This window comes from Candoia aspera, chromosome 2 (genome assembly GCF_035149785.1).
Source record: "Candoia aspera isolate rCanAsp1 chromosome 2, rCanAsp1.hap2, whole genome shotgun sequence".
Taxonomy (NCBI): domain Eukaryota; kingdom Metazoa; phylum Chordata; class Lepidosauria; order Squamata; family Boidae; genus Candoia; species Candoia aspera.
Window position 1 is genome coordinate 155,510,842 of NC_086154.1, and position 71,883 is coordinate 155,582,724.

The 71,883-nt window shown below is 41.5% G+C and overlaps 3 protein-coding genes across 5 annotated transcripts in view; 2 read left to right on the top strand and 1 right to left on the bottom strand.

The window, feature by feature from the left end:
- TMEM205 (transmembrane protein 205) overlaps positions 1–1,786 on the top strand; it is a 7,308-nt gene extending 5,522 nt beyond the window's left edge. For both annotated transcript variants that reach the window (XM_063294442.1, XM_063294441.1), the window contains exon 4: positions 1,236–1,786. In XM_063294442.1, the coding sequence (XP_063150512.1) occupies positions 1,236–1,538 (303 nt within the window). In that variant the 3' untranslated portion in view covers positions 1,539–1,786. The remainder of the gene's footprint in view (positions 1–1,235) is intronic.
- Positions 1,787–11,514: 9,728 nt separating this feature from the next.
- RAB3D (RAB3D, member RAS oncogene family) lies at positions 11,515–45,784 on the top strand. Of its 2 annotated transcripts, none has more exons than XM_063294433.1 (5): positions 11,515–11,759; positions 32,356–32,583; positions 36,694–36,812; positions 41,669–41,793; positions 45,354–45,784. In XM_063294433.1, exons 2-5 carry the CDS (start codon positions 32,356–32,358, stop codon positions 45,425–45,427), a joined length of 546 nt encoding a protein of 181 aa, XP_063150503.1. In that variant the 5' UTR covers positions 11,515–11,759; the 3' UTR covers positions 45,428–45,784. The 2 variants fall into 2 exon arrangements, with proteins under 2 accessions (XP_063150503.1, XP_063150502.1); XM_063294432.1 differs by lacking the exon at positions 45,354–45,784 and adding an exon at positions 41,990–42,806 and having other exon boundaries at positions 11,524–11,759.
- A 10,549-nt stretch (positions 45,785–56,333) lies between these two features.
- TSPAN16 (tetraspanin 16) lies at positions 56,334–65,611 on the bottom strand. The gene is made up of 7 exons (XM_063293032.1): positions 65,525–65,611; positions 64,836–65,123; positions 62,122–62,196; positions 61,276–61,383; positions 59,481–59,615; positions 57,613–57,696; positions 56,334–56,618 (listed from the first exon to the last, which is right to left on the bottom strand). Exons 1-7 carry the CDS (start codon positions 65,609–65,611, stop codon positions 56,562–56,564), a joined length of 834 nt encoding a protein of 277 aa, XP_063149102.1. The 3' UTR covers positions 56,334–56,561.
- Positions 65,612–71,883: the final 6,272 nt, after the last annotated feature.

A 71,883-nucleotide genomic window follows, 5' to 3' on the forward strand; every position in this document is an offset into this window, starting at 1 on the left:
GCTTAGCACAGTGTCTGAATCCTAGAGGGCAATTCTTGAGGGCAGAGAAGGTGGGGGCTTTCAAAATACAACTGTAGCACTGCCTCAAAGGGTAGAGTTTTATTTATATATTTTCCTCTAAGAACTCTTGACTAGATGAAAATATATGGGACTGTGGCTTGAATTAAGGAAGCAGAATAATTGCCTGGGGCTTTTAAAAGTACTGTATTTGATAAGTGGTGGGATGTTCAATCAGTTTTTTTACCTTTTCTGTTCAGAGCAATAATAGGTTAGTATATATCTACTTTCCTATTTGTTAAACATGAGTACATCAGGGAAGCATCTGAATATTGTTCAGCACTGGAAAAACCCATTTTGAGTGGTCATGTGATCACTTTACTGGCAGCTAATCAGCACCAAAGATCACTGTGTTTTGGAACAAAACAAGCCAAAAAGATAGAATCATAGTGGTTGAAAAAAATACTATGCAATACTATCATTTTCTTCTGCTCCTTGCAGATTTCATCTAGAAAATCATTGTTTTTAGCTACCCAGCAGTTTCCTGTTTTGGGGCAAGCGGACTAGAAACTGTAAATAAAATAAAATAAAAATCTTGGAGAAAGCATATGAATGTTTTCATCGTGTAGAATATCTAAACTGCTTTTAACTGATAATGTCCTTAAAGTATTGGTTCAAACATGCTTGAGAATCTACTGTTCCTCCCCTTAATTTTTCACCACAGTCTCTTTGAATCATGACAGAGAATCTGTGTACTGAGCAAAATGCCAAGAACACAAATGGTTGACAACTGTACAGCTCTGTTGGCCAGGAGATTTTGCAATATTTCTGAAACACTGGTGTTTTGTTTGAGCAGAGAAAAGTTAGTATTCATATTGTATTGGTTCCTTTAGTACATATGGAGTAAGTGGAGTGTAATGTGGAAAGCTCACTCTGTAACTTTAGGCCAATCACTCTCTCGCAGCCCAACCTACCTCATAAAATTGTGGGGGAAAATTGGAGGGAAGGCAGGATATAGAATAAATTTAAAATATATACTACATTTTTTATTGACCTTTTCTTGGACTATGCAGCTAATTAACTCTTAAAAATGAGGAAAATCAGACTCAACTGTGCTTTCATTCTTCCTACAAGTAAGCACATCACTCCAGAACCCAAATAAAAAGGCCCCCAAAGAAAACTGCACATATTAAGTTGGAATCCAGAAATGGTCCTGATGCCTTGTGTCTTCCTTATAGATCACACTCTTTTTTATTTGCCTCATCTTGGTTGCTGCTAATGCCTCCTGGTTCTCCCAAGTCACCACCAAGACCATGCTTAGGATGCAAGAGATTGAAAAGGAACATGGGCTCGGAGAGCAAGTGGGGGTTTCGGGTCAGCGAGAGGCTTACCAGCTTCTGAAGGAGAAGGATAGCAAATACCGGAATCTCCGCCAGAAGTTCTTCAAGTTTCATGGCCTGTCTTCTCTCTGCAATCTGGCTTGTGTTATCTGCACTGGGGTGAACTTGGCATTCATTGCCCTGCAACTGGAGAGCCTGTAGAATACCCACTGCTCTTGCTGGTTCTCATGCCTTCTCCTAAAACGCTGATTTAGTGCAGAAGCTGTTCAGTTTGGTGCAGGAAGAGTTTGGGAATGGTCAGAAATCAATACTTTGGAGTGCCCATCACACAACCAGATACATAATGTCCTCCGGAAGTATAAATTGGATTGTCTGATAACCGGGAAGGGATGATATATTAAATCCAGAGCAAACTATCTGTGAAAATAAATACCATTTCTGTTTTAAAATCTTAGATGTAATATTAGTTTGTGTCACGGTAATTTAGGAGACCTTTTTTTAGAACAATGTTTTATTACTTGTCATTGTCAGTAGGCTCCCTATTGTTAATGAGGACCTAACACCATTTAGCATCAATTGAATACCCAGGGAGTAAGCCCATTGATCTTAATGGGACTTACTTTTTAGTAGTAATATACAGGATTCTGCTGTGAGTATGTTTCTAAAGAACATTCAAATATACAGTGCCTTCCTGTATAACATATGTACAAAAGTGTGTGTGTGTGTGTGTGTGTGTGTGTGTTTATCTTTCAGAATTTTGGTTTTAGAATAAAGAATATTACTATTAAAAATGTACCTACTTTGGCAGGTTAATAGCCCTCTTCTTCCTGCTGCCTATTTGTACCCTTCGTATCTCATTCCCAGTTTTGAGCTGGGACTTTCCAGGTTGACAAGTGAGTTAATGGCAGAACTCCTATTTGCTGGATTCATGATCTGTGTTAGTTTACTAAACTGCACTCATTTCTTATGCACGGTGCTTCCCAGGCCATCAGCAATAAATTAGGACCTTCTGAAAATGAACAGTGTTACCAGCAATGTAATGCTTATCTTAATATAAAGATTAATATAATCTAAACATTCAGCAGCTGCAGAAAACAATGTTAATTGATTGGCTCTGCAACACTGGTGCAATTTATCTTGCTGTCCATAGTGGTTTATACTGGTCTGGCAGAAGCTACATTCCATCTAGTATTTCATAGCACACCATGAAAGGGATAGTAAGACTTACAATGGATACTGTGTAGGAGGACAGCTGGGTTAGTCTATGGTAGCCAAAAAATCAGGAGGAGTCTGGTAGCGACTTTTCCAACTAATCCGTTTATTAATGGCATACGCTTTTGTGAGCTATAGCTCTGAATACAGTAAGACACATACATCTTTAAAAAAGCCTAATATTGGATGTTCCAGGACAAATGGGTGATCAGCCCATTGAGAAGCCTGTTCAAATACAAGGTGAACCTAGGAAATATTTAAAATTCTGCTCTGAGTATCAAATCCTGGGCACCTCTGAGAATGTGAGCCGGAGAATACAATCCTGCTCCAGTTCACTGTGCTACTCCACCCTCTAGGCAATATACTAAAGAGAGCTTCATGAGAAGGTGAGTGCATTTTCTGCTGCTAGAGAAGGCCTTCACTGCTACCCTCAGGTACATGCAAAAATCAACCACTTCTACCAGGAAGAGATGCAACATTATCCTACATTGGGATACATGAAGAGCAAGATGATGCATTTACCTAATCCCTGGATGGTCTGGTGGGGGTGACAATCCAGAATCTCCAAAGGCACCCTGTTGCCCGGCTGCCCCATCTCACCTGCATGTGCTGTAAACATGTGCTATGTTTGAAAATCTGTAATAAGATCAAACTAATGATTAGGAAATCCATTTCAACCACGAGCTTTGATCTAAGCATCATACTAAGGTCATAATTTAAACGCGATTTGTTGGATAAGCCACAATTCTGGCTTCACGTATCACACTGGGCCACCGTTCGTCATAAACAGTAATTTGGTGAAGTTGACACAACATGCTGAGCACAACCCAAACAAGCTACATTGTAGTTTAATGTGGTGTGTGTATTCAGCCAGTGATTAAATAGCAAACTCACCTTCACAGAGTAATCCAAAGCTGTGACTTGGTGATGTTTACATCACAGGTTTTGCCCAGCTACTTCCTTCTAACTACTACAAGTCCTTCTCAGCCTCATCCCTGCCCTCCTGAATTGACCACGGATGAAAGAAGGGAGGCAAATAGGACCGCTCTGTATTGAAGAGTGACACCCTCTGATCATAGTACAGGTGAAAAGATTAGTCTGTTCCATTTTATAAGCCTTCTATGGCTTTTGTTTTAATCTCTTTAAACAAATGCCTGTAAGTCTGTTTTAGTCTAGAGAAAGAAACCCTTTTTTCTATCTTTCTGGAAGACTGCTCATGCCTGTATGTACATGTACAAGCTTAAGTCAGCCCAGCCTGGTCTGTACAGTGCGCTCAGCCATTGCTTAATTAAGCCCAGTGTGACTTGTGGATCTTGGTCATGGATTAGATTGTGGTTGAGGAGAAATACCTTAATCACAACTGGTACTCCTGTTGAGAAGGCTTACTTCCCTAATTATGGCTTTGTCTATTATCCAAACCTTGCAGAGGTGTTTAAGCCATTGTTAACTCCTCCTGGCCTTCAGAAATAGAGATGAGCGGTAGGAGAGGCTGCATAATAACAAGCCCCCCCCCCCGCCACAGTTATTTCAGCTGCTCCCAGCATTATTTGCCCATCCTATGCTTGGACTCATTCAACACATTTGACTAGGCCAGTGTTTCTCAACCTTAGCGACTTTTAAGATCTGTGAACTTCCCCATGCTGGCTGGGGAATTCTGGAAGTTGAAGTCCATGTATCTTAAAGTTGCCAAGGTTGAGAAACACCGGACTAGACTTATGAACATACTTCATCTTTTGTTCTTCCACAGAAACACTCAAAAGTGCAGATTCCTTTCTTCCCTCCCTCCCCATTTTGGGGGAAAGAAATGCAAGGACTCTTTTTGCTGGATAAACTGCCCCATGCCTCAGATTTTCACTGCGAGCAGAAGCCATCACCTCTGAAAGCTTGCTGCCATCTGTTGCCTGCTCCAAAGCACTTGTAAAATCTGCCCACCAGCAAAGTCAAAAAACCTCCCTTCCCAGCAGCAGAGTTGGCCTTATAGGGAAATTTTCACCTTTCCTTGTTTATATGGATATACTTATGAGAAACTCAGAAGAGTGTGCCAAGTATTAGCATGAAATCTTTTGCCACATGCATATATGTCCCACCAACATGGGCCAATGTTTCAACTACTTGTTACAAGTAGTTCAGTCTATATTGCAAGGCTCTTGCCATAGAACCCGCTAACAATAAAGCTTTCAGCAGCTTCCAGAAGGGTAGCCTGAAAAACATGATGTCAAGAAGAAAGATTTCTGCCATTCAGTAGGGGTAAGATACAGCTGCTGAAGCTAATCATTAGTTCCTCCCCTGGGGACTGTGGGAGGGGGATGGTCTAAAAAAAAGGAGGCACTGAATAAAGCACATTCATCAGGAGAACTGGATGCTGCCAGATCCTTTCTGAGTATAACAGACAAGAAGGGGATCTCAAATTGGAGATATGGCCACATCATAAACATGCTAAGAGCTGGAAAGGGGTGATCAGTATGCATACAGTACAATAACTTTTGTCAACCCAAGTTGGCAACAGAAAAAAAAAAAGCTTATTCCTTGACTTTCTAATTCCTTGCATGAGCTTGAGTCAAATTCCCTGAATCAGGCTTCTTGAACAATCCAAAAAAAATGCTAGGATAATTCTTGCAGATGACCAATGTAATCCTGGCTTGCTTGGCCAATTCCTGTCCCCCTCCTTCCTTCCTTATTTTCCCTCAAGCTACTCCAGCCTTGTATCACTTGGATTTGTTAGACATTTTGGTAGGGGAAAAAAACAAACAAACAAGGAGCAAGCCAGGAAACTTGCAAAAAATCGAACACCTATTCTTAAGCCACAGTTGCAGTTACTCAGCCAAATAGAAATCATTATTTCAAACTAGGTTCCTGTATGGAGCAGATATAAATGCTGCCTTCCAACATTATGATGTTATGAAACTAGTTCAAGGTGGGCTGGGCAGCATGACAATTAAGGGGATACATAGTGGCCCAAACATTATACAGTACTCGGAGTGCGCTCATGATTCCTCATGGAACTGGAGTGAGCCACTGAGTGGAATACTGCATGGTTCAGTCTTGGGCCCTGTACTTTTTAATATTTGTAATAATGATTTTGATTAAAAGCTGGATCAAAATTTGCAGATGAGACAAAATTGGGTGGGATAATGTTTCTTAAAGTGTGGTCCTAGGACCCCAGGGGTCCTCCAAAACCCTCTCAGGGGTCCGTGAAATCAAAATTATTTGCCAGCCTTTGTTGAAAAATAATACAATGTTAAAATTCCATCAAACAATCATGAGAAGAGGTAATGGCAGTTAATGCATCAATTTTAATTTTTAATACAGTAAATATTGATAAGTACAACCCATACAAACAAAAGCTCTTTTGGGGTCCTCCATAAAAGTGAGAAGGGGTTCTGAGAGAAAAAAAGTTTAAGAAACACTGCCCTAGAAGACAGAAATAAAATTCAAAATTATCTTAAAGAAATGGGGTGAAAATAATAAAATGAAATTTAACAAATGCATTTTTTTCTATTTCACATAAGAAATAGAAATATATAGCTTGGTAATAAGAGAGCCAGTCTGGTGTCATGGTTAAGGCACCAGGCTAGAAATTGGAAGATGCTGCGTTCTAGTCCCGCCTGAGGCACAAAGCCAGCTGGGTGACCTTGGGCCAGTCACTCTCTCTCAGCCCTAGGAAGCAGGCAATGGCAAACTACTTCTGAAAAACCTTGCCAAGAAAACTGCAGGTACCTGTCCAGGCAGTCCCTGAGAATTGGACACGATTGAATGGATAAAATAATAATAATAATAATAATAATTATTATTATTATTATTATTATTTTAAAAAGACCTTGGGATAATAATTGATATAATTTCCAAATCACAGAGTAGTATTTTCCTTTATTCCATGTTAATCGGACTGTATATTATATAGTGGGAATGTTTTACCTTGCAAATACTTGAAAAGTTGCCACAAAGAAAAGGTCAAGATCTGTTCTCCATTATTCCAGAGCAGAAGTCCTGAAAGATTGCATTTCAGTTGCAAAAAGGCAGATTAACTAGTCTGATCTTTACTGTCACTCAAACGTCTGTTTTCCTCATCATCTTGTCTTATGGTCATTGTTTCCCCTTCTCCAACACACTGTCCGTCTTTAGCTATCCTCACGTAGCTCAAGCTAATGGCAACTCTCCTGTACCCGCATAACTCAGCAGCTACTCAGGGACATGAAGCTCAAGTAGAATTTGTTTAAAACCCTGCAGATCAAGTGGAGATTAGAAGTTTGAGCAGGATGAAGCAATGTGGAAGAGGAAGAATTAACCTTGGCTGGAAATTGAAAACCGAGCTTCAAGCAGGAAGGCCAGCAACAACCTCATCCAGGCATGGGGTACAACAGAGAGCAAACAGTTACACAGCCAGACAGGAGTGGGGTTGGCGAGGAGCGCTTCTTCCTTTGACAGCCAACATTAATATAAGGTTACTTCACCCAGAAATAATAGAATGTTATGTTTATTAGGGCCGGGCAGCGCTTCAGATTCGAAGCCCAAAAAGCGATTAGGAGCATACAGGGCTGTTGTGAAAAACAGCTACCGGAGGGTAGGAGAAGAACCAATGGGAGGAAGCTTACAGATAGAGGTCCACATGCAAAATAAGGAGCCAATAAGGAGTCATTTCCTGATCGTGATTGCTATTAAGCAGTGGAATAGCCCTCACCACTTATTTTCAAATAAAGGTTTAGACAGCCATTTGTGATGGTAGAGGATTCCTGCTTTCAGCAGGAGGTAGGCCTGGGACACCTCCAAAGTCTTTTCCAACCCTGTGATTCTAGACTACAGCTTACAGAGACTTGTGAACCCAGTCCAAAACTTGTATTCGAGCAATGTGCTTGCCTGCGGTAAACAGAACCATAGTTACCCAATTAACCTAATCTGGATTTGCACAACAGACTGAACCCTAAACTACCCACACAGACTGAATTCACCAAACAAATTAGGTTAAAATGTGGTTCATTAGGTTATTCCACGTGACACACAAATAGTCACTCTACGTTTTATTTCTCTTACTAAAAATAGAAATCCGATGTGTTTTGAAGTCAAAACAGCACTAGATGGCGCTACACCACATATTCTTCTAGACTGCTAGAGACTGCGGCCAAGTGTTTGCTTAATTAAACAAGACATACTATATACATATATCTCCTTTGACGCTGGCTTGGTCATCTATGCTCTCACTCTTTATGCCCCTTTCGTGATCACCACCAAGGATGTGCAACCTGCTGTTCCAGGAATGGAGCATTCTGAAGGACCCCCAGCACCTTCTGTACTTCCTCCAGTGCCCACCAGACCAATCCAACTTTTCCAGAAGTTCATAGATCAACTTTCCAGAAAAACACTGAACCATCTCAGAAGAGCTGTACTGTATTAGGAGCTTGTGCACATACCTACTGCTTTTAGCTACAGCTTATTAACAAGTAGAAGCATTGACTTGGAAGCTGTGGAGACACTGGCTGCATACCCACCTCGTGCGCTTAGTTCAGTGTTTCTCAATCACAGCAACTTTAAGATGTGTGGCCTTCGATTCCTAGAATTCCCCAGCCCGCATGAAAATCGAATATAATGCTTGGAACTTGTGGAGATGGCTAAATTAACTTCTTTGATCAGCGAAAGAACAACATCTACATTCATGGCTGACTGGAAACTCCTTATAGACTTTTTGCATGAAACAGAAGAAAGTGCACTCATGATTTGTGGTTTTGATGACTGGGAAAAAAAAACTGGATAATAGAAAAAAGGGGGCTTTTTTATAATCACAGAGTAAGAGATAATTTTGTACTTGTATTTATATTTGCTGCAAAGGAAATTGGAAGCTTCTATTTCTATTTATCCTTCCTTTCTGCGCGTCTGCTTTTTTCTTCTTTCTTTCTTTGCTCTTTTTATCAGTTTGTGTTGGTTTTTATGTTCTTTGTAAAACTTTTAATAACATTTATATTTTAAAAAACCTAATATAATGCTGTTTGGTTAAGTGAAGGAAGAAAAACTCCTCTCAGCAGTTTTTGTAAATATGCAGAGGGCCTATTTTGTCAATTATTTTAATTCAAAGACCGATGAATTACTTAACCACCTTGATTTCACTTGACCCTCGTGCCTTCCACACAGTGAAACTCTTTTGATAGCTCTGCACCACCTGCCGCCTCGTGCCTAGAAGTTTCTTACATCTCCTGCTTGTTCGCCATCCGCCCTCCCCCCACAGCTCCATACCAGGAGTCCCATGACAAGAGAGCTTCTACAGGATTTGTCACATCACACCCATTTGCAGGACACCAAACCAGCTGGGGAGCATTTTCCTTCTTTCATGCCCTCTGCTAGAAGCCATGTCCCCGCTCCCCAGGATGGATGCACCCGGCCTCTGCACCTGCCCCCTTCCATACCTGTCAGTAGGAGCTCCTGCAGTTGCTGCATGGAAGTCCTCTCTGCACTTCCCTGCTGGGGGGCTACCCCATCCCATCTGGGATATTTGGCAGGCTAGCATGGGATGGGAACCAAGGCTTAGAATTAACAACTAAGCTGCCTCTGGCCACACTCACAGTTTAGTTTAGAAATAAGCCGTGGTTTATTTACACTTTTTTGACCAGACCATAGATGTATTCTTCTGGGAAGAAGCAGACAAGGGCAAACCATTTCTGAAAAACCTTGCCAAGAAAACTGTAGGGTCTTGTTCATTTAGATGCCAAGAGTCAAGACTGACTCAAAGGCACACGTGCACACACAAATGCCAAACTAAACAGACCACATTGGTATTTTCTACATAATATATTAAGCCTGTTGGAAGTCCTTGCAAATCCAGTATGCCTCATTAGCATATGGATGGTTGCTCTAGGATGCAACCTCTCCATGCTATTGAGGAAACTGTTTGTTGCCACTCCCACTTCCTCTCTCTCTCTTCCTCCTTCCACACCGGGAGTGAAGCACATGGCTGTGTGCTGCTCCATCTCTGGGTGCCATGTGGTGTGCCTGGAATACCCCCTTTCTTCCATGCAGCTCTTAGCAGCTGTAGGGCTAAGGGTGAATTATGTTTAGGGGCAAAAGAACAAAGATTTTATCTTTTCCACCAAACATGGATGTAACCAAAGCAAGAATAAAGTCAGTAAGATATTCTTTTTACTTCTTAACCTACTCTCTCTAAGCATGTGATTCTTTATGCTTGGGAGGGCTGAGTGTGTAAGATCAATAACCTGTGTTTCTCTGACATGCTCATTGAAGTTATTTAAGATAATATTCTTTTTCTGTGTACAGCTTCTCAGCTGTGTTAAGCTCTGCTCCATTCTGTGGTTCTAGCAGGCCACTAAATTGGCTTCAAAGCCATGGTTAACTAAATGTTTTACTGAATTAAACCAATTGCCTGGATTCATGGGAACACACTGAACCATAAATGAATCAACCTTTTAGTCTTTACTCTTGCTGCTTAGTGTGATATGTGACTCCAATCACAAATTCACACTTGATTTTCTACCAAGCACCCTTTGTTAGATCAGTCTTATTCAGGTGTGTATATGGCATGGTTAGGTACAAACCTCAGAGCAGGCACAACCCTATTATTTATTTCTTTAAACTATTTATAGAGCCACCCATCTCACAGCAGTGACTCTGGGCAGTGTACAAGGATTATATTGTTATGATGGTTTTAATCCTTTAACCCACAACATCCCAGTTAAAACAATAACCCCAAAACAAAAAGCCGCATCAGCAAGAGACTCACCTAACTTCCTGGCCCAAATGCCTGGGGGTACAGCCAGGTCTTCAATGCCTTACAGAAGACTAATAGTGTCAGGGCGATGTGGATCTGGGGTGGTGGTGGGGGGGCAGGATGCTGTTTCAGAGGGCAGCCACAGCCACAGAGGAGGCTCAATCCGGGTCCAACAAGAAGGCATTGTCTGATGGAAGGGACCTGGAGCATGCCCTCCCTGTGAGACCTGGTGGGGCAGGCAGAAACCACTGGGGACAGGGGGTCCTGCAAATAGACTGGTCCTATGTTATTACCTGGTCTTAAGTTATTACATATTACCACCCCCCAGCTCTTTAACTAAGGTTTCAGGTTTACTGTGTTGTTTAAACTCAAAATAACTGTCACCTTGGATTATTTTAATCTGAATGCTATAAATCAGAGCATTTTAGTAACTCAATCGAATATAGTGCTTGTTTTAGGTTCCCATGATACAAGAAGCCTGAAACCTCAGTAAGGAGTATTTGCAGCAGGAATAAAATGATGTTATGAGCAAAACTCGCTCAGGGTAATGGGACCACAGCTTCAGAAACTAGCAATAAAGCCTTCTCAGCAAACGCTGAGATACCTCGGGGATATTATTATTATTATTATTATTATTATTATTATTATTTTATTATTATTAAAATTTATATGCCGTCAGACTCCCAGCTCATAGAAACAAATGCGCGACCACCCCTGACTAGCCCCTCCCTTCTGTAAAGCCAGACTGTGAGATGTCACTGACCAGCCAGTCCTTAACAGATTACGCGATTGTCTGCAACAAGCCCCCTTCCCGTACAGGTGAACTGGAGCTCGACCACCTGTGGTTTAAGGGACCATAGCATCCTTCTAAGCCTGCTGCAATTACTGTTTACTGAAGTTTCAGGCTTGGCTTCCTTTATCATGTAAACCTAAAACAAATATTATTTTGGATTACATTTTTTACACTATGTGCGAACGACTACACGGAGTTCGATGGGACCTTCTCCCAGACCAGGAAGCGACTATAGAGACTGCAGTCTAAAATCATGTTCCTGCTGTACTACCGGTGAGGTCCTGCCACGAGGAAAATGAGATTTTCCCGTAGTGACAGCAGGGAGGTCAAAACCAGTAAGAATTCGAGGACAGCGCCTGGAAGGGTCCCCCCGGAGCTCCCGGCATCCTGGTTCCGCTTCCAGGCAGAGCACCGTCATCCAATCCAGAGGGGAGGGCCGGCAGGCGGCCAGGCAGGAGCTCCGGACCCGCTCCAGGTGGGAGTGGTTGGATGATGTGGAAAGTCGGTTGGTGAGGTCGGCTGCGGAAAGACGGCTCGGGCACGCCTTCCTTTTTCGTGGGTGGCTTTGCTCTCCCGTGCAGACCAGGAGCTGCTGCTTGCCGCCGCCGCCGCCGCCGCCTAGAGCTCCGAAATCCGGCCCAAAAAGCACAGCAGCTTCCAGTCTGTGGGAAGAGCCAGGCTCGGTCCGTACGCACCGCAGCCAAGCAAGGTAGGTCGGCGGTGATCTTGGCTGCTTCTGCTACTAGCCCAACGGCCAGTTGCAACGCCGGGCTGGTATCCCGGGCAGCTGGCATTGCTCAGCGCTGGGAGTTGCTTCCGCTTCCCCAGTTCGCCAAGCGGGGCTGCAACTGCGAGCTGCCCGGGTGCGACCTTCTTCGGGGTGTGTTGACTGGGCGCGCCCGGGTTCCCCGGAGAGGGAAGGCGAATGCGATTCTCTTGTGGCTGACGCAGGAAGGTCCTCTGGTTTGGCTCTCGTTCAGTCCGGAGTCACGAATCTGGGGACTGGGGAGTAGCCATCCATCCATTGCCTCCTGGTCAGTTGCAAACATCAGTTAGAGTCCCTCTTTGAAAAGGAGGGTAATAAAACTAAAGGCATGGGATTATTCCTCCTTTTCATGTTCAGGGTTTATGTAGTTAAAGCACTACCAAATCAACATCGGCAGAGTTTTGAATTTGTCCTCTATTTACAATCCTAGTGTTCCTGCATGAATGTGTCAAGATGCTATTCTGTACTTTCTCAGTAAAAAAGTGGGGTGGCGGGGGAAAATGTGGGGACCATCCCTTCATTGGAGGCTAGTGGCTATTCCAAAACCGCTGGAGGCAGGGCCACGACTAGGGGGGGCAAGCAGGGCATGTGCCCTGGGGGCGGGTGCCAAAATGAGCACTGGGGGGGGGCTCCAAAATGGGTGTGGAATCCATGTTTGCCCTGGGTGATACAGACCCTAGTTGCGGCCCTGGCTGGAGGAGCCTAAAACAGCAGCGGTCCCCAGCCTGGCACTTTCAGGATGTGTTTGACTACAATGGTCATTATCCACAGCTTGCACAGTCAGTTGGTAAATTTTCTGCATGTTCTAATCTAATCCATTTGGACAGCACCAAGTTGGGGAATGCTGTAGTAGCCTCTGTTATGAAGTTAGTATGTCTTAGTCCAAGGGGATCTGGTCCTGTCGCAATTGTGAGCCAAGTGTAGGGGATCTGGAGACTGGAATCTACTCCTTCCTCTCAATGAATCTTTGACATGTGCTCAGCACTGCTGCAAGAGCAAAGCCAGTGTGGAATTTCCTCCAGAACTAGTAAAAGACCATTAAAAGAGCCACAAGGATGATTGAAACACTTTCCCTCTTGATCAGTTTCTGTGCTTTTAACAGGACAGATCTAATGAGTCTGTTTTTTTCTGGCAACTTCATTGGTGTGATGGTCCTGGAAGCTGTCAATATCTGCAGTCTTCTCATCGATGACCATTAGAAATAGGCAAGGCACCTGCACAAATGAATGGCTCTTCCTGGCTTTTGAGCACTGAAACATGGCATTCCTGGAGTCAAGACCGCTTGGGTGGAGTGTGCAGATAAGATGATGCATTTAGGCCTTTCTTTTCTCTCATAATTTTGTACAGTTGACATTTTGGCTTGGGTTTTGCTTTTGTGTTGTTTTTCTAATCTACCTTGGTTTGGGAGGACAGAAACAGAAGAGCAATATTACAGAACAGTCACAAATGCTGGATTCACACTCTGTGGGCTAAGCCAAAATGTGATTGGGGTTTATTTTTGGCTTAGCATGTTGTGTGAAGCTAGCTATTATGGCTTGTGAAGCCTGGGTATTATAGAAAAATAGCAAGTTATGGTTGCTTAGCACACCATGATAAACAAAAGGTGACTTCACATGAAGTATAAATCCAAACCAAAGTCCATAAACCATAGTAGAAAATTAGAGGAATATCCTAATATTGACGTAAACCCAACAAAGTGATCAGAAACTAAGTTAAGGCCTATTTCTTACTGAAATGGCAAAACTGTATTTGAACTGTATCTTATACAGCAGATTGGGATCTAAAGAAATGAATACCTTCTGTAGAAAACAATTCCTTGCTTGGATAAAGAAACCAACCTGTCATGGACAAATACTGTAGCCTAGATCAGTGTTTCTCAACCTCAGCAATTTTAAGATGTGTAGACTTCAAGCAGTTCGAAAACATGCAAATGTGAGTAGATTAATTGGTACCGCTTCGGCGGGAAGGTAACGGCGTTCCGTGAGTCATGCTGGCCACATGACCCGGAAGTGTCCTATGGACAACGCCGGCTCCAAGGCTTTGAAACGGAGATGAGCACCGCCCCCTAGAGTCGGACACGACTGGACTTTACGTCAAGGGAAACCTTTACCTTTACCTAGACTTCAACTCTCAGAATTCCCAGCATGCTGGCTGGGGAATTTTGGGAGTTGAAGTCCACAGATGTTAAAGTTGCTGAGGTTGAGAAACACTGGCCTAGTTTTCTCTCTCCTTGCTGGTTCAAATAATATAGTCCAAGTACAATTTTACCATGCCTGCTTCAAAACCCCACCTCCAAGCATCACCCTCGGCTGCTGTGATCCCTTTCTGGCTTTCAGGATGTCATGATTTAAGCTTGCCTGGAAGTTTCTTGCTCTTTTAAAAACTCCTCCTCTGATACAGTCTGTTTGAGAATTTTGTCGTTATTTACAGAAAGAGGAACAGACTTTAAATATGCTCAAGGGCAATCTTATTTATTATCCCATGTCCTAGCTAAGGACTCAGGTATTGCAGACTAGTTCCTTTTAGCATAGCTCCTTGGAAGTCAATTAAATCCTGTTACCTTTGACTCTTCTCTTTCATACCATTGTGTCCTTCCCAAAGACATCCTGGGATATTTAAACCCCATTATCTTAATGAGACAACCCATGATGCAGCCTTCTTCACTAGCACTTCACTCCTGACCACCACTGAAGTAATCTATAGATAGTAAGGAAGGTCTGAATGCTGGCTAAAGGTTAGCAACATAGAGGAGTCCTCTTTTGTATGAAAAGGTACAATGACAGAATGCTTTGCCACTAATTTTCTATTCAGATATGATTGGTAAGAATTCAGTTTAATTGTAACAACATGTAGAGCTGAGCAGTGTCCTCGGAGAATCAGATTTGAACAGCTGGTGTGAATGGCTATGTGCATTATAACATCGTGAATAATATTGTGTTTCCTTCTGCTAAACATTATGAGCACCCAAATTGCTCCCAATCTTAGGATCTGGATCTTGAGCAATCTCAGAGATCTGGGTCAACTGCATGGAGATCCCAGCTTCCTCCCCAACTCCAGGGTTCAGAGGAAGGCTGTGCTGGTTTTGCTACACCATCACTGCAATTGTCTTAGAAAGGATAGAAACTCTATCTAGTCCAAGAGTACAGCTGCCAAACAACAAACCTTTGCTTCATATCCACTTTCAGAAAGGACAGCTGGGTTTTGTGGTTTTGCTCCTGTTTTTTGGAGGGTTCTGTTGGTGTCATTGGCCCCACAATGACACCAAGGCAAGGACAGGAAACTTAGTGCCTACCAGATGTTTTGGATTTCTTATCAGTCCAAGCCTGTTAGGTGCCAAGACTTGTGAGTGTGATAGACCAAAACATTGGGAGAGCATCAGGTTTCCTGCCCTTGTACTGAATTAGCACAACAATGGAGATCACTGCTACCCAACTGGAGAGGAGGCTAGAGGTTTTGCTCATGCTACAGCGCTCTACACAGTTCTAGAAATTATCCTCCTTTCTCCAACTCCAAGCCTGCAGCACAAAAGGGAGCAGGGGCTCCTTTATAGTCTCACATTGAAATGTCAAAATTTAGAATGAGGTTGGATAGGAGAACCCAATCCTTGCCATAGCAAGGCTCTGTTTTCACAAATTTTTGGTGGGCCACCAATATCAAGCTAATATTTGTAGACCTGTAACTAAGGGATTTGAAGGAATTGTTTGTCTAAGAAATTATTAAAAAGAATACATCCCTAGAATGTTGGTACTCACTGGAAAAGTGTGAAATTCATTCATTATACTATGATAAATCTGTGAAGATTCATAACAGCATCATTTCAGTGGTGATGCTAGTACTGCAGAAATCTCTGCTAAGAGGACCCTACATGAATCTGAGCATAGACTGTGTTTTTTTCCCTTAAACCGACAATGGAAAGTTTTAATTTGTTGTTATTTATGGACTAGTTATAATAAAGATGTCTGTGTATTTTTTTTCAGTTGTTCTTGTTAGGTTGCTTGGGCTTCTGTGGGAAGGGAATATCCTAAGCACACTTAGCAATCAAAACTTTGTAATGCCCAGGCATGTAGACATCATGTTGGCAACAGTTTTAACTTACTTTATTATTTTAATCTCTATTTATGTTGTTTTAAAGATACTGTTTTTCTGTATATAAGAAGGTCTGGAGGTGGTAGTTTCAAAGCAGCAAATTATCTGCTGCTTTCAGAGCAGGCCTAGTTTGTACTAGAAGTTTGTGGGAGTGAGTTTGTGTGTGTTTGTTAATCTATCAGTACTCTTTCTGTTTCTCCCTTCCTTGGTTTCAGCAGTGGAAATAATTAATGCAGTAGATTAATGTTGGTTTAAAAGAGGTGGATTTCGTCCTGAGGAAAAAGGGACTTCAGTTGAAATGGTTTCAAGGCAAACCATTTCCTTTTTGGGGCTTCCTCTTTACAGTCTACAGTGGTAAAAACACTGCAGGTGACGCAGTTCAAGCAGCAAAAGTTTCTGTCATTGTAACTGGACCCTCGATGGAGAACATGCTCCTTCCAACCCATAGAGCCCCTCTCAGACAACAAGTAGGCATTTTTGTGACTGCCCGTTTTAGCTCCCATTGTCTGGCTGCCTGGTTGGTGGAATTAGGGGTGTGTGTGTTGAAATGTTTCTTCCCATTTCTGAGCTTAATTATTTTTATTGCTATATTAATACATTGTCTACTGCTATGGAACCTCTTTGGGGTTGAAGACAGACTTGATTAATTCCGTCTGTCTGGTATAGTTACTGTAATGTTAGAATAAAATCCCAGTTCAGTTTTCCACAAAATCACATTGGATGACTTTGGGCTAGTCCTTGACTCTGAGCCTAACATGTCCACAGGGTTCTTGGGAGGATTCAGTGGCGGGGAAGGGAAGGAGAATCTTGGGTTCCTTCCGGAAAGACAGGGGATTAATGCATTTGCTGGGTTGACGTGTCCTCCAGAGCAGCTCACAAACGCATGTTTAACATTAAAATAGTAGCATCCGTGATGTCCTTTTCTTGTTGTCAGTGGAAGCTGGTACTTTAAAAAAAAGTGAGCTACTAGGTGTTACCTTGATGAAGCACCGTTTCAGTCCCTCTGGTGGGAGGAGATGGGTGGTGACAAATTTGATAAATAAATAAATAAATAAATTTCTTTTGGGGCATTTTGTAGAAATAAGATTGCTATGTTTGCTAATCACAGATTTTCCAAGACAGTTTTTTTTTAATTGAGAAGAAGAAAATAATCTCTTGTGGTTTATTGTCCAAATGAGGGAAAACCTTTCTCTTGGGCTTCACATGGCAAGAAGCCCTGCTGCCCTGGGAGACATGATAAAGTCTCCCAGAACAGCAGTAGTTTGTAAGGCCTGGATGGGCAACATGCTAAACTGTGATTTGCTTTGGGCATAACATGATGTGTGAATCCAGTGAATTCTGACTTGCAGTTCATGGTTGATATATTAGCATGAGCCAAGTCAAATTAGATTTTAATCAATAGACTAATTAATATTTCCCTTAGGAAAATAGGGGGACTGGCAGTGGAGGTCCAGTTTAAAGTGAGAGTGGATCCTCCTTGAAATGGGATCAATCTGTTTGTATGTGAGAAGACAATAATCAGCACTTTCCATTTGTCATCTAAAAAGGTCTTGCTAGAGTTCCAGATAGTTTAAGAGAGCAGACAGGACTTAAATCCTGCAAGCCCTTTTTATCTTCTTGTGCCAGTTATGAAACCCACAAATACACCTGCATTATCTGGGCACAACCAGAGAATGTTATAGTCTGACTTGGTGCTGTGCATAAATGTTCAGTTTTGGTCTGAGGGATCAACAGAAAGGGGAGTTGCTGCTTTGCTGGCTGGGTGCCTGGGTGAGAAGCCAAAACACTGGCAGCAAAGTGGTAGGAGATCTGTTAGTGCAGAGAGCTGGCTTAGGGAGGAGTTCTCCAAATGTCCACCTTCCTTCTGGCATGAGCGAGAGCCAGTGGTTTTTCAGAACACATCCTGAGAGCACCTTTCAGGCTTCCTGAGGGGAAAAGGCTATCCTCGAAGAGCATACCAGAAATGAAGCTGTGTTTAATGTTTGTTGAGGAGCAGTCACAGCTGAGAGGCAGAGTCATTTGTGATAAGGAGCAGGCCTTGGCTGCAGCTTTGGTTTCCTTGGTAGCTGGGCTGAGAAAAAAAGCCCTGAAGCCTCTCTTGTTGTTTTGCTTTATGGGGCAGTAATTTGATTTAGGAACACAGAGCAAGTGGGCTTTTCATCGACTTGATTTCTGCATCCTCATGCAGACATACACATATTGCCTCTACTGCATAGATGGATTGGATGGGATTTGAAGCATTCGGAATCTTGTCTGCGAGCTTGCCACTTTATGCCTTTTTTATCGGGAGAAATAGAAAAATGTAAGCTGGAAACTTGTTTTCTTTAGTTTGTTTGTTTTGGTTGAAAAGAATAAAGGCCAAAAATGAAACATGAACAAATTGAATCCTTGTCAAATTCTGCACTGGACTGTACTACACAGCATAAGTCCCTGGAGGAATCGTCTTTCATTTTCTCTAAAATCATCTGAGAATATCCTTTGGGGATACAATCGATGCACCATGTTCTGACCAAAAAGGACACTTAAATTTCCTAGCTTGGGAACTGGGTCCGTTTTATTTTGTGTAGATCATGAATTGGTATTTTGTAGGCAAAAATGTATTGTGATATTATATTTTTATGTGTTAATATTACTAATGCCGGTTTAATATTGATATTTAGTTTATTCATGGCCACCAGAACCTGGATTTTTGCCAGTGGTGATGAATGATTCTGCCATAGCAAAAAGCTGTCAGCGACCAATTGGTGTTGCAGGAATCACATGGTGTCTATACATGTTCCAACGAATAGTTAGGTTTGATAGTCTGTAGTTATTGCACCCCTACTGAATTTCACCCATCCTTGTTTATTGTCCAGTTTATCTGAACTGTGTATATAAGGTACCATTGCTGTTGGTTCACAGATCTAATGAAGGGATTTGTTTTTGCCACTAAATACCAGTGACTTGTTTAAGTCCCGGCACATTATTTGTAGTGTAAAAATATGAGGATTTTGGAAATAATGAGGATTTTTCTTGGTCTGATATTCTTTTGAGATACTACCCATGCAGTGTATAAATATTATTGGCTGCAAGGTAGAATATGAAAGAGGAAAAAATATACATTCTCACTAGTGCAGGTTTTGTATTGGCCAGTTAAAAAAAACACCAATTTTGTCTGTGAAAAAGAAGGCTAAGATGCTTCTGGTGCCCTCAACCTCTCTGTAATACAAGGGCGGTGATGGACAACATGATAATCACAGAGCTGAGCCTCCCAAGAAGAGAGGGCATGGATTTGGCTGAAAGCTTAGTCCTTTGAATCAATTTCTATTCCAGCCTGCAGCATTTTTGCAGATTAGCTTCCAATTCAGTGTACTACTGTATACTTGAGATCACTTCATATGGAACATTTAACATGATTGAAATACCTGTTCGGTCTTTGAATTACAGTAGCAAGACTTTCTGCTATGTTCTCTGTGGCTGACATTCAGCACAAATTAAAGCAATTTGGCTGCACTTAACAGAACATTAACATCAAAGAAAAAGAGTATGTTCCCATCAGCATGCTGGGAAATGTGGGTTACAGATCTCTTCCAACATATTTTGCTGGGAGAGAGACATGGGTGGTTTGGTGGAAGTAGCCAAACTTGCTGGTAAGGAAGATATTTGTGGTAGGATTAGTTATAACTGGATTCTTTTTGAGGGCTGGAGGCCATCAAGAGACCTACCATGTGATATATTAATTGAGAAGGGTGGGAGGAGGAAGTCTAGAGCTTAACCCCTGGAGCATCGGTATTGTTGTAAATGTGGCTGCCTTGTTTGTCAGGCAAGTTCAGATATGCACAGCCAGCCAAGCACAGAATGCACATTTCCAAGGGAAAAATGTCTTTTTGTCACAAGCAGTCAGATTAAGATTAACCAGCCTCCCCTTTGGTTATAGAGAAAAATGTTGGTAGTTGCAACCTTTACCAGCTTGTTTCCCATGTGTAACCAAGTTTAAGAAATTCCTTTCTGAATTTCCATGCTTTGCTTTGCTTTGGCCTCAGCAATAGTCTGTTGTTTCATCTGGACTGTGTCTCCCACAGGCCTTGATGGTTGGATTCCCTTGCTTCTTTACCCCTCCTGGACTGGTTAAAAAAATGGAATAAGAAAACACAGTTCTATCATTTTTGCTCCCACCGAAGGGGAACTTGGCAGAATTTCTGCCAATTTCACTAGGTTGCTGGGTTTTTTTTAAAGAACAGTCCATCTTTGCAAGTTCCATCAACTAGTAGGGGAAAAAGTGGGGAGGATATGGGCAGTGCCTGAACGGGAGAAGGTGTTCCCACCACAGCGGCCAGTTGGAGTGAGGGGAACTGCTTGAAGCCCAGGATGCATGCCAGGGCAAGACAGAAAACACTGCTTTTGAAGTGGAGCCAGGAGACGTGGGCAGAGGTTGTATTAGCTGCTGGATACGGAGGGGTTGAGGGTAACGTTGTGGGATCCTGCACTCCTGAATAAGCGGGTGGCTCATGCTCATACCAAGCTAAGTTGGAAGAGCAGATCTGGGACCAGAACTGCAGAAGCTGTGCCTGAGGCTGAAGAAGGGAGAGGAATTTGCTCCCACTCCCTCCCAGCATCGGAATTAACTTATTGGAATCCCCAGGAAGTGGGAAGTCCAGGAAAACTGAATGCTTTGGGTAGTGCAGTTTCTAAGAAAAAAGGGCTTAAAAGTCTAGCCAGGATTTGTGTTAGATTTTCTTTTCTTTGTTCTCTGTGATGTAAGTTGTCTCTCTTTCTGTACAAATTAGGAAATTGTGTTTTATATCAGCCATGCAACATGAGGGTATAGTGCCTGGTGATCCATAATTTACAACGGCGTGAAGCCTGGCAGCCTTACCTTCAGCATTCCTTACCAAGTGGGTATACGCTAGGATGGTGTTTCTCAACCTTGGCCCCTTTAAGATGTGTGGACTTCAACTCCCAGCATGGCTGGGAGTTGAAGTCCACACGTCTTAAAGGGGCCAAGGTTGAGGAACACTGCACTAGGATGTTGAGATACCACCCTTTAGTTTTCTTCTAAAAATGCCAGTCACTATGTAGTAAAGTGAATGTTCTTGAGGCAGCAGAAGAGGGGAGGATTTTCTTGTAGAATATTCTGTGATAATATAGCAGGCCCCTCCTCTCCTTGTATTCAATGAACTTATACCCTGCCCTTTTCCAAAGTGCTCAGAGTAACTATACCTCATCTCACCCTGCCTCCATTTTATCTTTTCTTTAATCCTTTGGAGTAGATTAGGTTGAGAAACAGGAATGGGCAGGATTACCCAGTAAATATTTGATGCTGAGTTTCTTTATTCCTTGTCTGGCACCGAATCAGTATACCATTCTATGCCTCACCTTTTCAGCTTCCTCTCTGTGCCATTTTCACTGACTAACTTCTTCAACTCATCCAATTGCTTTCTAGTGTATTTATAACCAGTCCATCCTTGTGTCTATTTTGCATAAGCAGAGATTACATTAGGACAAAATATTGGGTACATTGGGGCAAAATATTGGTAGGTACCTGTTAGCTTTGAGGTAGCCCAGACAAGAAGAGCAACCAATAGCATCAGCACTACCTTTATTATAAGGTTACATTAAACAGAATCATGCAAGACTGAAAGTATTTCTCCCCTCCTCTCCTTTTACTCTCTGGAAAACTAGGGAGGGTCCCTTCTGAAAGGCTTCCCATGCTCCTCCCTCTCCTTCTGTGGACCGAGATACCTTTTACAAGACAGTCTACAGCTCTTCTTCCTGTCTCCCAAGGTCATTTCCACATACAATTACAGTACCAAGTAGTTCATGCATTTGATGAAGTGGGAGTGCTAATCACAAAGCTGATGCAATAAACATCTGTTAAATGGAGAAAAATTGTCCTGGAACTGGTGAAATACCAGATGACTGGAGGAGGGCAAATATTTTTCTGTACTATCAAATAAGGGGGAAAAGAGGACTAAACAATCTGATATTGATACTTGGGAAGATTCCGGAGTAGATCATAAAGAGATCAAACTGTAATTACATTGAAATAATATGGTAATTATTAGAAGTCAGCATGGATTTGTACTTAACAATTATTGCCAGACTAACCTTACCCCATTATTAGTCATGAGATTTTCTTAGTAGACTGACTTAGTAGACTATTTTATAGACACAATATATCTTGGGATGGGAGAACTAATATTCTAGAAGAAAGAATACAGTTCAAAATAATCTCAGTTGGTTAGAGAAATGGACTGAAGTAACAACGTGGTTTAACAGAGACAAATTCACTTAGGAAACAAAAGCCAAGTGCATACATACAGTATGAGGTGAGGGATATCTGACTTGGCAATACTATATGTGAAAAAGATACTGGAATAGTAATTGATTGCACACTCACGTGAGCCAACAGTGTGATGTGTCTGCAGGAAAGGTAACTGTGGTTTTAGGCTGCAACAACAAAAGTATAGTTTTCAAATCATGGGAACTTAATTGTTCCACTTTATTCTTCTTGGGTCAGATGCCATCTAGAATACTGGGCCCAGTTCTGGGCTCCAAATTTTGAGGAGCATTCATAAAAATTAGAATAAGTCCTGAGAAAGGCAATGATGGCATTTAGAAACTAAATCCTTGTAGAGAGATTAAAGGAACTGGGTATGTTTAGCCTTGAGAAAAGACAACTAAAAGGATGTTATATAGAAGGTTGTAGCCTGTTCTTTCTTGTCCTAGAGTACAAAATACAGAATAATGGATCTGTTTTGAAGGAAGGCAGATTCCAGCTGAGTGTTAGAGAAAATTTCTAACAATACAAGCAGTTTGATAGTGGAACCCCTTACCTAGAGAGGTGGTAGGCTCCAGCTTATGGGATGCATTCAGGCGAAGACTAAATGATCATCTGTCTGAATTGCTTTTACTTGGATCCTTGCACTGAGCAGAGGCTTGGTCAGTGACCGAAATGATTACTTCAGTTCTGTCCGTCTAACTTTTAAGGTGCTACAAGATTCTTAATTAGGTGATAATGCTCTTCCAAAAAGTGTTGACCTCCCATGAACATCTGTATTATTGCAAGAAACCTTGGAGGGTCTCATTGTAGTAATTTGCGGTTCTTTCTTCCAGGTGTAAATGGTGGCTATTTCTACTTGGAGGTCTTCAAATTTAAGGTGGTTCCTTTGTGGTGAGCTGGAGTCTGAGGAATGTGGTATTTTGTTGGCTGACCCAAGTAACTTCTTCACTGTCTGTAATGTTTATTTCCTTGGAATGCTGAATGTTGCCACAGCCCACTGGATTCTCTAGAAACTTCAGGGTATAAGGTGCATAACTGAGGAAGAATGCATCAAAAGTGCCCTCTCCAGTGAGAGGAACTAAACCTATTAGCTATTTCCCCAAGAGTTGCCAAGTGTCACTGGGATTGGCTCTCCAGAATTTTAGTAAAGGCTTTTCTACATTCAGGTGCAAGAAATATTTCTGGCTAGAGATACCAGAGATTGCTTCTGCCAATGCTTACAGAGGTGTTCCAACAATGCTACTACTTTAACCTGATTCATCATCTTTCTATATGCTCTGTTACTGTATCTGATTGAGATCTAATGCAAAAAAGACAATGTCAATTTTAAAACCTTATTAGCAGGTGGGGGGAGGGACAGGATTTGGTAGAGAATTCACTGCCAGAGCCTGTTCCTCTCCCAGCATTCCTTTGATCTTTGCTTTTGTTCAGCACCTAGAAATTAGTAGGCCTGTTTGCTGATAAAGCTCAGGAAACGAGAAAAGTGGCTTTTTTGCATGGCTCTTTGTCACAGAGGGCCAAACCAGTTTGACTGGTTGGATTACAGCCTCTGCTGTGAGAACCTTGCCAAGAAGGAAGAGACCAAGTACAACCAGGCTGTACATCCCCATTAGCATGCTATAAAGAATGGTTAACCTGTTTTAAAACCTGTGAATAGTATTAATAGCTCCATTGTATAACCTTCTTATAAATAAACCTGAAAAGTTGCTAGTCTGCTTTTTTTTTTTTTTTAACTGCTGGGTGCAGAGAAAATGCCAGCTTCCCTCTGGCAGCTTGTATATTCTGCCATGGGCCTGAAGAAAGGAGGGGCCGTATTGCCAACATGGAATTCCTTCTGACTTGCAGCTGCCAAGGAAGTGCATGGAGGGAAGGCTGAATTGTGATACGGTGATCTGCTCTTCTCCTCAGTACCCTGAAATCATAATCTTACAATATAAATGATACAGCAAACAGTCAATGTCTTGGCTGGGAAGAGATTTTGTTGCTAATTTTATGGAATGGAATGGAATGGCTATAACAGATCATGCCTCTAACATGGTTTAAGGTCTAAGAGAAAAGCATGTTGTGTGTAAGAATGCAGTGTCATTCCTGACAGCAGTCAAGGTACTACTGCAATGGACTGATCGGAGTGGAGATTGTACCCTCCCTCACAAGGAAGCCTGCAAGACCAAACCATTAAAGAGCCTCTAAAATCTAGACATGTAACCAGAATTCAAAGCAATTCTGGAGCTTCTATTCTGGCTGTCTGGGCTGCATATATGAATAAGCATCCTGCTATAGTGATAGCTTTAGAAGTAAAGAGGGGTACTTAGTTTTGACAAAAATATCCCCTCCTCTTCCCCCAAGCTGACTAATGGGCTCCCTTAAGAAGTGGTTTGGATGTGCAATAGAGGCTGGTCTGCTTTCGAATGGCTTCAGTTGTGCCATATTGCCCCCTCCCAAAAAAACCTCAGTTTGGGGCAGTGGGCAGAAAATAGAACCTGTCCCTCACATTGCACTTTGGGAGGCAGGTTTAGCTCCTCCAGTGGTATCACCAAACCCCATTTCTTTACTCTCCCTTTGCAAATGATTTCCTGGGATAGGCCTTTCAGGCATGACTAAAGTTGCCTCATCTACATTGTAATGTAGAAGTCACTACAGGTAGTCCTCGCTTAACGGCCACAGTTGGGACTAGAATTTCAGTTGCTAATTGAAGCGATCATTGACCAAGTGACCAAGTGAACCTGACCCTATTTTACAACCTTTTTTGCAGTGGTCATTAAGTGAATCACCATGGGTGTTAAGCAAACCAAGTGGTTAACTGAATCACGCGGCTCCCCATTGATTTTGCTTGCCAGAAGCTGGCCAGGAAGGTTGAAAACGGCAATCAGGTGACCATGGGATGCTGCAGTGGTCATAAATGCAAACTGGTTGCCAAGTACCCAAATGGTGATCATGTGACTGTGGGGACACTGCAACGGTTGTAAATGTGAGGACCGCTTGTAAGTTGGTTTTTCCAGCGCTGTCGTAAGTCTGAACCATCACTAAATGAATGGTTGTTAACTGAGGACTACCTGTATGATGGGCAGGCCCAGCTTGGCCATCTGCTGTAAAAATGAGTGATTGCCATTCACCAATGATTGCTTCAGGAGAATGAGACAATGCTGGAAGTGTGTGTGTGTGTGTGTGTGTGTTTTCTTTCTTAGAAATATATTTTCAGTGATACCTGCACAGAGAATCGCCCTTCTCTTCTTGGGCTCAGTGATGTGCAAGCAACGTCAAGGGGCAGTCAGTGCTCCTGGGTGGATTTTCAAAATCATGTGAATGTTTGCTAACTAGGACGTGCCAAGACAGGGTGAGATAACCTGGCTCCTGCTTACTTTCAAGCTGGTAGAACAAAATCCCTGACTCCTCCTAGATGCTTTCTTTATCTCTAGCATACACCTGGGGAGGGACGCTGGATGGAGCTGAGGAATGGAGCTTGCCTGCCGTTGGAGTCCTTCCTCCTGGCTTTCTGTACTGCCTTTGTTTGCAAAGAGAAGAGGAAGAGAAGCTTGTCTTACATCAGCAGCTGTTGCAATAGGATTTCTCATTTGAGGATACACATATATATATGGGCATTTTATTGTTACTGTTGTTATTACTGTAAGTGTCCTGCTGATGTGCGAAAGGCAGAATATTTTAACCAATGTTACCTACAAAATGTATTCTTCATTAAAAGTCAAGATTCATGGCTTAATATCTAACCCTTTGACTTACCCAGACTCAAGAAGAACATTTTTAATTTTTTTAACAAAAGCAAAGAAAAATTAAAGACCAAACTCAGCAGGCTTCAGGGTGAGTGCAGTCCTTACATGTAGACATAGTTGGTTTCAAGGTAGATGTGAAGAAAGTTGGTAGAGACTTCAGCAGTGCCATCCTCTCCCATTAAAATCAGGGGGGCTTACTCCAAGTTGCACATGTGTATGGATTTGTAACCATAATAAGGTTATACATATAAAGGTTAAAGATTAAAGGATTCCAATTATGCTGGAATGGAAAAGCAATGTTTGAAGATAGAACATTTAGGAGTTGGATCTTTGATCAGTACTTTCAAGTTTCTTGTAAAGCAGAGACCAAAAAGTAGAAAGCATAAACTAAAACTGGAAGCTGCAGTAATCCAGCCGAGAAGTGATTAAGGCATGAGTGATTGTGAGCAGTGCCTCCCAGTCTGGGAATGGGCACACTTGGTGCATAAGATGTAATTGCACAAAGGCCCTCCTAGCTATGGCTGCCACCTGCTCTTTGAGCAGGAGTGTGAGTCCAGGAGAACCCCCAGATTGCACACCAATTCTGCCTGGGGAGTGTTACCCAATTTAGAGTCAATGATGGAAAATCACTAGATACAGGAGAGAGCCACTTTGGTCTAGTGGTTAAGGTGCTGGGCTAGAAACCAGGAGTCTGTGAGTTCTAGTCCTGCCTTAGGCATGAAAGCCGGCTGGGTGACCTTGGGCCAGTCACTCCTTCTCAGCCCAACTCGGTGCACTGTAGACTAGCCTCCTCGTGGTCCACCCCGGGCAACGTGACTTGTCACGGCTAAATAGTCTACACATCTGGCTGCTGGACCTCGCAAGGGTTTCCCAGCAAGAAAAAGCAGCATGAACACCGAACTGCTATGCCATATGATTAAAAAAAAAACCTGGATACAAGAGACCTTAAAACCCACAGCCTCTCAGTTTTGTCAGGGTTATGCTGAAGCTAATACCTCCAGACCTGCACAGCCTCTAGGCATTGGGGAAACACCTTGACGTCATCACTTGGGGTGGTGGGCACCGGGCAGGGATCAATCTAAGCAAATATTTGTAGTTCAGGGTTGAACTGTGGAGTCCTTGGTGCTCTCTGAGCCTTGTTGTTTTCTTGCAGATGTTTCATTGCCAGGCTAGGCAACATCTTCAGTGCGACCTGAAGATGTTGCCAAGCCTGGCAACGAAACGTCTGCAACAAAACAACAAGGCTCAGAGAGCACCAAGGACTCCACAGGGCAGGGATGTACAGCTGAGCTATCATAACTCTGTGTCAACAGATGACCTCGCCCAACAGTTTCATGTAGATATTAAATAGGAGCAGAGAAAAAGCTGAGCCCTGAGGCACTCTGCAAAGTAGAGGTTGAGGGCTGGATCTCTTCCCTCCTGGAATTGACCTTGGTGGAAGGAGGAGAACCACCAAAGAACCATGTCTTCCACTCCCAATCCCCTCAGTCAGTCTAGAAGTTTACCACGATCAATGGTATTGAAAGCTACTGAGAGATCAAAGGAAGCCAGGATGGGCACACCACCCACAACCTAAGCCTGCCAGAGATCATCCTCAAGTACAGTCGATGCTGTGTCGATATTATATCCTGACCTGAAACCCAACTGCAACAGGTTAAGACAGAGAGAGCTGTCTTTAGAGCTGCAAACCTTCTCAACAACCTTCTCCCAAAAGAATGCCGGAAACAGGATGGAAATTGTTAGTACTGCTGGGTCCAAGGATGGCCTCTTGAGGAGGGGCCGGACTATCACCTCCTTCAAGTCAGGGGGAGTGACCCATTCCTGTCCACACACACACAGAATCCACCTAGGCATGATCCGATCCAAAGCCGCCATTGCTTGCTCATTACAAGCAGCAACTAAGGCTAGTCAAACCATGCATCAGAGCTTCAGGAACTACCCCACGTTCCTCTGGAACCCCTTTGGGTCCATCAGGTACCTGGGGCAGACCATTTGAATTGACCCTTCCCCCTGCTGTGGGGGCAGCCTTGGAAAACTCCAAGTCTAACAGAGAGTGATGACAACACCCCCCAATTCCAAATCTCATTCCCACTGCCCTGAGACACAAACCAGATCTAATGTGTGACCCCCACTATATGTTGAACTGCCAATGACCTGGGTCAGGTCCATGGTTGTCATGGTGGCCATGAACTCCCAAGCCGCCTCCAACTTTGGACCCGAAGAAGGCAGGTTGAACTCTCCCAGGGCCATAACTCCACTACCAGCCTGGCCACAGAGTCCATCAGCTCAGGTAGGGAGGCTGCTGCGTAGCAGGGAGGCTGGTGTTCAAGCTGCAATCCTACCTGATCCCTTTAGCCCAATTTCACAAATCGACTTTACAGCCCTTGGGGGCATAAAGATTTAAAATAATAGCACTAATAATAAAGAGCAACCTCCAGTTCGTCCCTCATCTAGGTGCTGAGATTTTTTTCTGACAACTTTATGCCTTCACTTTGGGAATTCTCTTGGGTGGCTAAATTTGCTGTTCTTGAAAATTGATCAAAAGTCACATAGCTGCAGATGTTTAACGTCTTTATTGGGGCACCCAGTCCAATATGTGATGCCCCCCACTTTTTTGCAGTGCTATAAATTCTATAGAAAAATGAAGTTTGGTTTCTGGCAAACCTCTTAAATACTCAGTGTAATTCCTTGGAACAGCAGGGTGTCTTTGACCAGATCTATGTCAAGTCCTTTAAAATGTGATAATCTCTGTAAAATCCACAGTGTGGGCAGTTGCTGCATTTCTCCTGGAGATTAGCTAAAGGTCAGGTGAACATCTCCCCTCTCAAAGTATTATGTATTTCTCTTTAATTACTTATATTTTATATTTAAGGGTAGAAATTCTGCAAAAGCAGCTCATAAGTAAAATCAACATATACTAATAAATTTGCCATCTTTCCACACCCCTAACCTGATATGGATTGGGGACTGAATAATAATCCAAAATAACTGAATAAAGATCAGGGATCAGGGATAATTAGATGCACTGAGTGTGTTTATATATTCCCTAATTAGATATCATGGCAGAAAGCTCAGAGCTGGTTGTGCAACAGAAGCTGTTTTATTACTACCAAAGATATAATCCTTCCTTTATCTACTATTGTTACCTACTGCTAATGACTACTGGAATTCATCATCCAACATGTGTATAGTTGCCACAGGGCAGGGAGACAAGTCCAGGTGGATGTTGCTCCAGGATAAGCCCTTTAAATCTTCAAGATGTACCAGTGCTGTATATGGGTCTGCTGACTTTAAAATCTGGGAGATGACGATTCAGCCAAGACAGCTTGAACCAAGACAGTTGCCTTAGAAGAAGCTGGGTGTGGAAGCTGAGAATTCCCCAAAGTTGAGTGTGATCTTTTGAGCTGCCTCATGTTGTTGTTGTTTATTCGTTCAGTCGCTTCCGACTCTTCGTGACTTCATGGACCAGCCCACGCCAGAGCTTCCTGTCGGTCGTCAACACCCCCAGCTCCCCCAGGGACAGGTCCGTCACCTCTAGAATATCATCTATCCATCTTGCCCTTGGTCGGCCCCTCTTCCTTTGCCTTCCACTCTCCCTAGCATCAGCATCTTCTCCAGGGTGTCCTGTCTTCTCATTATGTGGCCAAAGTATTTCAGTTTTGCCTTTAATATTGTTCCCTCAAGTGAGCAGTCTGGCTTTATTTCCTGGAGTATGGACTGGTTTGAGCTTCTTGCAGTCCAAGGCACTCTCAGAATTTTCCTCCAACACCACAGTTCAAAAGCATCGATCTTCCTTCTCTCAGCCTTCCTTATGGTCCAGCTCTCGCAGCCATATGTTACTACTGGGAACACCATTGCTTTAACTATGCGGACCTTTGTTGTCAGTGTGATGTCTCTGCTCTGAACTATTTTATCAAGATTGGTCATTGCTCTTCTCCCAAGGATTAAGCGTCTTCTGATTTCCTGACTGCAGTCAGCATCTGCAGTAATCTTCGCACCTAGAAATACAAAGTCTTTCACTGCTTCTACATTTTCTCCCTCTCTTTGCCAGTTATCAATCAAGCTGGTTGCCATAATCTTGGGTTTTTTGAGGTTTAGCTGCAAACCAGCTTTTGCACTTTCTTCTTTCACCTTCATCAAAGGCTCCTCAGTTCCTCTTCTCTTTCAGCCATCAAAGTGGTATCATCTGCATATCTGAGATTGTTAATGTTTCTTCCAGCAATTTTAACTCCCGCCTTGGATTCCTCAAGCCCAGCATGTCGCATGAAGTGTTCTGCGTACAAGTTGAATAGGTAGGGTGAGAGTATACAGCCCTGCCGTACTCCTTTCCCAATCTTAAACCAGTCCGTTGTTCCGTGGTCTGTTCTTACTGTTGCTACTTGGTCGTTATACAGATTCTTCAGGAGGCAGACAAGATGACTTGGTATCCCCATACCACTAAGAACTTGCCACAATTTGTTATGGTCCACACAGTCAAAGGCTTTAGAATAGTCAATAAAACAGAAATAGATGTTTTTCTGAAACTCCCTGGCTTTTTCCATTATCCAGCGGATATTGGCAATTTGGTCCCGAGTTCCTCTGCCTTTTCTAAACCCAGCTTGTACATCTGGCAATTCTCGCTCCATGAATTGCTGAAGTCTACCTTGCAGGATCTTGAGCATTACCTTACTGGCATGTGAAATGAGTGCCACTGTTCGATAGTCTGAACATTCTTTAGTGTTTCCCCTTTTTGGTATGGGGATATAGGTTGATTTTTTCCAATCTGATGGCCATTCTTGTGTTTTCCAAATTTGCTGGCATATAGCATGCATTACCTTGACAGCATCATCTTGCAAGATTTTGAACAGTTCAGCTGGGATGCCGTCGTCTCCTTCTGCCTTGTTATTAGCAATGCTTCTTAAGGCCCATTCAACCTCACTCTTCAGGATGTCTGGCTCTAGCTCACTGACCACACCGTCAAAGCTATCCCCGATATTGTTATCCTTCCTATACAGGTCTTCTGTATATTCTTGCCACCTTTTCTTGATCTCTTCTTCTTCTGTTAGGTCCTTGCCATCTTTGTTTTTGATCATACCCATTTTGGCCTGGAATTTACCTCCGATGTTTCTAATTTTCTGGAAGAGGTCTCTTGTCCTTCCTATTCTATTGTCTTTTTCCACTTCCATGCATTGCTTGTTTAAAAATAATTCCTTATCTTTTCTGGCTAACCTCTGGAATTTTGCATTTAATTGGGCATGTCTCCCCCTATCACTGTTGCCTTTTGCTTTCCTTCTTTCTTGGGCTACTTCTAGTGTCTCAGCAGACAGCCATTTTGCCTTCTTGGTTTTCTCTTTCTTTGGGATGTATTTTGTTGCCACCTCCTGAACAATGTTGCAAACTTCTGTCCAGAGTTCTTCCAGGACCCTATCTACTAAGTCCAGTCCCTTAAATCTATTCTTCACCTGCACTGCATATTCCTTAGGAATATTAGTGAGCTCATATCTCGCTGATCTGTGGGTCTTCCCTAATCTCTTTAGTCTGATCCTAAATTGTGCAATAAGAAGTTCATGATCTGGAGCTGCCTCATATTAAGTGACAATCACAGTATGTGTTGAGCAGTGAGGACTTTTGTCAGAGAGGGCATGCTGCGGACCCCGTCTGCAAGAGAACTCCATCTGGCGGGGTCCAGGAGGTGGGTCTTCTCCACAGCAGCTCCTGCCCTTTGGAACACCCTTCCCCTGGAAGTGGGGCTAACCTCCTCTCTTTTGGTCTTCAGGAAACGATTGAAGACCTGGCTTTGTCACCATGCCTGGAGTGGGGAGAGGAAGAGCCACTCTTGGGGTTGGTTGGCTCCCTAGTCCTGCTGAGGCTGGTCTTGTTCCCCTTTGGGTAGTATTAGATCTGCCATTACTTGGATCTCATTACATTTTATATTTATTTATTGATATTGATATTTATGGATGAATGATACTATTTATGATTTTATTGAATTTTTAACTCTTTTATTTTGAACCACCCAGAGTCCCCCGTATGAGGGAGATGGGCAGTGATAAAAATAGGATTAATAAATAAATAAATGTTCAGTTCTAGATGTAAATGGGAAAAAAGGGTATGTACTCCAGCCTTGCCCTCTTCCCTTCCCTTCCCTACCTTGAGAGAGAAAGTCTGCAAATAAATTCTTCTTACATTGAGCTGAATGGGGTTGCAAGGCTCAAACAACTTGGAATTGTGGCTACGTAGGGGTCCCTGTCACACGAAGCACCGTGTGCAGCTGAACATGTGTACTATTTCTTTTAAGACATTCCCTGTCAACAAGGAGAGGCAAGAGAGGATGTGGATGGGGTAGGAGAGCACATCTGTACCTCTGTCTTGCTTAGGGGGTCATAATGCCTGAATGTGGCTTCTCTTTGTGAGCTCTAGAAAGAGTGCTGGGATTCTGCTCTGGCCTTGAGCTGCATGAGAGATAACCATTTCCCTCCCCTAGATGGCCTCTGCAAACGACACCCGACAGATGCCCAAGGATGCTGCTGACCAAAACTTTGATTACATGTTCAAGCTTTTAATCATTGGCAACAGCAGCGTAGGCAAGACATCGTTCCTCTTCCGATACGCTGATGATTCCTTTACTTCAGACTTTGTTAGTACTGTGGGCATCGACTTCAAGGTGAAGACTGTCTACAGGAATGAAAAAAGAGTCAAGCTGCAGATTTGGGTAAGCTATTTTACTGTTTGTGGGAAGCAGAGTATAGGAATTGAAACCAGAAGTTGGAAGAGCTGTGGACCAGGCAACCAGTCTGCATCCAGGCTGTTCAAGGACTGCAAATGGGCATACCTGTTTTTCTTTTGCTAAATCTAAAGAGGGAGGAAGAGCAGTGGAGAATAATGAAAACAGATGTTCTTAACTGAAGGAGACAATGTTTTAATTAACCTTCTGTCTTTCTCAGCTTTTTAGAGGGGTTGCATTCATGTACTCGCATACATATCTCCATACACTTTAACATCCCTAAGGTCTGGTTCCCCACACCCCACGCCCAATTAAAAGGGAGAGTACGCATTTGGTGTACTATTATATTCTGTGCTCCTACGGATTCATGACATGCCAGTTGACGGGCCAACAGGTACATTGTCAAGAGCTGAAGATGAAGAGAATACATCCAGTGCAGCTTGAATCCTGAGGTGTTTTTTTCTGTTTTCAGCAAGGGCATGAGTTGTAAAGGCAAAGACGGTTTTACAATTTAACCCAGTATTCAGATTATAGTCCACTCTAGTGTGTCTTGGTTTCTGTGCATTAAATCTTCTCAGATTGGGCTGGTTGCCCTCTTCCACCTCAGCTTTGGGAGGGATACTGATGGAGCCGTGGGGAAGGAAGGGGACACTCGCTAGCCAGCGAGAATAGACAAATCCACCCTGGTGATCAGTGGGGTGACCAGTGCCACAGCCAAGCTGTCATCACTGTGGCAGATTAGATTAGAGCTGATTTCTAGCTGGAGTACCTTTAGAAAACAGGACATGAGCAGTGCTTTAATGTACCAGTTAAGTTGGTTGTTGTGGGGAAAACAGGAGGAGGGAGGAGTACCAGGCATGTTTGCTGCCTTGAGTTATTCGTAAACATAATAAAGGCGGGACAAAAAATCTAAAAAAAAAGCTGGGGAAAGTCGATTATGACTGTGGAAGCCTTTAGTGGCAGGTTTTTATTGTATTTTATTAAAATAAATTGAACATCCAAAATAAAAGAATACTGAATAATAATGTACAAAAAAGGAAATAATAACAATAAACTCTTGGGAATATGTATATATGAATGATAATAATTGTTACAGTCAATGACCAGCATTTTGTTCAATTACTGTAAAAACTTACAAGGTTCAAATTGAAAAGCATAAACCTTTCTAAAATCAACATTTCAGAACATTTTAAAATCAGCTTCCACCAGAGTCTTTCTCTAGGAATGGGATCAAAGGCTGATTCTAAATCAATGAAAGTAACATATAGGGGAGCAAGAAAAAGCATGCATGTATTTCTCTACTAGAAACTCTAAATTGCACATTGATCCATCATTGACCTGCCTTCTCTGAAGCCTGCTCATTTGTCAACCAGAAATTTCTCCTGTTCTAGCTAATCCAGAAGCTTATAAAACATAAAGCATCCATATAATTTACTGGGAATATTTAAGAGATTAATTGGATGATAATTGGAGAGATTATCATGCTGGTGCCTTTCTTGAAAAGTGGGACACTGATAGAATGTTTCTAGTCTTTAGGCATTGGAATGTGTTACTAATAGGTGTAAATAGAGTGACCAAAGAGAGAGTGTATATGAATACATTTGTAAACTTAACACAAATTTTAAACATCCATATCAATATTTATTCCTAGAAAGATATATGTGAAGATGGAAGTAACGTCAAGACTTTCCTTGTTTTTATTTATTGCTCCTTCGAGTCAGTGCTGACTCCCGGTGACTGCCTGGCCTAGTCCCTGCAGTTTTCTTGGCAAGATTTTTAGGAAGTGGTTTGCCCGTGCCTCCTTCCTCAGGCTGAGAGAGAGGGACTGGCCCAAGGTCACCCAGCTGGCCTTGATAATTTAACCACTAGATAATTTTCTGGTTTGCTTCCTACACATGACATCAGATACAGTATAGAGCATTTTTGCAACAGCAATAGCCAGTTTGCCCAAGGAGGCTGGTTTCATTTATCCTCCTCACTTGATGAAGTGGAGGGTAGTGCTCAAGAAGAGGAGGAAAGAGTAGGGAAGTAGGGCCTGCCTAACAATACAGTACAGATACCTACTCATGTGGCTAGATGGTTTGCAAAGTTTGTTCTATACTTTTTTGCCAGGGGAGCAATGCGCACTAAAACTCAGTATCGTATTCAATCAAGTAATAAATAACTAGCTGAGCTAGGCTGCATTGATTTTATTTGGAGTGACATTGACTGTATTTTATTTGGAATCCTGTGAGTAACTGTTGCCTTCCCTTGTTTTTTCTGTATCCCTTTCCCCAGTAAGCTCTATTTTATGTAGAGAGATTTTGTTTCATTGGTTTAATAAGGGAATTTCTCATTAAAAACATTCCCCACGTGCAGGACTGCATGGTTACGCAGCTACCTCTTGCGATCTCTCTACACCTACATCTATTATAAGGCTTGTTATGTTTGTTTAACAAATCTTTCCTTGGTAGAAGGGCTAAGAATTCCCTTGCTAGGCAGACTTGAGTATGTCAGAAGCTTCACCCTATTGCAATTTTCTTTTACTATGGAACTCCTGGAAGAGAGGGACTAACAGGCAGCTTTTGAATGATCATCCTGCCATCTTTTACACTCCCTTGTGATCTCTAAGGAAGTGGTATCTAGCCTCATCAGGACTGGCCACTTGGAAAAGTGGTGAATGTCTCTAACGTTAATGAAAAATAACTAACGCCGATGTTCTCGAAGCACAATGCAGACGTAAACTCTGCCCCCCCCAAATGCTAGTAATTATATATGGTTGTGCCTTGCAAGCCATATTGGTATGAGGGTACATTATATTGGCTAAGAATTTCTGAGAGTTGTAGTTCAGCATATCAGAGCAGCAGGTTGGGGAAGTCTGCTCTAGATGGACTCACGCCACGTATTTCAAATGCATTTTGTATGCAATTTGCTAATTGTCAATAGCTTCAGTCTGTAGCCCTCAGTGATGCTTTTTAAATTGGTGAAAGCACCATCTGGCTCTGGGAAAAGGATGACTTTCTTTGAACGAACCCTGTCTGTGTACTGCCCCATCCCAGTTATGGCTGGAAAGATTGTTCACTGACGTTTCTCATTGTTCGGTTGGTTGGCAATTGTTCCATTTGGTTATTTTGGGGAAAGGTGCAGACGGTAATGCCCTTTTCCTGTTCCACCAAAAGAGCCCCCAAGCCAAAATCCTTACAAACCAAAGTGTGGACAAAAATCTCTGTTCCTCTTGTGGGTTGATGGTCTGTGCTCTGATAACAATTCAGCACTGGGGAAACATTTCCACTCTAGTAAACCTTTTAGGTCAGGACCTGCTGTCCTGACCTCAATCTGTTCAAGGCTCTCTTCTCACCTTTCTGCCCTCAGCCATGGATAATGCATGAGAAGCAACCGATTTCCAGCTTGCTGTCCTCTTTTCCCCATTTAAATGCTCCATTAAGCTTTCAAGCTCTTTAAGTTTTAATTAGAATCAAATGCCAGCCCTTATGTACATCAGTGCCATCATGGAAATGCTGTCCTCAGCCAGCAATTAGTGTAGAAGGAGACGTACATATGTCAGAGCCCTGCAGAGTAAGCACAGGTTTCCACAGTGACGGTTGGTCTTTGGGCTCCGGGGAACAGATGTCAGAGGAAAACCAGGGAGGACTCTGGTCTTCAAGGCTGAGCAGCGGAGGGGGAACTGCTGTTCCATAGCCTTTCTGTACCTGTGCTTTGTAGATGGCATCTCGCCTGATCCTCCATCATCATCGTCATCATCGTCATCATCGTCATGTTTTCTCAGAGAGTGCTTGAAACTATGAACAAATAGAATTGCTTTAGATTACAGATTTCCCCCAGTGGGATTTCTGAACTCTGGAAAGACTCTTGTATAAATGTAACAGGAGCTGAGCTGAATCAGGGGTGGTGGTGGATAGGTTGATTGATTGCACTTGTAGGCAAGATGGCAAGCCACAGAGAGAAATCCTGGTGACACTGAAAAAAAGATGCCAGATTAAATGGACTTTGGGCTTGACAAAGCAAGTGGTAAGATATGGATCCCACATGGGGGCTTTGTCTGAAAGGAGAAGTCGTATAATTGACCAGTGTCCTTTTTCTGTTTCCTGTCTTTCTAAGGACACAGCTGGTCAAGAGCGGTATCGGACCATCACAACCGCCTACTACAGGGGAGCAATGGGTTTTTTACTCATGTATGATATTTCCAACCAGGAGTCTTTCAATGCTGTACAAGACTGGTAAGGTTTGCTAAACAGAATCCTGGGATGGAGCAGGGACCTTTTCTGACAAGGGAGTGATTTCCAGTTGTGGACTAGGAAAACAGACTTTGGGATGTGCACAGCTGGTAATGCAGTCTTTACCGGTGCAACCATCTCTCTATTTAGGAACTTACTCAGGGTCAGAATTCCTTCCCCAGTATGTTAAGGGGCCGAAGCTGAGTTGTCAAGTGCTGCCCAACGTATACAGCAGGTGCTAGATTCCATCCTTGGCATTTCCAGTTAAAGGATTTTGGTAATACGGCTGGGAAAGATCATGGCCCGAGATACCACTGCCAGTCAGAACAGGTGACATTGCACTGTATGGCTTCATCGACAAAGCAATATCCTGTATAACAGAATACATAACCCCACTGTATGGTCTAGCTGATGTGCTAGCGTTCTGTGCTATAGGAGAAGTCTGCTCCTTGTACATAATTTCAAGATCCTTGAAATGTCTAACAATCTGATACGCCACAGATATCTGTAGTGAATATAGGGCAGGACACTGGATTACCCTGTTCTCATGCTCCAACTATAAGGGTCCCCACTGTGCAATTTGTGCCAAGCATGCCCTATAGTGGAGCGCCTTTTCGGGAAAATGACCACAGATGCTTAGGCAGGTCTCCATGGTGGAAACTTGAACATGTTGATCTGATGCACATAATCTTCACAGGGCATCTAATTTACTAATCTCATGCCAGCAAGAATACTGAATAGACAGTGAATTGATGGGATGAATTATAGATGAAAAATGGCATTCTCCACACCATCTCTCTCACTGCTTCTCACTAAACACTAAAGTCTCAGTAGAGCAGGAAGCGTTTACTCAGAAGTCACCAACCTTTTCAGTTTTACAGTATTGACTTAGATCTTTTAGCCACTCAATGCTTTGCTGCAAGTTTATCTCACATTAGTCTTTGAGAAAGTCTAGAGTCTCTTTGTCCAAATTAGCTGAGAAAATTGTTACATGGCTGCAAATATTCCACTGTGGCATTTGTATTTCAGAAAAAAGGAAATCCCACATTTTTGGTGAGGTCTGATCCATGAAAGCTAAACAGTACCATACGTCTACTAGCTTTTACACTGATATAAAACTCTTGGTTGCTTTTGGCAGTACTGTATAGATTTCCAAAATTTCTGACACAACAGATTGGGAACACTCTAGCTCAGTATAGGGCTGGGGAATTCTGGGAGTTGAAGTCCACACATCTTAAAGTTGCCAAGGTTGAGAAACACTGCTCTAGCCTGTTTATTATCATTCATCCAAACCAAGTTAACATGTGATGAATGATGTAGGTACCTCTCTTTCTACTCGGTTCCAACAGCTCCCTAGTCCTAACTTAGACTGTGGATTTCACTGTGGCAGTTTGGCAAGCAATCTTGCAACTTAGAACTTAAGAAACATCCTGAAAAAGAACAGGAAGCAATAACAATAGCAAGAAGCCAGCTCTGCAGTGGTTTCCAGCAAAGTGCAATAAATAGCAATCAAATCCAAAAACATCAAGCATAAAATAAGGCCATATCCTTAAACAATAAATAATAATGTTAAAAGTAGTTAAACACAAAAATATGATTTTAGCATTAAAAGATCAATAGCAGATTAAAACACATCTTCAGTGGGGGAAAGGCTAAAGTGTAGAAGTGAGACTTCAACCTTCTCCTAAAACATGAGAAAGCAGCAAACTGAAGAGTCAAGGAAGGGAATTCCATAGCACTGAAAAGCTCTAACAGAATCCAAATGGGCCACTTTACAGAGCTGCATGCACGTGGGGAGGAAAGCAGGTGAGGCCAAGCCACTTAGGGATTTAGATGTAATAACATTGTACCTTAAATTGGACTTGGAAATCTCTTGGGAGCCAATGCAACTTAACCAGAACAGATGCCATGTGCTCCTGCTGGAGAAGTCTGGCTGCTACTTTTTCAACCTATTGCAGTGTCTGAGAATCTGTATCTAGACTACACTGTAGTAATATATTCAGAAGAAGACAACCAGGACATGGAGAATGGTACCAGATTAAATCTCTTTAGGAAGGGGTAAAATTGATAAAACATGCATACAGTAGGTGGGAAATGACACTCTCAGTGACTGTGCTGAGCTGGGCACTCAGGGATAGCATAGGCTCCTACCCTAAGCCCACAACCTGATCCTTCAGGGAAAAATAACCCTCTCCAGAGCAGAAAGAGTCCTTGCCAGTTGGTTGAGACTTTCCCTAAACTGAATAACTCTGACTTGTCTGGATTCAGGTTTTTGCCTGTTCCAACTCATATATCCTTGGTCAAGTGAATGCCAAGCCTATACCTGTTCAAAAGAGAGATTTAAGGGAGGTGTTCATGATTTCACTTCTCTCAATCAATCCAACCCAGCCAGTACCAGCCTAGAGAGAAGTGGTGGCCCAAATGTGTTCAAGCACTCTGTCCATAGCCCCAAGGGGCACAAGGTCAGACTGATCCAACAACACAGGCCAAACAGGTTTCCAGCCTCCTCTATAAGCTTACTCAGCAAGGGGCTGACTATCCAACAGTGATTATGAGCAACTTTGTGAAGAAATCCATAGCATTTTCCCATTTAGTGGCAGTGATTCCACAGCTCTGTCAAGATGTGTCAGCCCCTGTAACACCTCATCCAGAACAGGTCCCTTGAGTGATTAGCATCAGACTCAATGGATGCAGAGAAAAATATGTTTTTCTCCTTCCCTCACATAGCTTAGCTTTTTCAAGGAATGTTTAAGCTGTGCTCAGTCATATTTGCTCTTAGATATGACCCAGCCACTCTAGAAGTCTGCCAGCATGCTTTATCACCCACAGTTCTTCAGAAAATTGAGGAGACATTTGGGCTTGATGAACAAACAGGAGTCCCATGAGAACCAATCAATCAAGAACCAGGGATAATTGGTAATTTCAACTAGTCACCATGGCCTCGTCTAAAAGGATTGGCATATTAACCAGCCTCCGGAACAGTGAATTCTGGAACTCCATCCAATCTAGGAAAACATAGCAGACAGATTCTCAACACTGGCCCAGCACCCCTGCCAATGACTGCAACCTGATCGGATATACTGATTTATCCAGGACAAAGGAGTCACTTCTGGTTCTTCCAACCACTGATCATTATTGGTACCAGCAGCCTGGTCCAAGGTGTGCCTGCTTGATGAGTGATATTTATTTATTTAAATTTATATGCCACCTGATTCCCAATGACATTGGGATCAGTACCCAAGGAGAGGCTGTATAGGGGCGATATGATCCAAGGCCCCAGCCCCCTGCCCTTTCTAGGCAGCAATTAAGGCCTTGGCTGAACTGCCCATCAGATCCTCAGGGAACACCCCAAGCATGCTGACTGGGGACTTCTGGGAGTTGAAGAACACTGTTCTCTACTCTCTACACTGGGTCTCAATGAGAAGCAGGCTCTACCTGCCTGGCACATCTCCTGAAATGACTGTCCCCGGTCCCACAATGTTCCCCCCAATAACTGGCTGATTCTTCTCCTGAAAACTTAACCCATAAATAGATAAGCTGAAAACCCACCCACTAATAAACTCCCCAATTATCTAACAACAGCCAAAAAAAAATCTAAATAAAAATGCACACCTGCCAACTGAATTTCAAGCTCTTCCCTTTTCATATAATACTAAACCACATTCCCCAACCTCCCACCAAACACGACAAGAACAGCCACAATTCTTCTACTCCCCCCTCCACAGCAAACCACTCCAGCAACCAGAAATGGCTGCAACAGTGACAAGAACCTCTCCAGTCATGCTTACACAACCAACTCTAGCAAAACACAACTTTCCAAAGATTCCTCAAACCCAAAATTATGGCTCAGTTTTAGAAGTCTTCCCCTTAACATCTCTTTCTTCTTCCAAATGGTAGATTAACATGCCCACAATAAATGCACACAATCCATGTTCCCAACTCATCCAGTTGCTCCATTCCTGTCCTCTGTCACATTTACTGATTAATAAAATTATTTATGATTCATGTCTTCTATTACATCTGTAAATCAACACAATTAACAAATAACTTCCGCTTTCCATCCTTCCTTGCTAAACAATAATCCCTTCTCCAAATCCAAAATCCATTCCTAATCCATCAATATTCCCTTCCTACCTATCTACCCATCACCACCAAGATCCTGTGTTCCTTCTCTACGAATAAATACATAGTGCTGTTCTCTTTTCTCTTCATAATCACGGCATTTTTTTTCTTTTTGTCACATCTCTTTCCTTCTGACATGTCCACTACCATACTCCTCACCCTCTGAGAGCTGCCAAAACTCCAACCATCCTGACCCTTGGAAGGTCCACCCTTTTCTCTTCCTAGTCAGTAGGCAGCAGTTTATATTTCTAAAAAGAGCTTCCAGAATTACTGTAATTCTTGCACTCAAAAGCTCATCTTAGAAAAGCTGAGCGGCACTGTCAGTTGGATGCCATTTTTTGCTGACTAATGGTCTCTGCTGGCAGGCGTACCATTATTTGATGAGACCAGTAGAACTGTTGCAGGAGAAGTTAAGAGATTAAGACCTTCCTGTCCGAATAAACCAAGTGAAAGATTTTGTATTGGTATCTCATTCTGGGGGTGTACAGTTGCTAAGGATTCTGATTTCCCTTTTCCCATTCCTGTAAATCAGGGAAAGGGGGGAGATCAACCACCATTCAAACCAACAATGTTCCTTTTTCAAAAGTTGGAGATAAATAGGATGGTGTATATGAACTGATGAAACAGGGATGATTCTTCTGCCCTGTAGCTGTCCCTGCCTGTTCTTTTTAGGTAACTGGGAAATTACAAACCCAATAGCAAATCTGTTCTGGAATTTTCCTGTGTTCCTCCCTTAGGGCGACTCAGATCAAGACTTACTCCTGGGATAATGCTCAAGTGATTCTGGTTGGGAACAAGTGCGACCTGGAGGATGATCGAGTAATACCCACTGAGGATGGCAAGAGGCTCGCTGATGAACTTGGTTTGTTCTGTCTCTCATAGGGGAACATCTCCAGATTAGTTTGCTCCCTCAATCCCATACCCAACAAAACAAGAAATCTCTTTCTTCCTCGCTCCCTCTCTTTCTCCCCTCCCACCTTTGGGTATTATTATTATTATTATTATTATTATTATTATTATTATTATTATTATTATTTTAACCTTTCTTCTCCTTCCAGGTTTAGAATTCTTTGAAGCCAGCGCCAAGGACAATATCAATGTCAAGCAGGTCTTTGAGCGCTTGGTGGACATAATCTGTGAGAAGATGAATGAGAGCCTGGATGCAAGCTCTGGCATGAACAGCACCAATCATAAAAACACTGCCCTGAATGAGACCCCAGCTTCACAGTCCAGCAGTTGTTCCTGCTAGACAGGACTTTGCTCACCACTGAGACCTGCAGTGCCTCACTGCCCTACATAAATAAGGAGGAAGGGTCAGCAGATTGCACCTCTCATTTGGCTGCTGGTTGGCTCATTCCCCCTGTTTGCCTCTGGCTGTGCCTGCTTGGCCTCTGACAGCATGCACCATTTGCCTCCCCTCCTTTTCTCAACAGCATGATGGGCCTTTTCTGGCAAGGGAGCATGATTTCTTTTGCATATATCCACTTCAGTTTACACTCCCAATTACAACATGTCTTTGCAACCCAGACAAATTGGACCTCTCTGGCATTGTGCAAAACTTTCTTTATTCAAGATTCTAGTGCCAATTCTCTGATCTGATTGTTCTCACTTAGTGACTAGAAGTTGAGTAATTTGTCTCATGTAACCTGCACCTGCATAACGTCCTTTCTCCCCACCTTGCCTTGTCCTGTGTTAAACCCTGCATCAGTTTAACCACTCCATGCATCTGATTAAGTGAGCTGCAGTTCATGAAAGTTTATGCCTTTTAATAAAATGTTTTAGTTGGAAAAGGTGCTACCATATTCCTTCTGACTTTCTGCCAAATTCAGCCTTCTGCAATTTTCTCTGTTTAAAAAATAAATCCCTTGGCAGCTTGATGCTGGATATCCTCATTCAGCCAGCCCTTAAGAACTGAATGTAGGTGAGAGAAATATATGTAGAGGATTCTGACAGTAGTCTGTTCTCTTCACGACTGTTTAGCATACGATGGATGATACTTAATCAGAAAGCACCCACTCATCCAATCTCTTGGGTGTATAGGAAACCCAAAAGCAGGGGAGCAAGCAACCTTTTATGGCCTGGGAGACACACTTGCTCTTTCTGCCTTGTCTGGCGTCTGCAGAGTATGTGGCTAGTGAGGCTTCAGTGTCATCAGGTAAGGTGGGGCTGAAATTTAACTCCACCGGTGGGGAATGTTTGGAGCAGTGAGGCTTTTAAGGGGCACTGGCCTGCTTTAAGGTTCAGCAACTCTTGAGTTATATCCCTTAAAATGTCTCCCAATTTAAAAAGTGTCTAAACATTTTGGCCCTGGAGGCTGTAAATCGGGTGCTAGAGGCCCTCAGGCCACCTTTGGATTGCCCGTCCCTCTCAAGCATCCATTGCTAACCACAAAGATGCCAAAATGTGTCTTGTGATGTCATGACACAATCTCTGCCCTTTTTTATTTCTGTTGCGACGTTGCACACCATATGTAAGAGGCGGAGTTTCCATCCCTACATATTGGTGAATTATTTGGTCACTTGCCTCCCTTTCCCCCTCTGCAGATGAGCCTTGTGTTTTCCTCTTGCCTCTCAAATTGAAGAAGAGGCATCGCGAACTCCTGATTTTGACACAGATCAAGAAGGCCTGTAACAAAAAGTGGCATCAGGGGAATTGACATTTGTATCTTCCTGAATGGTGTTTGTAAGACAGCACTGGATGTGAAACTTAACCTGTGCTTTCAGTCAGTAATACAGTTCACACTCCGGCTTTGAGGCTCAGCTTTCCCTCCAATCAGGCTGGCTGAGGCCATTAGGGCTTCCTTACCTACAATCAAGCATCTCTATATTGTACTCCTGTGGAACGTTCAGCAGATAGCTGATTGAGAAGAGGGAAAAAATGCATGGCTGTCACAATTGCCATGCAGCAGGAAGTTGGACTGGGATCTTTTCCAGTTCTCTGGTTCTAGTTTCAATTTTCAGATTTGGTGGTTGAGGGAAAGGAGGGGAGAATTGCTGTTACGTAAACTCAGCTGAAGTGAAATAGGACCACTCTCCGGACTTTCGTACATACGGAGCTGCCATTTCTAAGATGGATGGTGACATGGGAAATGATGGCATTCTCCACATAATCTCAGATGTATGTTGTTTCAAACGTATCCACTTTGTCTTGGTGCCCCAGCCAATGATAGTAAGCAACTGTGAATTGGGCTGATGTAGAGGAGGTCTTTTCAGTTTATAAATGGCTAATCTGTGCCATGTAGTGATAAGCAAACTTCCTCCAGCAACACAATGGATTATCTTGAAATCTCCAGAATCGAGAGATTTATTTATTTATTTATCAAATTTGTCACCGCCCATCTCCTCCCACTGGAGGGACTCTGGGCAGTTTACAACAAATAGCCTGGTTTATCTTAGAACCACCTGAATTTGGATTGCGCTCCCCCCCACCTCCTGAGAGAGACCCCTCTGTTCTATCAGATACTCCCAGAAGCAACCTTCAGCTGCCACTTTCCAAATTTCTTTTCTACCCATTATTTTGCATCTCTGGCTTCAGATGTTGCTGTAAGAATGATGTGTAGATGGAAGTAAAATAAAGATTAATCTTTAAAGCCCCCCCCCCAATTTCTTTTTCTCGCCACAAAAGAGTAGCATAACTACCCTATGAAGACTATAAAAATATATTCTTATAATGTAATCTTCCCAAGAGCTAATATAATATGTAAATGATTAACTTAAACCTAGCCACAATTGGGTTAGGATGATCAGGATTAAGACCCAAGAAACGTTAAAACACGTACTTACGTTGTCCTGTAGCATGCCAGATACATTTGCAGATGCATTTCTGTTCCCAAGACCTGACTTGGATGTCCATCCATTCATCCATAGTTTTAAATTGCTCAGGAGTCATCCTAGTAATGAGCTAGTGACATCTTGAAGAGCTAGTCCAACTTCCTTCAAATTCTCCTTCCCAGACACAGTTCTGTGGGTCTGGGTTTGAACAAGGGCTTCTGTTGTGCAAATGTAAGGAAAATAGGAGGAGGAAGGAGTATTAGGTGTGTTCCCTCCCTTGAGTTATTTATAAAAACAATAAAGGCAGGATTTAAAAAACTAAAAAAAAATTAAACCTCATCCCAGGGTCTACCTATCTAGGGCAAAAGGCTATGGTATTACATGTCAGTGGAAGGGGCAACAGAAGCTTCATCCTTTGTATGTGGGGACATAAAGGCCCAGGATAATCTGAAAGGAGGTGGGCTGAGTATGTGTAGCAAGGGTGGAGAAGAAATTTTAAAACAAGCAGATCAAATGGCTGGTTTAAGTTCAATAATAAAAAGAGCAATATAGAAGGAAACTTTTTGCTCTTACCTTTTCAAAGGAACTCGATCACAAGAAATGTAAACCCATTTTATATAATGCTGAGTGTTGTTTAATTTCATATTTGCAGAGCTTTGTATCGGTGCTTTTGTATCAACTGAAAGAATTTGGAGTGTCCTGAAGTATTATAAGGAGTATAAATAAATACTCTAAAATAAGATATGTTTTCTAATAAGGAAGAATGGAAATGACCAAAGACTTACAAGGGACCTTCTGTACAAGGACAAATTCTGTTATTAACTAAATTCAAATGAAGGCTTTGCTTGGCATTCAATAGTGAATTATTATATTCAGCAGGATGTCAAAAATTCTACGACAGTACTCAAAAGTGAACTCTATTCAGGAAACATTTCCTTGAAACTTGAATGTTTACACTGTGCTGAGATGTTTCTTTATACACTAATAAGTATTCTTTATACACTAATAATAAGTATTCTTTATACACTAATAATAAGATTTACTGTCAACATTTCCATAAAGGTTTATATGTATTGTCTAGTCTCCTTGGGGGTTCTGTTGTATTCTTTTCCACTAGCACACTGTATTGTTTCTGAGGGCAGTTGTGTTGCTGATCACGTAATGCAAGACCCAACCTAAGTCTGCCAAGAAGCCAAAGTTTCACAGCTGAATTCTTCTCTCCCTCCTCCAGATCATCTGATATCTATTCTGTAGTGAGCACAGGGGAGTTCTTGTGCCTTGGACTTTCTGTTGTTATCATCACAATCTCCTTAAGAGAGAGGAAGTGACTTTGATGGGGTGCTGTGCACCTTTAATGCACAATATTCCAGTGAAACAGGGAACAGAAATGGAGGGATTTTTAAATTAATGAGAATTGATTTTTTTTACACCCCCTTATTCTTTTTCCTGGAAAAAACTCACCACAAATAAGGATAGTTTGGCAAAGAGCCCCGTATCCTCTTGAAATCACACAATTTGCAAGACACTCAGATTTCATTTTTTCATATTATTGCATCTGATTAGGAACCATAGGTGTGCCGTAACTGGCCTTGATCACTTGCTTCCCTGCCCTTCTCCTGTACTGAGAAAACCGTTGCATGCTGTGTACAGGGACAGAAGTCCACAATATTGACACCCTGGGCAATGCCAGTAACTTTGCTTTTCTCCATCACCACTCTGCTAAAAAACAGTATTTTTATCCAGAACTACCACAAAGGAACCCACAGGTAAAGAAAATAGGAACTCTACCGCTATTCTAAAATGTCAGGAAGTGATTGTTAACACCTAGTACCTGTCTAGGGAAGAAGAACGTGCGTGAGATGGTGTACAATGCATTTTTTAGGGATGGGCTAAAGAAAGGGCAAGCAGCTTTTCATCCTAGAAATGTGGCCAGTTCATTTGTAGTAAAGATTCCTAAAATAAAGGATGGAAATGTGATAAGCGTTCTTGAACTTTTGCTCCGAAGGCAGCTTTTTTGTATTTATTTGCAGACAATTGGAGATTTTCCTGTGAAATTCTGCTATTGATTTTTTTTCATTAGCATACAAAAAAGTTGTAGCACATTCAAGAATGCAAATAACTGAACAAAAAAGAATTATTCAAATATTAATTTTTGTTTTGCTTCCCCGTCCCCACCCACAGCCTCAGGTGTACCATTTATCCAAACTAAAAAATACCTTTTGTTTGGATCAGGTTTGCTGTGCATAGCAAAGGTTCACTCAAAGTGCTCCATTTGACACGTGATGACTTTTTAAATATAGATTTTTGTTGTTCCATGAAAGCAACTTTACAAATTTCCCCCTAAGTATCAAGATGACATTCCTTGTGTTTTGGAACTCTTTGAGAAGCAAAGTGAGGCAGGAGTTTGTTATGGGAGTATGCTGGAGTGTTTCCCATGGCAAGGACATAATATAGTGCCAAAAATTACTTCAGTTTCTATTACTAAATTAACAAATGGTCATGTCTGGTCTGCAGATTCAGAGGCTGATTGTCTTGGCTAAAGGATGCTTTATACTGAATCATTGATAAGCCTCTGCTCACACTGTATTGTGAGATTTCGACTGATCCTAATAAAGTGATGTTGAACTTGGTTTTTGAAGTGTTTTCCTTATGCTAAAACAATACCACCAGTTAGGACATATATACAGCACTAGGAATTGGTCCCCCAACTTAGTCAGAAGCAGTAGAGACTAGTGAGGGATAGTGTGATTCACCCTCTGCAGGGTGAAGAACAGGACCTCCGCTGGCATACAAGGCACCCTTGTGTTGAATTTCACTTGAACTGCGCCCCCCACAACCCAGTTTTTTAAAAATATTCAAAATGTTTTGTCTCCTTCTCTTTCCTGGACAGTCTCTTTCTATATATCCATGCCACATGTCTTTCTAAATGAAGTTGGTGGGACTAGAAGCCTCAATCATGGGGGAAAAAAACCACAACTGGTGCCCCGCCCCGCTCAGTGTCTCTGTGTAGCATGAAATTTGCACACCAGGTTGCAGCGGTCCTGATGAAGAAGAAGTAACCTTCTAGATCTAGCCCCAGTGCTGGCTGTGGAATTCTGGGAGTTGAAGTCCACCCATCTTCCAGTCACCAAGGTTGAGAAACACTGTTCTAGCTGTCCCTGAACTGCAGCTCAGAGTCTCTCACCACTGGTCGTACTTAATAGTGCCGCTAGGAGTTTTACTTCAGCAAAATCTGAAGAGCTTCAAGATCCTGCACTACAGTTTTGCACCACAACTTATAGATTGTCAGAAGTGACCATGCCACAAAGAATACACTTAACAACCACAATTGGGACCGGAAAACTGGTTAAGTGGTGTGGTTGTTAAGTGAGTCCCCCTGTGACTGGACCCTATTTTATGACCATTTTTATGATGGTCATTAAGCAAATCCAGCTTCCCCATTGGATGTTTTTTGCCAGAAACTGGCAAAAAAAGGTTGCAAATCACTATCATGTGACTGCAGGACGCTGCAGCTGGTTGTAAATGTGAGCTGGCTACCTAGTGCCTGAATTACAATCACGTGACTGCAGAGCTGGTGTGATGTTTTGCAACGATTGTGTGAGTACAGGTTTTGAGTACAAACACTTTTCCCGAGGCCATCGTAATTTTGGACCATCGTTAAATGAATGGTCGTTAAGCAAGGACTTCCTGTACCTTGTGGCAGTGAGGAGACAATGATCAAATCCCCATTATTTTATTTCCACCCATTAAAAATTGACTACACATCACTGTCTGCATAGTGACAAGCTCATCTTATGTAGCTTTGTGGGATACTGCTAGTTTCTAGTTTGTATAGAGAAATCCTGGGGAAAGAGCTCTGAAAATTTGGGGGACAGAGAACTGGACTTACACACAACAGCAATCTGTGGACTGTTGCAACTGAGATCAGGGGCTAGACTTGTGACCAAAACAACCATTTGCAGGGAGTGGAGTGGTTGTTGGAAGGCTAAGCAAAAATATCTAGGAATCATCTGATTCCTCAGGCAAAAATAGATGCTGCTCTTCTCCAGCTGTTACATCAGAGCTTTCCAAACGGTGTGTCATGACACGTTAGTGTGTCGGCTGTAGTGTGTAGGTGTGTCGCGCGGTTGAGGGATCATACAGGTACTGTGCATGCGCAGTATGCGTAATTGGGTTGAAACAGCTGATTCCGCGTGACTTCCGGTGACGCGGCCATACCTGCAGTGTGTAGGATGGAGGCTGAGTTAGAGGAAGACAAAGAATCAGGTCCGTTAGGACCATTAGATCAATTGGCGGGAAACGATGGGGAAGGCGCAAAAATTTAGAAGAGCCAAGCATGGGAAGAAGAAAAGCAGCTCATTGGTCAGGGGTGTGAGTTGCTGTCACCACCACCAATCAGCGCGAGAAACCGAGCAGGAAGGAGGGCCGAACAATGGGAGGCCTGATTGGCTTCTAACCGCCAATGGCATGAAATTTTAGGAGATAAAAGGTGCCGAAGTACAGAGCAACGCAGGATTGTTCTCTCACTTTATCACTGTGGGAGTGGAGTGCTGGTGCTGTTATTTTCATGTTTAGTTACTGTTAAAACTTTATAATAAATTTGCACAGATTTATTCATTAAATTGCAGTTGAATTACTGCTAAAATTGATAAGTTTCTAATTAAGAAAAGAAAAGCTGGTGAAGATGATGTTTGTGATGAACAAAATGTAGCAGCTATAGAGGAAACTAGGCAAGAATCAACTGTTGAACAGTCTGTATTAGTACGTAAGAAGTGTAAAGGAAAAATTTCTAAGCCTCGTTTATACAGTAAAGATTATATGAAACTGGAGTTCACATTTTCTGGTAATGAAAACAATCCTCGTCCCAAGTGTTTAGTTTGTGGGGATATACTTGCAAATGAAAGTATGGTACCAAACAAATTAAAGGGTCATTTTACCTCAAAACACAGTCATTTGTCAGGAAAACCAATACAGTACTTTACTGAGCTTTCAAAATCTATAAAGAAGCAGTCTGCATCATTCACAAAAAGAATGAAGACATCAGAGAAAGCTCAAAAGGCAAGTTACTTGGTTGCTCAAATAATTGCCAGAAACAAGGACCCACACACTATTCCCGAAACCACCATAAAGGAATCTTGCTGTGCTATTGTTCAAACAATGTTTGGGCCCGAATTTGAGATAGAAGTTAATAAAATCCCTTTGGCAGATAACATGATCAGAAGACGTATTCAAGACATGTCTGATGACATTAAGCTGCAAATGAAGGATATTTTTCAAGAGAATAATATGATCTTTACATTGCAACTAGACAAATCAACAGATGTCAGTGGGTTAGCACAATTATTGGTTTTTATACATTTCATTCATACTGACAGAATTATTGAGCAATTCTTGTGTTGTCTAGAACTTCCAATGAAAACTAGAGGTGAAGATATATTTAAAACTTTAGATTGCTTCATGAAAGAAAATTTGTAATGGTTAAATTGTGTAGGAATATGCACAGATGGTGCACCCTCAATGGTTGGTTCAACAAAAGGTTTTATAGCTTTAGCAAAGAAAGATAATGAAAATATTATACTTACTCATTGCTTTTTACATCGCGAAGCACTAGTCGTGCAAACCATTGGAAATGAATTAAGAAAAGTTATGGACCAAGTGGTTTAAATGGTCAATTATATTAAAAGTAGACCTCTTAAACCAAGATTATTTGCTTATATTTGTGAAGAAATGGGGCCAAGGTTTAAAAAGCTTCTAGTACACACAGAGATTCATTGGCTCTCAAGAGGTCAAGTGCTTTGTCGTGTATATGAATTGAGGGAAATGATGCTTAAACTTTTTGAGGAAAATCAGCAAAATGAATTCTGCGATCTAATTCAAAACAAACTTTGGTGCACAAAATTGGCATATCTTGCTGACATATTTGAACATTTGAATAAAATAAACACTAGTATGCAAGGAAAAGGAGAAAATACCTTAACAGTGGTAGATAAAATTTGTGCTATGAGAGACAAGATAGCAATTTGGAAAGGAAAATGAAAGAAGGAAATTTTGAAATGTTTTCCAAAACTGCTGAGCGCGAGCTAAAATGTAATATCAGCTCGCTAATTGTTGACCAATTTAATATTGCTCAGAGAGAAACTTCATCATTACTTCCCAAATGTTGAAGTCCAAGACTATGATTGGATCAGAAATCCATTTCTTTCAACTGCAACGAGGAACTTTTCACTTATTGAAGAAGGATTAGCTGAAATAAAAAATGATCGAACTCTGTTGATGATGTATGAAGAGGGTGACTTAGACAGCTTTTGGATTCGTGTTTCAAAAATGCATCCAAACATAGGTAAAAACACATTAAAAATTCTTCTGCAGTTTTCAACTACATACATTTGTGAAGTATCCTTTTCAATGATGACAAACTTAAAGACACTGAAATGTAGAAGTTTAAAAATGCTTGATGACGAAATGCGAGGGTCTTTATCTAATATTCCACCAAATATTCAAAAGCTGTGTTCATCCCATCAACCTCATACATCTCATTAAAATGGTAAGTTGTTATTGGTGTTATTCAATTTTTTAAAATTCTTGCACACATTTACATATTGTTACTTGTAAATGACAACAATCTTGGAAATTTATGTTATTATCTTACAAATCATATATTTTTAAAAATATAAATGAAAGGTTTTCATGAGATATGTTATGTCCCCATACATTTCGCTATTACTATTTATTTGTTTATTCAATTTCTATTTATGTATGTGTCCGTATCTCTTATAAGGGGTTAGTTTAACCTCCGGTTTGCTAGTAAAACTGAATTACTGTGTTGCGAAATGATGCATGTCTAAAAAAGGTATCACCAACATGAAAAGTTTGGAAAGCTCTGCATTACACGAAGGCCTCCAGTCTCCGGAGCCACCCCATTACAGATGGCCAAAGCTCCTTTCTCTGATGCAGCTTACCAAGCAACAGACTTGTTGCTATTGAAACAAGGTAGATTATGATTATGATTAAATAACCAATCCACCCACCTTTTAATTATGCATTTCGCAAGCGAGAGCTGCAGCTCATAACCCTCTCAGCAACATTTGCCATCTCTGACATGGGGGTGGAAGAAAAGAAACAGAAATAAAGGTTAATGATTTTATTTTGGCTGCTGTCATAAAACAAGGCTGTCCCCTCACGATTACACATCCAGGATCCAATTTTTAAATGCCAATTTTTAATTTTTTCTTGCCTTTTTGTGGCTTAATTATTATTTAATTTAATTGGTTTTACTATGTGAACAAAAAGGATTAACTGCTGACTCAACCTGAATAAATATCAGTCTGATTGTTCTAGGTGTCATTTTTCTAGGCTTTTATCATCACTTGTCAACTGACTAAAAGGGGAAAACTCAACATATCACAGTTTGTAAGCTCTAATGTGGTTTGATTTTGGCTTAGTGAGGCTTCCAGTATGAGTCATGACTGGCTGAAGACGTCTCTGTGAATGAGCAGAGATGACAACCGCTGTGAAGGAAGAAAGACCGCCGAGTAGATCAGTCCTTTGAATCTCTCCAGAGAAGGAGAGATCAGGAGATCACCCACGAGTGCTCTGAATGGCAGCTCCTTGTGAGGTGACCATAAAACAGCAATCTCCTGGGGGTTTGAGGGCCAGGAGCCGAGGGAGATGACATCTTTGCTCTCAGCAGCAGCAAAGCCTTTCATAAGGACACTACGCCTTTCTAAATCACATTTGGAAATGTTCAATTTAACCACATTATATGGATGTTAGAGAACTTCAGAACAGCAAGCTTAATTTGACACCTGCTGACTTTTACCTTTTTTTTTGGATTTAAGAAATTTTAAACAGAGACTTAAGAATTTAAAATAATATACAATTGGGAAAAAGCAAAAAAAATGGATTTTGATTTAAGAAAGTTTTAAATGGATTGGGAGACCAAAGAGATTTGGAATGTTGGTTATTTTTGCTGTAAGATTTGAAAAAGAAGTATATAATTAAATGATATACTCATGGGAGGGGACGCGGTGGTGCTGCAGGTTAAACCGCTGAGCTGCCGAGCTTGCCGATCGGAAGGTCGGCGGTTCGAATCCGCGTGATAGGGTGAGTTCCCGTTGCTAGTCCCAGCTCCTGCCAACCTAGCAGTTCGAAAACATGCCAATGTGAGTAGATTAATGGGTACCACTTTGGTGGGCAGGTAACAGCGTTCCGTGTAGTCATGCCGGCCACATGACCACGGAAGTGTCTACGGACAAATGCCGGCTTTTTAGCTTTGAAACGGAGATGAGCACTGCCCCCCACCCCCCCAGGGTCAGACACGACTGGACTTCATGTCAAGGGAAACCTTTACCTTTACTACTCATGGGAAATGACTGAAACGGAACTAAACCCATATTAGGAACTGAGGCTTGATGAAGGTTGCAAATGGACACTAGAGGGAACTAAAGAACCAGGCAGAAAAGAATTAAAATGGCTCAGCTGGCTATAACTTTTTCTTATCTTAAAGAGGTTTTTGAAACATGGACCGAACTATTAATAACTAATATCTCAGAAAGGATAGAGATTTCAGTGAATAAACTTTTAGAAGATGATGAGAAAAACTTAAAAAAAAACTTTTACCTGACATAGACATTATAGAGTTTGAAGGCAGGGAAAACAACAAAATTGAGATTAGCAAAATGAGAATACAAAAGACAAATCAAGAAAAGGATCTGGACTTTTGGAGCAGCTGCAACAAGAAATTCTGGACAGTGCCTCTTTATGGGATTTACAAAGCTTTGAAGACTCCTTTTAAATGCCAAAGGGTGATGAAAGATCAAGTCCTGCAATGTCATAGGAATTATTTAAAGATCATGAGTATACAGGGCAAAAAGAAGGAATATAAAGTTGGACTATTTGACCAGGGATAAATTATTTGTTTGATATTTCTGGTAACTCCTAATGGACTTTTTGCTGAACTGGAACTGAAAAACTGATGTTTTCTGGATTGTGTATAGATAAAAATTAGGCTATGAGGAGAAGTTTTTTTTTAATTTGTAACTTTAAAAGAGGGTGAAAAGTTAATATATGAGCTTATGCTTGGTGTGATGAAGGTTGGAAGCCACTTCTTTATTTGTCTTTGTTGCCTTTTTTTCCTTTTCCCTTCTACTTTCCTTTTTCTTTTATCTGCACCTTCTGAACTTTTCTTTGCTTTTTCCCCCTCTGGTTTAGTTTGTATTAGTTTTTACTATGTTTATTAAAAACATCAATAAAATTATTAACTACTATTTTGGCTTAGCGAGTTAGCCATTGTGGTCTGTCAATCATGGTTCTATGATTGTGAACCCAGCCATTGTGGCTTATATAACATACCACTGTTAAGCAAATCATGTCTTAGTATGAGGTATGAACCATATTTCTTTCCCATTTTTTATTTTATGTAGCTGTGGCTACACACACGCTTCCAAGGCTTGGCCAAGTGCTACCAGTCCCTGCCCACTGCCTTCAATCCTGCCTGCTCTTCCTGCTCCAATATTGATTCGACTAGTATGTTCAGCCAACGTGCTGCCCTCTCCCTAGACCTGGTCAAGACTACAAGAACCAGGCCTGTAAGTTACTCAAGGTATCAACTAATTAGATAAGGTGTACTAATTATTTAATTTAAAAAAATTAAATTTAATATAAAACTTAAATACATTTAAACAATCAAATCGATTTTAAACCTAGGAAAACTTCAGTATACTTTGGGCACTTCTAGGCTAGTATTTTGTACCACTTTGAGATTTGCTCCAGACCTGATTGGTTGAATGATGTCATCTGTTTGGGGGAACTGCATCTATTTATTTGTGATACTGTTTTCATTTATAGGACATCACACAAAACTGCTACTTTCCTTTGAATTTGCTAGGGGTCTGCAGACTCTGACAGTCTATTTTCCCATTGGTGGGAATTCTTGCTTCACCCTGCTTCTTAGTTTCAAACCAGCCATTACTCTCCCAACCCAGAGGTTCAGGATCCTGTTCCTTGAGCTTAATATATTCCGGGTTAGAACTTTCTTCCACAATCCAGTCACCAGAATATCATGCAACTCTGGCCACAGCTATTGGGAAAATCACTGAGTTATAAAACTGCCTACATTCCAGCTGCACAACTTCATGAGGGCTTTTGAATGCAACAGAGGGATGGGGCAAGGTAGCTGGGAAGCTTCTGGAGAATTGCAGTGGTTTTCTGTATAATCAATCTTCTCTGACACAGCTTCTCCTTATATCAACTCTCAGATTTTTTGCAAACTCCTAGACAAATACAGATACATGTACTGTGGATGGGAGGGAGGCATTAGCAATTTTGTGTGAAATAGGGATGAGAGAGATTTTGTGGATAAATGGTAATAGCTTAGGGGCGGACAGTGATTTTGCTGGTCAGCAAGAGAGAAAGAGGGTGAGCACTGATGTGACTCATGGTATTCTCTCGGTATTCTTTGTGGAAGATCAGTGAAAGTGAAGACAAACATGGGTCTTCACTTCAAATTCAAATTACTTTTCCAGAAACTGAACAGGGTGATACAGAAGTGCCTCATGATGAGATTCTTCATTGGAATGCTAGAAAAACTTAGCAATAAACCAATTCATTGTTATAAGTCTTGCTTGGTTGTGCTTGGTTTTAATAGTTATTTTTAGTCCCAGTTGTCTTGTTTCATTTTGTTTATGATTTTAATTGTTTTAATTCAAAATAATTAATATTAATTTAATTCAAGATAATTAATATTTTGTAAGCTGCCCACAATCCACTGGAGTGGGCAGCTATATTAAATCTAAATAATAATAATAATAATGAAAAATCATCTCTCTTTTTCATTCCCTATCATGCTATATCAAAAAACTCCTAGCTCATGGCATCATTAATTAAAATTGTCCACTAATTAATCAAATACAGCTTTAGCTAATATTTTTGTTACTTAAATCAAACTGTGAAATCTTAGCTATGTACTGAAATCAAGATAACTCCTAAAGATTAATCACTTAGCAACATATAAAAATGATTGCATATGTATCTTTAATTTGAAGTTATGTTTTGACTGTCTTTCAGAGTAAAGAATCGCTGAGTTAGTAAAAGCTTGTATCGCCTTGCAATGTTGGGGAAATAACAGTGGCAAAAGCAGTTAGATTATAATAAAAGTGATGTTAGATTATTATTAATGACACAATGCCTGCGTTTCACTCATCAAATCTGCCTACCTACCTTAAGTTGCTATCTCACACAGTATGTTTTCAAACCATTCCCTGAGGCCAACACAAAAAGTAACTCATGCTTTGTCATGGAACACTATGACATCAGTGGGCTATTAACTGTGTCACTTCTAGGAACCAATTCTTCCTGGCCCTCATTCAAAGTTTCCAAAGAGGGATTACAGACATTTTTTACTCAGCTGTACTCTTGGTCTGCTTTGGGAATAGTACTGCTTCCCTGTGTGGCAGCTTCTGCACTCTCACTGGATCAGCTAAGTTTGTCCATATATCAATAAACAGGGTCTTACAAATAGCACTCAAACGTTTAATGTTCAGTTTTTCAAAATAAATGTGCCCTCTAAAAACCTTCTGGGCTTCCCACCACATAGAACAAATGGTAGTACATGAAGCCTATGTATTTTTTTGGCATGTCTGACTATGTAATGATTTTTATAATAGTAAGGAGAAATTAATGTCTGATCAATAATCATTATCAATGAGGTTCAGGATCTGGTAGCTGTGTAGCTATACGGATGCATGGAAAGATACTGCTTTTTTTCCATTTATAAAAGAGAACAATTGTCCTGTCTCTTCCACTGCAGGCATAGAGGCTGTCATGGCTGGTACTTGATCTGGCCAGTGGATGGCCTTTTGCTTCAGACCTTTGTACCAATTTGATAATAGAGGATCAAGGAGACGACCATGGCAGCCAGCTACAAAACAAAAGAAAAAGTGACATGAGATTCACATGAACAGGTTGCAATGCTGTTTTACTAATCTGATGCACCCAATGACATAAACTGGATTTAAAATCTCCTCAAAGCCCACAGAAGCTATTGCAGTTACTCTTTCTTGGTTTTCAGAAGGATTATGATAACATTTTGGAGGAAAATTTGCATAAAAATAAAATCTGATACAGGCGTAGCTGGTTCACTTTCTGTGACAGTATATTCTGAAAACATCTAGACAACATCTGCAAATATTGTAGGTGAATGAAAGAATCTTGTCCTATATTCATCAAAGAGTGAAGATCTTTCTGCTTTTAGAGAAAGGTGGTTCTTTTGCAACTATTTATCAATTCCTCTATCAGAAATGAGTTTAAGATAGCAGCCTCTGCACTATTACCCAGATCAGCAGGTATCTCTTAAGACCAGAACACAAGTGGAGACATTTTGCTGTGGTGGTCAGGAAACAACATGGAGCAGGCCCGCAACTAGGGTCTGTGTCACCCAGGGCAAACATGGATTCCGTGCCCATTTTGGTGCCCCCCAAGCGCACATTTTGGCACCCCCTCCAGCGTGGCGCCTGGGGCACATGCCCCACTTGCCCCACCCCCCCAGTTGTGGCCCTGACATGGAGTATGATTTTAAATCTGCTGGTGCCATTCAGATTTTGGCATTATGATTGCCAGAGTCCTTTAGTGGCATAAGAAATTTAGGCACTGCTACAGATCTGAAGAATACAGGCTGGAGAAGGGTGTTAAAAGATACCCAGACTAGACCTGATCAAAAGAGGTAATCAGATGAATGATACAGTTTTTCTAGAGCCTCTATCAAACAAAACAGCGAACCATAAGTTATCCACACCGTCTGAGCTTTCACAACAATCTGAGTCACAAACCAGTTACTTCTGGAAAGCAGATTCTTGGGTCTGTGTAAATAATGACATGAAATTTGAGATCAGGAGAATGAGCCTGTGGACGCCTACCTCAACCATCCCAATGGCTAGAGCCACTCCTCCAACAATCTTCCCATTGTGTTTCAGAAACATCTCAAACTCAAACAAGCAGCCCTGGAAAAAGGCACATTATTTATTTATTTATTTATTTATTTATTTATTTATTTATAAATCTATTCACCGCCCATCTCCCCCTCATGGGGGACTCTGGGCGGTTTACAATAAAATGCAGTTAAAACTTAAAACCATTTCAGTATAACATGTATAACAGTATACATGATGTGATGGAGAGCATTTCTTACCACATTTCTGTGTTACTGAAGTCTCTTGATATTAATATCAGTACTGATATTGATACATGAGTCCTGGATCATGTTGCCAGTTAACTGAATTCCTTGGGACTCTCAGAAAGGTTGTTTTTTTTTTAAAGTAGGAATGGAAGCATAGTAGAAAAAAATTCAGAGACCTTTATTTAAAGAAGTATATGTATTAGCATAATTTCTTTAACGTTTTTTTAGTTCCTGTCATTAGGCATCGAACTTGGAGACCATGGAAATAAAAAGCTTTACTTGAGTAACTTGATTTTAGAAAGTCTGTGCATTTTTCTTTAAAAAAAATAATTTAATATATGCTAACCCTTGCCAAACAGCAAATGATTAGTAAGATTCTTTTGCCTCTCTTCCTTCCTTATTCGTTAGAAAAAGGAATTCTGAACTGTACATGCAACACAGGAGGATACCCCCCAAATTATATTGAAAATGCATCATTCATTAATTCATTAATTCATTCATTCATTCATTCATGAATCACTTGCAACTGATTCTGGGGGGCTAATATTGAATCATATAAACCTCTGAAACACATGTCCACAAAGAAAGCAGGTTGTGGGATGGATACCAGGCTGAAGCTTGATCATTCTGTTCTGAAACATTTGGTAATACTTTTGTGTCTACTCCCACCACTTGTAACATGTGCATGATGCCGTTTTTAATGGGGAATCATGTTGCTTTTGGATTCAAATGTTGCTTTCAGCTATTAATACATTATTTCTGTCCTCATGTATTGACAAAGGGAAACACCCATTGTCATTTGTTATTTAAGAAACTTCCAAGCAGAGATGTAGATCCAATAGGGATCAAGAACCCAGTCCCACTGATCAGATGATGCTACAGGTGATGGCTTATGAAAGCAATCTTGTTCACATGTTTCCTGTAATTCAGGAATAGCTATAATGAGGCAGAAAATGCCACTGTCCAAACAGCTTGCTTTTGTTTCCTTGTGCTGGAGGAGTGCCTGTTTTCCTCATGGAGGAGAGCCCCAATTTGTCCATCTGCCCAACTCATGTTTCTTTGTCATGGTGGTGTGCTGGTTTGACCAGCTTAAGGGGTCCAAATTGAGTGATCCTGGCATGACACTCTTATGAACTTTGAAGGGGACTGATGCGAACACAGAAGAATGTTATAGATTTATTCCTTTTTCTTTGACTTCTTTAAGGAGAGGGGAGGGATGTTTTGGGATGAAGCCTGGGGGAAGAGCAGTGCAGTCAGTAACTGGCCAACAGCTGAACACTAGATGGTAGTTCTTTGTGCTCAGCTATTGGGCCAAATCAGCCAGTTCCCTGCCTATAAAAACTCCTCTTCTTGTAATGTCTTGCATTCCAACAGGATCTGAAATTATCAGTGTTGCTTGGAACAAGTAGGCTTTGAATTTGGATCAAAATAGTTTGGGGATGAAAAGGTTGGTTACCCCCTCAATTAGCTAGATTTTATCTACGGTCTGGGTGGGGTGTCATATTCCTCTAACAAAAGTTAGATGGGCTGCTTTGGTTTTAAAAGTAAATCCTTGCCACAAACTTGAAAAGCAACCAGCCTTTTGTGATCTTTAGGAACCAAAGTTACCTGCTTATTGTGGTCTATTTCAAATTGCTGGCATTCTTTGTTGGACAGGCAGCAAAGAGAAGGATATTTCTCATGAGTTCGATAGAAGTAGGAACTGTTGAAATCAGCATAGTTGTTGAATCCACAGCACTTCAGCTAGAACAGAAAGATGCATCAGGTTTTCAGTCGCCAAAAGATGGGGAAGCAGCCAGAAAGAATATTGACTATCAGGAATCTGTTAAGACATAAACTTAGTACCAATGGGAGCTTTAAAATGTTATGAGAAGTAACTCACTACAAATAAAATATATACATTTTGAGATTTATATTACCCAATTCATTGTGCCTAATGTCTTACAAGCCAAAGAAGCCATTTTCCAAGTTTATTTCCAGATGTTATTTCAACTGCTGCACATAAACAATTCAGTTTATTTTCTCAGTCCACATCTTTCTTCGTACACTTTACTGATGCATGCGCTGATTAAAACAAAGGAGTCTTGATGCAAGTGCAAATTAAATCATGAATGAAAAAAGATCTGGCCATGGGCTCAAGATTCTTTCCCACTCCCCACTGGTGTTTACTTAAAATGTGCATGCTACATACAAAATGTGCATGCTGCTGTACAAAACTGTAGCAAATTTCAAAATTAAACTTAGAAATTCTTTGAGTTAAATTGGAAGACAGACAAAAAGGAATGCAGTGGCATGCCAGATAGTCATCTGAGCACTGGCATTATATTATCATAAGTTATTTTTCAGCAGTAATTGGGTGATATCCTACGTGGATATAAAATTTGAGGTGTATAAGAAAATATAGCATTGCTTCAGGGCATTATCACAATATGGTTCTTATTATAGAGAGGCTAAAGAATCATTCATGTGTGGAAGATGAAAAATTCCAGCCCTAGATCTTAGGATGTTGCAAGAATAAACACGCGGAGACTGTTGCCTAAGGACTGGAAGCTCCCCATTGGTATCAAGTGAAGTATATCAGTATCAATATTCAGAATCAATTTTATTAGGATTATTCAACCCCAAAGTACAAAAATAATAAAATGCAAATATATAAAACATAAAACATATGAATGCATGAGTTTTCCATTCTGCTATAAGACTGTAATAAAATATATAAAACCCAGGATATGTAAAACATGTCAAATCAAATTATTTCAAACTTGAAACAGCCAGTTTTGAGGGTACAGTGCCTCCCCTCAAGTGTGAAACAATTGCTTTGATTGTGAAATGGGCTGCTTCAAATTCAAAACAGATGCCCCCCCCCCAATCTGAGACTGGTAATTTCATACCCAAAACAAGATGTTTAAAATTTGGAACTGTTTGATTCAAAATGTTTTGCACACCACTATTTATTTATTTATTTACTAAACAAATTTATAAGGCCGCCCAACTCGCACACGGTGACTCCGGGAGGCTTCCAAAAAAACTGTTGAAAACTGTTGAAACTATTGAAAAACTGAAAACTTTCTATCCTAGTAAACTTATCTATGTCAACCAACAATAGTGCCTATCAACTAGAGTGGACTGTCTACTCCTAAATATTATTTACTAGATGGATATTCCACCAAAGAGTCTATTAAATATTATCTTATAGAACTGGCTGCTGCACAAAATTTGCCTGCACTGCGAGAAATTTCAGCTGATCACTTAAGAGTTCATGAAATATGAGTATCTCCATATCCTGTACATCTCCATAAAATCTCAGGACTGTGCCACCTGCTATTGAATGTCTTTCAAAACCTCAACTATAAAAGCATGACTTACAATGTAATTAGAAATTGGACTTTGCCAGCTGAATTACCTGCTTCATTGTACTGTCCCAAATGGCTGTGAGGTCTTCTTGCCTCCCATAGTCTTCTTTTAAAGTCTTCATGGCCCAGTTTTTCAAGTGTTCAACAAATACATCTGTCTGGAGTCAGGAGGCATATTAATGGTAAATAATATTACAACTTGTGATGTGATGTGCTGTCACATCACTTCCATATAATACTTTTTAAAGTTAATACTTTTTAAATAGCTTTATCAGCTATTCAAGGTCCTTCACTACAGTTGGATAAACTGTGGTGATGCCCTGGAATAGTCATCAACATGCTGAATCAGCCTGCCCCAATTTAGTGCTCATCAGATCTGTTGGATTACAACTTCCAGATAGCCCAGCAGGATGGGGACTGGGTAGCACATGGAAAGATGTTGAGGAAAGGGGAAATACATAGATGCAAAAAAGCAAGATCACTGGTCCCAAAAAGAGGCCCTGGAAAAACAACTGGCAATGATGAACTAGGTTCAGAAGCAGTCATTTCATTTTGGCAGGAAGAGAACCCAGGTCCTTCCATCTCATTTAGTCATTTATGAGTCTCCTCCAAGGGAAGAACAGAGGCTTGTTCTGATGCTCACTCTAAGACACTTCCAGGAGATTGCCCCACCTTATCAGCACCTCCTCACAAGCGCCCCAAACTCCACTCTTTGTTGTGTTTGTTATCATGAATATCCCTTTGGTATTTTCTCAGAACACAATGGGACTCTGTGTCTTCTATGCAAATTAGATAGTGTTACTTTTCTTTTGATAAATGACTCAATTTGTCTTCAAGATTTCTCTCTTCACAACTTGGACTGAAGAGGCATCAGTCTCCAAATGTCCATGACTTACCACACTGGAGAAAATCAGCACCATAACAGCACACACCACTTCTGCTATGAAGATTACCAGTATAACTGCAAAGAACTGGAAACAGAGAAATATGGTGTTCACTACCAGCAATAGCCAGAGCTCTGAAATGCCAGATAAGGATTACAGCAGGCTCAGGGTTTAGTCAAAATCTAAATAAAGTGATTTCCCAATGTTTTTAAATAGAGAGTTTCAACATTGCACCATAGTATTGGTTCTAGTTGTCACAAAGAGAAAGGGACATACTGCAGTGAGTAGACAAGGTGTTCAATTCTTTATTTTGGTGAGTTTTTTCTCATAGTATTAGCAATATCTATGTAGCAACCCATTTTTATGTATACTCAACTTATACCTACTATAATGGATGTCCACATGGGCTATCAGGCAGATGGGTGGAAGATAGTAACATCCTGCCAAAAATGATGTGGCCTGAGACTGTGCACCCCTCCCCACAACATTTGAAGGAACCCTATTTGACAGGATGGAGCAGCCAGATCTTTTAAGAGACCTCTCTCTAAAGTAAGTAGGCTTCACAGAGAGATGGATCTTCAGACACTTCTCAGGTACTTCATAAAGATGCTTGGTTAATCAATGTTGTGAGTGATCCAGATTTCTGAAAAAGTTTAAATAATAGCTGTACAGTACTGTACTCTTTCAGATCCTTGTTCCTTACAGGACTGGAGCTTCTAGGAAAATATTTCTCATTTTATTATCTGCCATGGCAAGGCTAGTGATTTGAACTGCAGTGCCTTCTATTGAGCATTTGTGAATCCCAGCAGGGGTATCCAAGGAGGGTGGGGAGTGTTAAAAAAAAAAGTCAAGATTGAAGCCCTGCCCCCTTTTAATGCATATCATACATGCAGTGGATGTAAAAAGTGGTGGGATTTCAATTGTGTGGCAACCATCTTGACTTTTTTGACACCATCACACCCACACCAACACCCACTATGTCCCTGAATTTCAGCATTCTCCTGTCAGGACTCTGTGATAGTTCCTTCTCCTAAGTGGCCTGTCTCTTTCTTTCCCCTGGAGAAATGTAATCATATTCTCATTTGCATCTCAAGCCAAAACCTGTACAGTATTTTTATTTTCTACAGCCCACCAAAACACTTGCTCCTGGCACTTAAGAGGCATTCATCGCCGACAGTTGTACTGTAGTCTATTTCTTCTATCATTTACGAAAAGCAGGAGACAAAAGTTTTAACAGTCTCTTTAAAAGGTAGTTAGATAGATGAGGCACTATAATACTGCAGGGAAGGGAATTTCCATGTTAACAAGTTTGGATTAATTCGTATTCTAAGTTGCTGAAAGATATCATACGTTAAGAGATCCTGACTTGATACTCCAAGCATACACAAATAATGTCAAGGAAGGAAAGCAAGAAAAATATTTCTTAGTAACTTGGTTTCTATTTCTAAACCACTATGAGAGAAGGCTTCTGAGATAGCCAAGAAAACAGACCAATGGATCATTGAACAAATCAACCCAGAGTTCTCACCTGAGGCACAAAAGACCAGCCTCAAATTATCCTACTTTGGACACAATTATGTGAAGACCTAGCTCCCTGGAGAACACTCTAGTGCTGGGAAAGGTAGAAGGAAAGAGAAGAAGAGGATGACTAGCAGTAATGTGGGTGGACTCAGTTACAATGGCAATGTGTACATTGTTGGAAGACCTGAAGGACCAGGTTAGGGACAGATCATCACAGAGAAAATCTATGTGGTCACTAAAAGTCGACTTTGACTTGATGGCACATAATCAATCAGTCAATGAGAGGGAAGCTCTGAGATATCAGCATTGCAATGTGAATGTATTTTTTCTTTATTATGAACCATTATTGTAATGTTATTTCTATTTATTGTTTTATTGTATATGCATTTTGTACACATTCATAAATTTTCCAGATCAGAATGAGAATTGGAGTGCAGAGATGGCTTTGTAGAAAATATGTGGCAGCCAATGACAGTAAAAAACATCAGTTACACCTGGGGGGACAGGAAAAGGTGAGGAAGAAACTCAAGATTAGTCTGCCTTGACTCTCTTGGGTATAAGAGGAAGGAAAAGAGAAACTCTGTCAGGCTTTCAAGATTCCATTATTATAGCCTATATCAATAAAGTAGAGTTCTCTATTGCTTGTGGTGCTTGTTTTCTCACCTGGTCTGTCCTGAAGGGCTGACAGTTTACTTCAAATGTCAAATAGCATTCAGTACTAGGGCTGTGCAGCACTTTGGATTTGAAAGCATAAGATGCTTCAGAGCACATACAGGCATGTCCTCAGAACCTATCTACAACTCCTTCAACCTTTCATCAGTCTTTTGCTGATAAAGAAAGAATCCAAGCGGGGTAATTCTTTGTACCAACTACTAACATATTAAGAGAATTCTAAGTAACAGAAAACAGTATTCCTGATCACCTAACTGGAATTTTTGAGTAACACTACTATTGAGAACTGATTTCAGCCCAGCCCCAGAAACTAAACATGAGTCAAACATGCTTGAAAAAGGGCCTGGTGATCCCTTCATAATAAATGCTGGTTCTCATTTATTTGGGGACTGTACCTAGCATATCAAGATTCGTAAGGACTGGGAGACAGAAAAAGTCCAGGAACATAAGTCGATCAGGATGTGAGTAACCCTGGGTAAACCTTACGGCTTAGCAACTTCATGACACCCATGTCTTTTTTGCAGATCACTTACCACTAACAGGAGACATCTGCTTTCTTTCACAGCTCCCCAGCATCCCAAAAAGCCCATGATGAAAAGGAAGGTGCCAACTGCCATGCACAAGTAACCCACATGGAGCAGAAGCATCAGCTGTGGTGCAGCAACTCCAAGGATCTTCACAAATGAATCACCGTCTACTTTCACCCAGATACCAATGCCCAGCAGAACCAGGCCCCCGAGCTGGGAGGAAAAGGAAGAGGAATCAGAAGATATCTTTTCTGCACTAGAAAGCCCTAATTCTTCAATAAAAACGTTTGAATTCTGAGCAAAAAGGACTGTTTGCTAGCTTCAAGACACCATTTCTGAGAAACAGAACCAATATTGATTGACTGATCAGAAACATTCGTCAATCCCCACTTAACCCAATGGATACTCAAGGCAAACTACACTCTATAATAAAATAGGATCAGTTAAAAAGAAATACATACAAAAAGCTTAAACAAAACCAGAACAAGATCTTTCTTAATAAAAAGCAGAGAATGGGCATTAAAATCCCTTCAGAGTGTTGTGGAACATTTCAGTCATAACTACTATAGCCTTTTAAAAGATGACTTCTATATCTAACTAGATATATCTGCAGACTATACAGGCACCTTGCTTGATGTCCATTTGTTCAGCAAACATTCAAAGTATTTACAACTGCCTTTTGGCCTCCCGCCTACCCACTGCTGCCAGCTGCCCCCGCTGCCACACCTGCCACCACGCCCGCTACACCTCGTGCCACTATTGTACTGGCCCAGGGCCTCCATTTGCACCCACCCAGGGGCTCTGTTCACATGCCAGCCAGGGCCTTCTTTCACACCAGTACAGCAGGGTCTTCTTTTGCACACTGGCCAAGGCCTTCTTTCACAAGGTGTGCGAATGGAGGCCCTGGCCGGCGTGCAGGAGAAGCCCTGACTGCACAGTGCAAAAGAAGGCAGTGCAAAAGAAGGCCCCAGCTGGTACAGTAGTGGCGCATGGTGCCGTGGGTGGTGGACAGGACTGGGTGGCAGTGGCAGCCAGCGGCAGCGGGTAGATGGGTGGCCAAAACAGCAGAGATGGGGGGTAGAGAGGTGGATGGAGGGACCTGAAGTGGAGGCCTTACCTTTTTCCAAGAATGGCTTGGATCCAGGTGGGTCGTCACCTAATGACCGCATGGGATTCACTCAACGACAGCAATTGGGATTGCCAGAACTGCTGTTGCTAAGCAGAGCGGTCACGTGATGTTTCACTTAACAGCTGTGTTGCTTAGCAACAGAGTTGCCAGTCCCAATTAGGGTCATTAAGTGAGGACTACCTGTACTGAGAGTGGAACTATTGTGTTGGTGAACAAATACAATACTGGAGTAGACAGACGTGCAGGGAAGGATGACCAACAGGAGATGGTACTAATCCTTCAATTATCCCATGCAATTATCTCTATCAGACAATGCTGGACAGGGAGGGATTTGCTAAGAACTGGAGGATGGAAGAAATGTTTAACACCCATTACCAATGAATGCCATTACAAGAGAAATATGGGTGGGAAACCATTTATTTCTTTTCGTATTAGTTCTATTTTATGAACAATGGAACGTATTGAGATTGCTTTCCCATTCTGAGTGTTTACACACATGAGGCTCATACTACTCTTGAACCTCTCACATCTGTGCATCACAGATATTTTGCAAAAGTGTGGTTTATGCATCTGTCCAACCTCCTGAGCTATTTATCTAGCTCTCTGCCACAACAGATTGCCATCCACCCTAGCACATACTCACAAAGATCACTCCATTAAATATAAACATCATCGTCTTCAGGAAGAAGAAACACATATTCATTTTGTACCTGTAGCCAAGAGAATAATAATTATCATCTGGGTGAGGAAACCATAGAAGGCTGGCAGTTAAAGTTAGTGTAGGATTTGGCCCCATTTTTTTAGTCCCAGAGTCCCACAGAATAAAGACACTAGAGTTAGTGACAAATTTGTGATTTTGGTAGTACAGTTTTAGATTTAAATTGAGAAACAGCTTAATGCTTAGCAGCTTAACATCAATTTTCTGTTACCAGTCATTTGCTGCCAGATATCCCTACAAAATTTAAATAGCTGAAAAATTCAGCCCCAACAACATTACCATGTCACTGCAAAGCCTCGCAATGCCTCATACAACTGTCTTGGGTACTTCCAGAATTCAAAGTGCAGTCTTATATATATTTGCTCAACATGCTGTTCTGTTTTGAGATATCAACATTATACAAAATACAGAAAGGGAATCAGAAACAATGTTAAAGAAATTAAAGACATGAGCTGGAAAAAAGGAAAGGAAATACCACTAATTCTAGTTTATGCCAACACCGTTCATTATAACAAATTGTTCACTGCATTTACCTTGGTCTTTGAAAAATTAATTTTCAGATCCATGTTACTCATTGCATATACTTTATTTATTATTCAAATTTTGCTACTGCCCATCTCCCCCAAAAGAGGGACTCTATACAATCTAGCATTTGTTGCAATTCATTCAAGTTCTTAGCCAACAGTAGGGCATCAACTGCATACAAAAGTACACAAACATTTGTGTCCCCAAAAAGCACTCCTCTGGGTGGTCTTCAAGGTCAGTCCTATGTAGTCTGTGAGGTGACAAGGTGTTATGTGGGGTGACAACAGTACTGGTGACCATAGCCAGGGTCTGTTGCTCCAGCATCAGTCACAAGTGGTGTATTAGCTGAAACTGGGCAAAGGCCCTCTTGTCCACAGTTTCTACCTACTATTCCTGTAGCAGCTGAGAGTCCAGGAGCACACCCAGATTGCACACTAGCTCTTTTTGGTGGAGCACAACCCCATCCAGAGTTAAAGTTGGTATTATCCCAGTGTTAATTAGTTTTTGAACCCACCACACTCTGCCTTGCCTCTTCATCACTAATGCACAATAACTGTCACTGCCAAAGAAACCGGTCAAACTACAACTTTCATCCTTATAAGGAATCAAATGTAACCATGCTCCTCTGTATATGCTGGGATTGTATAGTATACTAAGCCAGAACCAAACAACTACATTATGGCTTAGCTTAATGGGTAAACCCAGTTGCATGCACTTTTAATAGCTCACCAGAGTGAGCCAGGCATCACCAGGACCCAAATTAAGTACCTTAGAAGCTTGACATAGCCAGAGACTTGCATCAGCTTCAAGTACTGTTTAAACCTCACTCAGGAATGGGCTGGGGGGAGGACCTTGTTCAATTTGGGAGATTATCAGAGCCCTAGTTAAAAAAATAGCATGATAAAATTTAACCTTGTGATCATGACATGTGATGAGATAATGTGAAAAACAACATCAAGGAAGGATCCACTTGCAGTGGCCTAGTCGTATTTACAGGGACAAAGGAACTAAGGCAGGTAATGGAAGAGTTTCAGCTTGATCTCATGTATGGGAGAGTGGATGGACATGATGACGTTAATCAATCTTGCCTCTCTCAACCAACTTTATTTCAAGATAAATGGCCCAAAAGAGAAAGCGGGGAAAACAAAATGTTACTGTTTTTCTTGGCTACCAAGTAAAGGCTTTTTTGTCCTTTCCTCCACCCTACTGTCTGTGACTGGAGAGCCCCTTGTTAAGAAATTAGCAGTGCAGCTCTGACCCCACTTACTCTGGCAGGTTACATCAGATTCACTAAAGATCTGTGTCTTAGAAGTGGGAGAATGGGAATGCAGTCCTCTTCCCCCTTCAGGTCCTCAATGTTGTGTTGTCACTACCAACAGTGCTCTCCAGAGAAATGAGGATGGCTGCTTTCAAACTGTAGCCGATGACTCTAGGCAATTTTGCCAGCATCCTTTAGTTGATAACTCAGGCCTTGTTTTCTTTGCTGCTGCTGGAGACAAGCTGAAGCTGTTGCTTAGCAGCACCAAAGCACCTGTTATTTTCTTGGAACTGCCAAGCACTGGTTTCTGGTAGGCAAGGGATCTCCACCAGGGCCTTTGTATTGTGCATTTACTACATCCTTTAGATCAGGGAGGCAAAAATGTCACTCTCTTGCCTTCTCAAATTAATCGAGGGAACAGAATTGTGACACCAAGATGCCTTTTTGGGGGGCCACCTGGTATCCTCTATACATATCAGTCTGTACTGCAGTCCTTCTGGTAAGAACCAAATTAAATCTTACCCTAGGAGATTATTCCCATCGTTATAACTAGTTGCTGGATTTGCTCTTCTTCAGCTTAGGATCCTTGGCTTCCTGCTGAATTACTTCCATAGACTTTGACCCAATATTCCATTTCCTGAATTTTATAGCCTCAATTCTCTGTTGACGAACTTTGCTTCTCGTTAAATCCATTGATACCCACCCTGGAAACCAATGCCAGGGAATTGCAGAGTGCAGACCATCTTTTGACAGATAAAATTGTAGCTCATCCTGGATTTGTGCTATATTAACATGTTATATGCATTGGGGGTTGTGGGAAGACTATATGGAATGATTTTGTGTTGAGGTATGACACTGTGTTTATGATCCGATACATTCATCTCCCTAGGAGAAAAAGAAACAGGTTTCTGCTAAAGCATATTTTTACAGGGTTTAGGAACAGCACCTGAAAGGTATATGGCTACCTCTGATTTTTCTAAATTACACTGAATTCAGAGCCTGAGGATCATTTTGGGTATTCATATTTGGAAATTATTCTTGTATATCTGATGAAGCAGGCTTTAGTCCAGGAACATGTATGCCAGTGTTTCTCAAGCTACTGCTCTCCAAATATGTAAGATCATCACACCTTGGAGTATGTTCATCAGGACTTAGGGTATGTGAAGATCAGTGCTACCCTCCAGTTCTCTTGGTGGAGTTGTGTTATGAATCTACACTATATATTTCTTCAAATGGTCTAGGCCCATGTTAACAGAAGCTATGAGTCAAAAGCTTCACCATACAACCTTGATGGTTCTTTTATATAATACACAGGTGAATATCCTGTCTAGATAACAGTAGAAACAACACAGTGTTGCTGATGTATTGCTGTGGGCTGGGTGTCTGTAGATGTCCTTGAAATCCTGAATAAACAATACATTATTTTGAATTTTTTAAACATTACAGCACCTATGTGGCAGATACACAGATACCCCCATGGGCTTCACAAGTGCTTGGCAGTGATGCAATACTGTCCGAAGTCCCACTGTATTCACAGGTAATTAGAACTTATAGGCAATTTAAAATTTGATAAACTATTCCAGAGGCAGGTTACTATCATTTGTCTGTTCAGTTGTTATAGTTCTCTCTGGCTGTAGGCCGGATAGACAATTATCAAGTTTCTGATGAGATTCCATCTTCAGTTTGCAGGAGATAATGAACTCTAGTGTGACAGCTATTCAGACCACTATAGATTGGCTTTAGGGTGACGAGATGTAAAATTAGACAATATTATATCTTGACTTATTTTCAAGCAAATTGGACATTGTTAACCCCTATGGGATATAATATACCTTCTGATTTTTATTTATTTCAATATTTCTGTCATAATGCTGAAGCTTCACAGCCCCTTATTCTTTCTTAATCCAACTATCACATCTCTCAAAATTTTGCACTCGGACCACAATACTTTGCATTCAGTTCAGTGCATCCAATGAAACTATTACTCTACTCTCAAAAAGTTCTTACCTTTGGGAGATTTTCAATCAAGAAATTTGTCCCTGTAGCCCCAGCACCTTCTATATGCTTGGTTTCCTGGATATCATGAGCTACGATTGACCAAACAACTACCTACAACTGCACATTCTCTCTTTGCCCTTCGGCACCTGGTGATTCTGAAGCTTATCTCTCTGTCTCTTTGCTCCTCACCTCCTAGTTTAGAAAGAGGGAGGAGAAAATGGAGGCCTCTGGAGAAGATGCTAGTCCTTTAACCCTTTATTTCTAGAGAGGAACCTAAGAATTACAGATCTGAAACTGTATCTGAGGGTCTTGCGTCTTCCTCAGGAAGTACTAGACATTTAGCTGATTTTGAGTGTTGTTATTCATAATACAACTATAGGCAAAATGAAAGGTAAGAAATATTAGTACTTATTTGTCTACTGCATTTATAGGTGATAGACACAACTGTAAAGCAGTTTATAATCACAAGTATAGTGATTCCATAGGAAGTTCCTTTTAATAGAGTAAGATCTACCATGTCTGCAAATTTCATCCCATTCTCTTGAAAAAGGTGGGTGGGGAGTTACATCTGATTTCCTCATACTCGACAATAGATGATACGATGTTCAGGGATGTAGTCAGAGTTGAATTGGGAATTTCTCCAAACAGTCAGATCGGGGCCTGAACTGAAACTTGTTCATGGTATAATCCCAGTAATCAGCTAAATTCAGACATAATCCAGATTATCAGGGGTGGGGTGGGGGTGAGCCTCCTCCTGGCACAGATGTTACCTGGCACAGATTTTATGAAAGCTAGGAAGCCTGGATGATGATCATGACGACGGCAATGATGATCATTATCATCTCGTCTAAGTTCTAAGAGTCTTTTTTCATTACTGAATTCAAGTCCTATCCATCCATCCCTGAGCAATAGTTGAAAATGTATATCCTGTGTTAGGACTCATTAAAAAAAAAGAGTGAAATAAAAGTGCTGCTATACAAATACAGGCTATATAGGCTGGGCCTGGATGGGGAACAACAGACTTTGGCTGAACCCTGGTAAGACGGAGTGGCTGTGGGTTAACGGCACCTTGGTTTCTGGGAAATTGCCATCTTTAGTTCTGGATGGGGTCACACTGTCCCAGACAGATCCGGTGCATAACTTGGGGGTCCTCCTGGGCTCATGACTCCTGCTCAAAGAGCAGGTGGCAGTGGTGGCCAAGAGGGCCTTTGCGCAACTCAGTGTTGTGCACCAGTTATGCCCTTCCTGGAACGAGAGGCCCTTCGAACAGTCACTCATGCCCTGGTTATCTCCCACATAGACTACTGTAATGTGCTTTACATGGGGCTACCCTTGAAGAGTATCCGGAAGCTACAGCTGGTCCAGAATGCAGCTGCGCAGGTAATTCTTGGTGCTCCAAGGGTGGCACACGTAACACCTTTACTGT

Excerpts from the sequence above, each read along its gene's own strand:
- RAB3D (XM_063294432.1), top strand. The coding sequence starts at position 32,356 with ATGGCCTCTGCAAACGACACCCGACAGATGCCCAAGGATGCTGCTGAC. Across the intron at positions 32,584-36,693 it reads GAGTCAAGCTGCAGATTTGG|GACACAGCTGGTCAAGAGCG; the intron begins GTAAGCTATTTT and ends TGTCTTTCTAAG. Across the intron at positions 36,813-41,668 it reads TTCAATGCTGTACAAGACTG|GGCGACTCAGATCAAGACTT; the intron begins GTAAGGTTTGCT and ends TTCCTCCCTTAG.
- TSPAN16 (XM_063293032.1), bottom strand. The coding sequence starts at position 65,611 with ATGGAGGCCCTGGGCCAGTACAATAGTGGCACGAGGTGTAGCGGGCGT. Across the intron at positions 65,124-65,524 it reads GGGGCAGCTGGCAGCAGTGG|AATTCAAACGTTTTTATTGA; the intron begins GTAGGCGGGAGG and ends CTTTTTGCTCAG. Across the intron at positions 62,197-64,835 it reads GCAGATGTCTCCTGTTAGTG|TTCTTTGCAGTTATACTGGT; the intron begins GTAAGTGATCTG and ends CTCTGTTTCCAG.